Source organism: Corythoichthys intestinalis, chromosome 5 (assembly GCF_030265065.1).
Source record: "Corythoichthys intestinalis isolate RoL2023-P3 chromosome 5, ASM3026506v1, whole genome shotgun sequence".
Classification (NCBI taxonomy): domain Eukaryota; kingdom Metazoa; phylum Chordata; class Actinopteri; order Syngnathiformes; family Syngnathidae; genus Corythoichthys; species Corythoichthys intestinalis.
In genome coordinates, this window is record NC_080399.1 from 39684804 (window position 1) to 39750057 (window position 65254).

The following is a 65254-nucleotide window of genomic DNA, read 5'->3' on the forward strand; positions in this document are numbered from 1 at the left end:
TTGCAAGTTTGATATATAATATAACACCACTCACAATTTTTATTTAATTATTCTATGCATTGATTGACGCAATAAAGGCTATTGAGTGTGCAGAGAGAATGATGCAGGTTACCTGGTGTACAAGCCATTATTTATTTTTCATATAAGAAATGCTGATAAATCCCATGTTAGCTGCACATGGAGACGAGTGCAGAAGTGTCTTCAAAATGGTTAATTGTCAGACTTCATTTAGTTCTTATGCACGTTCCATTTAGGCAGCCTGGCTTCAGTTTCCACTTAGTCTGAATGTAAGTTTAATTGGTTGAATGTCTCTGTTGGCCCTGTGATTGACTGGTGACCAATCAGACTTGAGTTTACCTCTCAAAGATTAAAGAGATATTTTATATGGAATAATTTCAAAATAAATTGAAAAGAATTTACAGTGCATATTTGTATTCACATGTTGTGGTTTTGTGAGTTTATTAGTCATGGAAAATGTGGGTATTAATGGTGAATTAAACACAAAAGGCAAATGGAAAGCAAATCAACTAAATTCTTTGGACTAATTCTTTAAAATTGGACTCTACTTGATGCCTCATAAAATATGTCAAAATCTGAAAATCTATTTAAGTATTTATAGGTTTTACTTCAGTGTTGACAGTCTCAGCTCAGTGATTGAATGTCAGTGTCCATCTTATTGATCGATAGGTGTCTTCTTGTCTTGATCTTGTCTTTCATGAGGTTTTTAATTCATTTGGAATTGTGTGCACTATATCTAAGTTTGGATCGAAGATTGATGAGGAACGATCAAAGCTATCGGTGCCAAAACCACCACTATCAATTAACCTCCCTCAAGGAAACCCTCAGCATATCCCCCGAGAATTCCAACTGATTTCCCAATAGCTGATCACACTTTCTGCTCTGCGTGAAGTGACATTAAAACGGTAACATTGTGGCAGATGTGATTTATTGCTTTTGCCCAAATGCGAGCGTCTCTCTGGGATCATCGACCAGTCTGCCCTGATTAAGCAGTCACTGTAGGCGCAGTCAAACATACCTTCCAAGGTAATACGAGTACATCAGATTGTAGTGGATCCGACATAATCAGGGGTGCACATAATTTTTTTGCCCAGGTTCTCAGAGGAGGACATGGAGATGTGACTTGGTCCTCATTCAGCTTGAGAGCCGACCCGCCTGATGCGATAAATTTATGACAAGCTTTACTTAGAGCCAATTAACTTTAATTAATTATATTAACAATTAATGCTTGATTAACATCAACTGGCACAACAAAATTGCCATTACTTTGAAGTGAAATGTAAAGAAAAAAAAAGCACCATTTCAAAATAAAGGGCATTATGCGGCTCCCACATTAACTCCAAGCCTTTTTAAAAGTGGGATGTCCTCCTCATAAGACCTCATTGAACGTGCATGTTTAGCTTTGTAAAATGCGAGCAAAAACACGTTTGTCAGTGCATATCGCTGTTCATTACCTTTATTCCGCCCTATTCCGCCACTTTTCCATCGGGCGAGTGGTGTCCTGTTTGACATCGATAGTTTGCTTAATTCCCACATGCTCTCTGTTTTTTTTTCGTGCTTTTCAAAGTTTGGATGGCTGAAATTCTTTGACCCTACATAAAATGCGCTACTCTTATCGGCGACATTGGGATTCTCACGGCACATTTTGTACCGCATTTCCGTGCGAGCATCATTTGCTTCTAGTCATGGTACCTCCTGTAGCCACTTTTCAGCAAAAGCCATTTTTTTCGGTAGCTCCGGTGACGTCTCTGTCGTCTGTCTGTTTTTAGACGGGGGTGGGGGAATACGGAAGTAATTACTCAGTGTGGCCTGCCTCTTCGACATTTTGAGAAGTTATTTTCTTGTGTCCGCCGCAAATACAGTGGTCAGCCATCGGTACGCAAAAGCATATGGAAGCCGTTGAGGGCCAGCGCGTTTGTCTACGTCCAGTACGCATGCGCGCATGCGGACCACTTATGTGCACCCCTGGACATAATACAGTATGCACGTAAGGACCGCATTCTGTAGACAGAGAAAACCCATAGGCAGAGTTTGACTTTCGGGGGGGTGGGGCACAACATGTTGATGACCCCAAACGCATTGTCAGCAATAAAATTAACTTACGAGAATATTTATAATAATAAGTTGAAAATGAGCGTTTTTTTGTTTGCCATCATTCTTGACGGGAATTCTAAATCAGGGTGCTTAGGACAGCTGTACTTTTCGCCAAGATCATCATCCATTGAATATGGTACGCCCGCCGGTGTCGTGCCAATGTAGTTACCCCTGTCAAAAATTGTATTTCCTGGGCATAGCCTCTGCGCTGCACTGACATACTAACATACGTACTGAACGTAAAAAAAAAAGGCATTGTTTTACTCGTAGGATGACCTATACCTGTTATTACTGTTATTCAAGACCTGTATGTGTCATATCTGTATGCCTTCTCAGTTCTTTTTTCATTGCAGCATCTGATTCAGCTGGATGGGCGGGGCCGTTGCAACACACCTGTGGCGCATTTGGAGCGCTCATTATTTAAGGACTCCGGCCACAGTCTGCGAGTGTCGGACTATTGCTTGTTTGCTTACTACTTGCCTTGCTTACCGCCTGTGTGTTCATCGTCAGCCTTCGAGTTTCCCGACGTTCTACGGTCGTATTTTGGTTTGGTCATCTTTACACTAGTGCTCTTTTGGGCTTGGTAGTTAGATTCTTGTACTGTTATATTCATGCATTTTTCGCGTGCTCCCTTTGTTGTACTGTATTATTATACTCGCGTTTATTGGCGTGCTCTCTCAGTTTGTTATATCCGCATTTTTCGCGTGCTCCCTTTGTTGTACTTTATTATTACACTCGCGTTTATTGGCGTGCTCTCTCAGTTTGTTAAACCCGCATTTTTGGCGTGCTCCTTTTGTTGTACTTATTAAATACAAACGTTCACTATTTCTGTTTCTTGGTCTGTGATTTGGATCCGCCTCAACGGCTTGCCGTTCACAACAGAATAGTCCGACCATATGGATCCCACAGACTCAGAAAGTATTCGACATGTGCTCGCGGAACACGGGCATATGATCAGCAGGAATGATCAGTCATTGCGTGCATTAGTGAATGTGATCGGCTCGCTAACTACAAGAATTGAGAATATGACGTCACCTGTACAGCCCGTTGACGCTGCCGCGGCGCCCGATCTATCCACCCCGTCTCCAGTGGGCTCGCCGGCAGCTTTTCGGGAGCCGTTGTTGCCACACCCCCATCGTTATGAGGGAGAGGCAGGTGCTTGCCAACTATTTTTGCACCAGTGCTCCCTTGTGTTCGACCAACAACCTCAAACGTTTGCGAGTGATAGATCCCGTGTAGCGTATGCAATGAGCCTCCTTGCCGGTAAAGCTGCAACATGGGCCATGGCGGTAAGCAACTCAAGACCCGCGATCCGTCATTCATTTGAAACTTTTAAGACTGAGCTCGTGAGAGTTTTCGATCATCCGGTTAAAGGCAAAGAGGCAGCCAGCCGCCTGCTGGATTTTTCCCAAGGCGATCTGACCGTAGCGGATTACTCTATTCAGTTTCGCATTTTGGCCGCGGAGTGCGGTTTCGAGGAAGCAGCACTGTGTGGTATTTTTCGGCGCGGGCTGTCTTCGGCGGTTAAAGACGAGTTGGCGGCCCGGGATGACTCATCGAATCTGCAGGAGCTGATTGAGTTGTCCGTAAATTTGGGTCATCGTCTAAAAGAGCGTGAGAGAGAGAGAGCTGCGGAGCATCGGGAACGTCGCGGGTCAACGCCGCAGAGCAGCCCGACGGCGGCCGGTCCGGACGGCTTCATCAAACCACCGTTGGTCTCTACGTCGACACGGAGGCCGGTACCGACGGGGAAGGAGCCTATGCAACTCGGCGGCGGACATCTTTCTGCGGCGGAGCGACGAAGACGGATGATGGCAGGCTTGTGTCTGTTTTGTGGCTTGCCGGGGCACCGTGTCGCCGCTTGTGACGCCGCCCCTTCGCATCGACTGGAATCTTCGTTGCCTGGGGCTCCCCTCGCCCGAGGGGGTACTAGTACGAGGTTCGTACAAGACAGCAATCCCTCAAGTGAGTTGCCTCGGGACGAGTTGAAGGAACAAAGAGACTCCCAAGGTGTGGTGAGACTGCAATTGCCGGGAGAAGTGTCGCACGGTGGGGTTCACTTTAGTTTTACTGCTCTAATTGATTCAGGGGCAGATGACTGTTTTATAGACCAGAGTGTTGTTGACGCGCTTAAATGTCCTTTAATAAGACTCGCTAGGCCCAAAAGGGTTTTAGACCTCAATGGGCGCCCTCTGGCGGACGTGAAGTTTATTACGCCCCCGCTCAAATTAAAGTTGTCCGGGAATCATTTTGAGGCCCGTAGCTTCTGGGTTATGCCGTGCAAATCGGCTCCGGTCGTGCTGGGACTCTCCTGGTTGAAAGTGCATAATCCTAATATTGACTGGGCGAAGACTCAAATAGTTGCTTGGAGTACGTTCTGTTATGCGCACTGTTTACGTTCGGCGTGTCTACTTCCCGGTCAAGAAAGAACTGCTACCGAGCCTGCTAATTTGAAAAATGTTCCCGCCGAGTATCATGATCTCCAGCGTGTATTCAGTAAAGAGCAGGCTGGTACCCTGCCCCCGCACCGTCCTTACGACTGTGCCATTGATCTGCTGCCCAATGCACCGTTGCCCAGTTCGCGATTATACAAGGTCTCTAGACCGGAGCAGGAAGCTATGAGGGAATACATATCCTCTTCCTTGGCTTCGGGCCTTATTCGCCCTTCGTCCTCTCCTTTGGGGGCGGGGTTTTTCTTCATTGGCAAAAAAGATGGGGGACTTAGACCGTGCATCGACTACCGGGGTCTCAACGAGATTACTGTTAAAAATAAATACCCGTTACCGTTGTTGGATTCGGCTTTCGCGCCGCTAAAATCTGCCACCATTTTCACCAAATTAGACTTGCGCAGCGCTTACCACTTGGTCAGGATTCGTGAAGGAGACGAGTGGAAAACCGCATTTAAAACCCCGCTTGGGCATTTTGAATACTTGGTCATGCCTTTCGGTCTGACAAATGCGCCCGCAGTGTTTCAGAGCCTCATTAATGACGTATTGCGGGACATGCTAAATGTGTTCTGTTTTGTTTATTTGGATGACATCTTAATTTTCTCCAGAAGCTTGCAAGAACATCGCCAACATGTCCGGATAGTTCTGCGAAGACTGTTGGAAAACCGGTTGTTTGTTAAGGCCGAGAAGTGTGAGTTTCACCGTGAGTCAATGCAGTTTCTCGGTTTTGTTGTGGAAAAAGGGCAGCTAAGGCCTGATCCAGCAAAAATTCAGGCGGTGGCAGAGTGGCCCACCCCCACCTCACGTAAACAATTACAACGTTTCCTCGGGTTTGCTAACTTTTACAGGCGTTTTATCCGCAATTATAGTATGAGGGCCGAGCCCCTTACCAGGTTGACCTCTAACAAGCGACCATTTGTGTGGTCCTCTGTGGCAGAGGCCGCATTTGTAAGCCTTAAACGAGCGTTCACAAACTCACCTGTCCTTGTTCATGCTGACTCAGATCTCCCTTTTGTGGTCGAGGTTGACGCATCGAGTTCCGGAGTGGGGGCCATCCTTTCCCAGAGGTCTGCAGTCGACCAGAGGCTGCACCCCTGTGCATTCTACTCCCGCCGCCTCAGCCCGGCCGAGGCGAATTATGATGTTGGCAACAGGGAGCTGCTCGCTATAGTCCAGGCATTGCAGGAATGGAGACACTGGTTGGAGGGCACTGAGGTACCGTTCCAGATATACACAGACCATAAGAACTTGGAATACCTTCGTGCAGCCAAGCGCCTCAACTCTCGCCAGGCCCGCTGGGCATTGTTCCTGACCCGTTTCAACTTCCAGATTACCTACCGTCCAGGGTCAAGGAACGGGAAGCCCGATGCGCTGTCAAGGCTCCATGAGGCAGCGGAGGAGGGGTCTTCAGAGGAGTCTATTGTTCCCGAGAATCTGATCGTTGGCGCCCTACGTTGGGAAGTAGAGCGTCTTGTGGAAGAAGCCTTACGAGGGGTTAGGGTACCTGGGGGCTGCCCTGCCGGCAAGTTGTTCGTCCCAGTTGCTCAGCGCGCAGGAGTGCTGAAGTGGGGCCACTCCTCGAAGTTTGCCTGCCACCCGGGTGTGTCCCGCACATTCTTCCTCGTTTCCCAGCGGTTTTGGTGGCCAGGCATGCGCAAGGACGTCACTGACTATGTCTCTGCTTGTTCCGTCTGTGCTCGGGGCAAGCCAGTCCATCGTGCTCCAGCGGGCTTACTCCATCCGTTACCTGTTCCAACTCGCCCCTGGTCACATGTTGCGCTCGATTTCGTCACTGGTCTTCCACGATCCAGGGGTTGTTCGGTCATCTTGACGGTGGTGGACCGGTTTTCCAAGATGGCGCATTTCGTCGCACTTCCCAAGTTGCCTTCAGCCCTGGAGACCGCTGACCTGCTGGTGACACATGTTTTTCGGGCTCATGGGATCCCGTGCGACCTCGTCTCTGATAGAGGGCCCCAGTTTGTCTCACAGGTCTGGGGAGCGTTCTGCAAGGCTTTGGGGGCCACCTCAAGCAAATCTTCGGGTTACCACCCACAATCCAATGGGCAGACGGAACGGGTCAACCAGGAGCTAGAGGCCGCCCTCCGTTGTGTTTGTGAACTGCATCCGGCCTCCTGGTCATCGCACCTCCCATGGGTGGAGTATGCGCGCAACACCCTTGTTTCCTCTGCTACTGGGAGGTCACCTTTCATGACTGCATATGGGTACCAGCCTCCACTGTTTCCTTCCCAAGAAGCCGAAGTCATCGTGCCATCTGTCCAGGTGCACCTGCGGAGGGCCCATAGGGTCTGGAGGGACGCAAGGGCTGCACTAGTCCGCACGGCGGCCCGCAACCGGCAGATAGCTGATCGCCACCGACGGCCCGCTCCAGTCTATCGCCCAGGCCAGATGGTCTGGCTGTCAACGCGGGATTTACACCTGGCTGGGACTTCAAAGAAACTGGGCCCTCGGTTCGTGGGTCCTTTTGCTGTTGATGCTGTGGTGAACCCTGTGACTGTAAGGCTGAAGCTTCCCAGCTCGATGAAGGTTCACCCAGTTTTCCACGTCTCTCTGCTCAAGCCAGTCTCCACCTGTCCCCTGAACCCTCCGCCAGTGCCTCCTCCTGCTCCTCGCGTAATCGACGGTGGGCCGGTGTACACGGTACGTGCCATTCTCGACTCAAGGAGGAGGGGTAGGGGGGTGCAGTACCTGGTCGACTGGGAAGGTTATGGCCCTGAGGAACGCCAATGGGTCCCCCGCTCCTGGATCCTCGATCCGTCGCTGCTGCGGGATTTCCACTCTCGTCATCCCACGAAACCAGGTGGTCCGCCAGGGGGCGTCCGTTGAGGGGGGGGTTCTGTCATATCTGTATGCCTTCTCAGTTCTTTTTTCATTCCAGCATCTGATTCAGCTGGATGGGCGGGGCCGTTGCAACACACCTGTGGCGCATTTGGAGCGCTCATTATTTAAGGACTCCGGCCACAGTCTGCGAGTGTCGGACTATTGCTTGTTTGCTTACTACTTGCCTTGCTTACCGCCTGTGTGTTCATCGTCAGCCTTCGAGTTTCCCGACGTTCTACGGTCGTATTTTGGTTTGGTCATCTTTACACTAGTGCTCTTTTGGGCTTGGTAGTTAGATTCTTGTACTGTTATATTCATGCATTTTTCGCGTGCTCCCTTTGTTGTACTGTATTATTATACTCGCGTTTATTGGCGTGCTCTCTCAGTTTGTTATATCCGCATTTTTCGCGTGCTCCCTTTGTTGTACTTTATTATTACACTCGCGTTTATTGGCGTGCTCTCTCAGTTTGTTAAACCCGCATTTTTGGCGTGCTCCTTTTGTTGTACTTATTAAATACAAACGTTCACTATTTCTGTTTCTTGGTCTGTGATTTGGATCCGCCTCAACGGCTTGCCGTTCACAACAGTATGGAATTTCTCCAGTTTAATAAACGTGGATTTCCAAAATATATAACTGTGGTTCTTTTCTGGCGTCAGTTAATTAAGTCGACATAACAGTGTGTGTGTGCTCCCGCGGCCAGGGGATACAATTTTTGACGGGTATAACTACATTGGCAAGACACTGGTGGTAGCTCTGTTGTACAATGAGCGTCTTTAGTGGGGCAAATTAAAACTCTGCTCACCATTTCGGCGGTGCTCTCTGGCGCTTCATGGTCCACATTTTCAATCCTTGGTTCTTGCTCAGTAGTTGTTGTCGCTTTTGAAAGCTTAGTTATGAAAAAATTACGTATATCCATCTTCCCTCTTCGGTCCTCAGGTTGTTTTGGCTATGCAAAGCAAATGACCATCTAAGGTGCTCATCACATGAGCAGTTCGAAAAAAAATTTTGACTCATTATAAAACTTTTAAAATATTGTTTTTGTTTATTTCATTCTTTTTGTTTTTTGTTTAATTGCTTTAAAACTTTTATAGACAATATTTTACCGGAAAACTTTAAAATCATATATAGGAAAGTCAATTGCATGCAAAGACACTTTTCGGGCACCTCTGCCCCTCCTTAAACTCAGCGTATGAGGAAACCCTTTTTTGAACTTATTATTTAATTATTCCTGTTAAATAATAATGATTGCAAAATCCTTGAAAACTTTCTCAAAAACCGTTTTTAATGTCTGCTTTGATTTATGGCGAGATATGGATACGTTAGAAACAATAATGAGAACACCGAGTTGATAACTATTAGGGGCTTGATACAGGGCGAGCCATTCTGGGCGACTGCAATCACCATGTGTGCCAATAAGTTTCAGAGCAATCATACTGCCAAGAAACACATTTGGAGACTCCACTGCATCCACTCTGGGTGCGAATGACACCATTAAACCTGAATGTTCTCCTTTCCTCCTGTTCCTTAGTTTTTAAATAGCGCCTACTATGAGAACACCAACAGGATGGATGTCTTTTTTTGTTTTTTTTGCTATGGCTTGAGTCCTATACTAATCAAGCTGACAAGTTTTATTTCAATTTTTTTTTTTTTTTCAGGAAATTGGCGTAATTGGTTGATCTCACTCAATGTTTCAATGTCATTGAAAACGATAGACGTCCATTCTATTCTATTTGACCTATGACCTTCGCAGGCCAATGTAAAGTGGCCTAACTGTGACATCCCAACTTGGTACAATTCTGAACGGTTTGCTTATTTGCACTTTGTTTGTTTCATTTGGCACTTGATGGATAGACCGTCACTCCAGTTTTTCTTTTCATAATATAGCACATTTAAAAGTGGATGTGTCCCCTACTGAGTGCTATTCCATTTACTTGGTAAAATAACTCCATTTTGCATTAATGAGAATAGTTTCTGTGTTGATACCTCCACATTGTGTCTGCAAGGTGCTTGTAATTACTGTCACTAAAAGCCCTCCCTTGTTCCCTTTGCTCATTAAACACGAGAATATCATTTAGATTTTTTTTTTTTTTTTTTGCATTAAAGATTTTTGTTAAAAGGATATTTAACTATTACATAAATAGTGTATTATTTTAATTATTTTATAACTGTGAAATGTACATAATGACATTTTTTGGGGGAGGTATTGTTTTCCACTAAAATACACAAGTATTTTATCCAATGTTATTTATTGTCAATCCTGTGTGTTCTTATTGATGTTTGTTTTAGATCCCACACAATGCCCCCACAGGCCCTCGCTAATCCAGCTTCAGCCTCCGACGACCCCCAGCCCTCCCCGGACACGTCCGCATCACGTTTGGCTGTTTGACGTATTCGTCTCATTCGCCACAGTTGTCAGCCACCGATCCACGGAAAGGCACTCTTGCTTCACGTCAAGATTAGCTCTGATTTGCCGCTAGCTGCTATTAAAGCAGGCAAGTCCATTTTTTCCTCTCATAGCAACATCAAAAGTCATTCAAATGTGACAGTAGGTTGCCTGACACGCTCCCTCTTCCAATTTTAGACTTTCGCTTCATTGGTTTGGAGCCGAAGGACATCCATCGTGTCACGGTGAAAACCAGACTCGATGTTGCGGTAGGCGCGAAGGTCAAAGTGACCTTGAGGAAGCTAAAGGCGGGCGTTGGTCAACTTCTTTACCTCTGACCTGGACATGACAATGGACCGGAAAGTTGTGTCGTGTCTCCCCTGCAAATAAAAACCTGGCGGAGAAGCCCGGTCCTCTTCACTTCTCTTAAAGTGCGTACGCGCCGGATTTTGCCATGCCCATCATCAGCAACGCTAACCATGACTTCAGCAATCTGTCCGTCAGTGACGACAGCAGTCTCGACCGCATCTTCACCGAGATTCCAGAGACTGAGACTGTCAAGGTAAAATACACACACAAACAGACAAAGCGACAAAGAAAATAGTTGTTCGGTGGTGTAGGTTGTTTTTGGCGGGGTTTGGTATAGACAGACACGGCGCTCCGCATATGCATAACACGCACTGCGCGTAGGGCACCAACTCTGCCTGAAGGGGCACAAAAAAAAAAAAAAAATTTAATCCTAAAAAATAGCAATTGTAATAATAACAACAATATATAGTATTTAAAATAAAACTTTGTAAAGCCTGATAAATGCAAGTAATACAAATATAAGTAACATAGGCTCTATATTTACACAAAAAAAGAATCTCCTGTGCGGCCCTCTCGTCAGTCTACCTTTGGTGCACCGCCCCCACCCCAATTCCCTCGTGGTTTGCTCCATTATGCTTCAGTCGCAAATTTGGCAGAAGTTTATTCTTGAAAGGAAATGTCATCGAAAAGACAACAAGAGTCGGGGGCGGAAAAAAGGAAGAGGAAAAAGCAGCGAGATGATGCCCGTGCATCACTTGCAGGTAAGAATGTTTTTTTGTTGTTGTTTTTTTTTAAACAATTGTTCATTTATTATCAGCTACGTTTACATGACTACAATAATCTGATAACTGGGAATAACCAGGTAATGACAATAATGAGATGTGACGCATTTACGTACACTTCAGTGATGTGATAATCAGGAAAAACCTGGTTTACATGTTAAGTCAATAGTTCGATTTCTTTCCAAGTACATGACGTAAAACTCTTGGTCTCAGCATAGGCCTTCCTCCATGTCTACCAAAAACCCATGCTTGCTTGAAGTTGTCCCACTGAACCTCTTCAAATGCGAGTGTGGCGATTGCGTTACACAAGCTCGCTAACTGCAGAGTAGGCCCATAGGCTGAAAGCGAATCAGTTTGGTGTCCCTAAGGCCTCTCTAGCGACATTCGTTTTTCCATTTGTACACATGCTCAGAGATGTAAAATAGCGGTGTTTATCAGATAAAGGATAGCGGATCATGCTCTTTACATGATCACTTGAATAATCTGGTAACTCCAGAAATCGGGTTATGATCGGTTTATTAGTGTGCACAACAACAACAAAACCACTCCAAAACGCTGTGGTGGAAATGATGTGACTTGCAAATTCATTGCACAATGAAAATTAAATGGATACCGGTAGTGGTTTTATGCAACGACTATGTTGATACCGAAATTTTTCCATTAGTAAGAAGCCGTAGTCATTTTCGAGAGGTTCAGAGGCCAAGAGCGACATCTACTGGTGAAACTAATTAGAAAAAAACAAACAATCTTAAAGCTATGTAGATTTCCCCTTTCATATTCATTGTTTCCACATTATGTCCAGTATGTTTATATAGTGCCCTATCAGTCCATGTCTATAAAGGTATAATATTAAAGTTTTCATGTATCTGTGTTTTAAATATGGGCCTGCATAATACTATATTTAATTTAGAAAATGTTTGTACCATGGTTCAAAACAATATTTCACCGTATAATCCCTGAATGTTTTGTCTTGTATTTCTGATACAGGATCAATGCTTCAATATATCAAAGGTGGATGGGGGGCTGGGAGGGGGGGGCACAAAGCATTTATGCCTAGGGCACCAAAATAGCTAGCGCCGGCCCTGGGTATAGATAGAGGTTATAATGAGTCTGACTTTCAAAATTAGTTGAAAAAATATAAAATTTGAAGTAATCCATACTTACCTCATTTACTGCTATTGACAGACCTAGACTTCCAATCCATTTTGAACTATGAGGTCTGGCTGTAGTCATGCCAGTCCTGTGAGAGTGAATAATTTAAATTTCTTCTAGGAAAATGTCTGCAAATTACTGCTAAATAGCATAGGCTATCCACGTAAAGAATGGAGCAAACATTTCCATAACCAATTAAATTGAAGAGAAGAATGCCAAAGGGCTGCATTGAACAGGGTATGGATAAACAAAAATATTTTCTAGACAAAATAAATAAATGTAGAATACAATTACGCCTTTTTTTTAACTGTATCTAATGAGTCGCAACTGTATCTTTCGGGGAGGTGGGGCGGTTCATTTTGTTACTTCTAAACTACGTAGATACTATTGAGAATAACTTCTAACTTCTAGATGTTCTGATAACATCTAACAAGTATGATCTGGAATTCACAGCTTCTGGCCAAAAAGTAGACGAATGCAGTGTGCTGCTCATAAATATTTTCAAACGATAACTCTTCTTTTTCTACTCACCGCATTTGGTGTGTGCATGAGCCTTGTGACGGCACATCCACCATCCTTTTTAAATTCTCAGTAGAGCTAATCGATGGTGCAGCGAGTGCATGTCGATGATTGTTTGACACTGACGGGTGAAAAGCGTTGTCATCAATCAAGTGCCATGGCATATCCTCGGTGTGCTTATGGCCTGTTAGTGTATTGTATCTCCAATATGAAAGTTGTGCCCCTCGATGGGGAGGTGGGCTACCAAAATCGAAAAATCGCTTCAGTGAGTCGCAGATGAGTTTGACAGTGATGGAGTGGTATTACTAATGGTGCAGATAACGGAAAGGTGTTTGCAAAGGTGTCTTTGAATGCTCATTCAAGCCAATGGTGCATGACAGGCCAGGCTGGCGTCAGAGCCTCTGGTGTCCTTAATCATCTGATACACACAGCACACCAGTTAGGAAGGTATTTGGCGAGTAAATGGTCTGAATGCAATACAATTCAGCAGTCTTAAGAACATCTCAAAACTAGAAACTGCAATTTCTGGAGAAATTACTCTCTACACATACTCTACACATTTCGGGGACATTATCAGGTCACTTCCTGTTGATTTGGGGACATTTGGGGGGCGTGGCCAGGTCATATCAGGTCAATAGGGGATTTTTGGTGGGCATGGCCTGGTCATATCAGGTCATTTGGGGACTTTTGGGGGGCGTGGCCTGGTCATATCAGGTCATTTGGGCACATCTGGGGGCGTGGCCTGGAAATATCAGGTCATTAGGGCACATTTGGGGGCATGGCCTGGGCATATCAGGTCCTTTGGAGACATTTGGGGGGCCTGGCCTGGTCATGTTTAAGAACATCTCATTAATAGCCAACTCTGACTTAACAACCTTTTGAGCAACTGGCATATTTGTAAAGCTAGCCATAAATCATAATAATGACATCAACAAATATTTTGGACATGTCTTTTTCAATTACTGTAATTTTCGCACTATAAGGCGCACCTGACTATAAGCCATCACCCATCAAATGTGACACGAAAACGGCATAGGTTCATAGATAAGCCGCACTGTACTATAAGCCGCAGCTGTCCTCACTGTATTATGGGATATTTACACCATAAGATATTAACCGGTAACACTTCATTTGGCCATCACTGCTCCCTTGGGGGTGACAGTTAACATCTTCTGCAACCTGCTGTCAACACTGTTGTTGTCCACCATGCCTCCTAGCATGCATTGCAGGGCAACAGATGTAAATAACAATAGAAATTCATGTTCTGTGCTAATTATTTATTCAGTTATTGTTCCAGTTGTTTCATTATTACTAGTTATTTGGTAAAACTTTGACAGTGGCGCCATAAGACTGTCATTAGACACTTATAATTATGACATGACACTGTCATGAGCATTATTGAATGTTAATAACAGATGTCATTTAGTGTCATTCGGGAAATTATCTCACTTTTGAATGATTGTAAAAGATCCGAGCTGGACATTAATGGAGTAACATAATTTGCCGGATGACACTTAGCCCCTTATTGCCTGCAATATGAAGCAATTGTCAGAGAATCACAACATTTGAAAAATAGGGTCTTAATGAAACCTTTTTTTTCCAAATTTGTAAAAAAGAGAAAAAAGTGTAATAACTGCTCTAATATCTATAACCCTTGCTAAATCCTGTTTTTTTTCTCAAGGAACCTGCAGATGCATGAGTTGACTTGCATCCATGATTTTTTTTTTTTTTTTTTTAAGAAAGATATTTCAAAATTCTGAATTAGTCTCAAAATCATGAAATTCTAAGTGTATCAAATTTGATACATTTGTCAAGAAAGGGCTAATGACATCAGTCATAAGCATTCAGTAAGGACCATGATAGTGTCATGTCATAATTATGACTGTCTTATGACTGTCTTATGACGCCGCTGTCAAATGAAGTGTTACCAAATACCATAACAACCAATTAATTAAATAACTGGAACAGTAAATGAATAAATAATTCGCACAGAACATGAATTTTGATTTTTATTTATCTGTAGTGCTGCAATGCATGCTAGGACGCATGTGTTGCCCATGAACCCAAATAAATCAACAAAAAAGACACACTGGACTATAAACCGCAGGATTCAAAATGAAGGAAAAAAGTAGCGGCTTATTGTCCAAAAATTACGGTACTTACTCTCAGTTACATAATTACATTTTTGATGGGCAGCCGATCACAACTTGTGATTCAATAGGGAAAACGAAAAAAAATATTTTTGGGAAGTTTTTCCAACTGTAACTAATAGTATAAACTAGGGCTGTCAAAATTATCGCGTTAACGGGCGGTAATTAATTTTTTTAATTAATCACGTTAAAATATTTGACGCAATTAACGCACAAATGCCCCTCTCAAACAGATTAAAATGACAGGACAGTGAAATGTGTACTTGTTGTGTTTTACGGAGTTTTGTCGCCCTCTGCTGGCGCTTGGGTGCGACAGATTTTATAGGCGTCAGCACCCATGAGCATTGTGTAAGTAATTATTGACATCAACAATGGCGGGCTACTAGTTTATTTTTTGATTGAAAATTTTACAAATTTTATTAAAACGAAAACGTTAAGAGGGGTTTTAATATAAAATTTCTATAACGTGTACTAACTAGGGCTGTCAAACGATTTAAATTTTTAATTGAGTTAATTACAACTTAAAAATTAATTAATCGTAATTAATAGCAATTAATCGCAATTCAAACCATCTATAAAATATGCCATATTTTTCTGTAAATTATTGTTGGAATGGAAAGATAAGACAAGATGGATATATACATTCAACATACGGTACATAAGGACTGTATTTGTTTATTATAACAATAAATCAACAAGATGGCATTAACATTATTAACATTCTGTTAAAGTGATTCATGGATAGAAAGACTTGTAGTTCTTAAAAGATGAATATTAGTACAAGTTATAGAAATGTTATATTAAAACGCCTCTTAATGTTTTCGTTTTAATAAAATTTGTAAAATTTTCAATCAAAAAATAAACTAGTAGCCCTATTCTGTCCTCAATGTGTGTGAGTACACAAATTGACAGATAGCGAACATAAGTTCCAAAAAGAAATCAGACGGTGTGGCAAAGTTGCATGGGCTTTACTGAAGTCATCTCTTTTTGACAGGAGCACGTTTCTTGTATTTTTGTAAAACTGAAAATAACAAGGCAATGTGTCAATAACTTGCATAAATCACAAAATAACATAAAATGTACACACACGTGTCCATTTGAGCAGTAGCACTAGCCAATTAGCTCACAAGCATCTAACAATGTAACTGCATTTCACCATATATGTGAACAAATTCAAATACACATCATCAATAACTATCTAATGCTCATGAATATAAACAAAGGAGGACTATAACTCACAAGCGATGCATGTATTAGACACAAACAGTGTGATGGGGCTATGAGAACTGCCACTGAATACTGGATGCGGACGTTAGCTGGTCTGAATAGCACTGTCTATTAGTGTGAGTTCGCGTCGACATATAATCACGTCAGAAAAGCGCGCCGAAACCCAAATAATCAGCTGCACTGAATCGCCAGCAGAGGGCGACATTACGCCACATAACATATGCAAGTCACACCCAAGCGCCAGCAGAGGGCGGAAAAACTCCATAAAACACAATTAACAAGTTGGCTTTTCACTGTACTGACATTTAAATCTGTCTGAGCGGGCCTAGTGCGTTAATTGCGTCAAATATTTTAACGTGATTAATTTAAAAAATTAATTAACGCCCGTTAACGCGATAATTTTGACAGCCTTAGTACTAACATTTACCTTTTAAGAACTACAAGTCTTTCTATCCATGGATCGCTTTAACAGAATGTTAATAATGATAATGCCATCTTGTTGATTTATTGTTATGATAAACAAATACAGTACTTATGTACCGTATTTTGAATGTATATATCCATCTGGTGTCTTATCTTTCCATTCCAACATTAATTTACAGAAAAATATGGCATAATTTATAGATGGTTTGAATTGCGATTAATTACAATTAACTAATTTTTAAGCTGTAATTAACTCGATTAAAATTTTTTAATCGTTTGACACCCCTAGTATAAACATATGAATTTCCAAAAGCAAATGTTTCAGAATACAATTACATTAATCTTTAATCTTAGTTTTGTAATTGCATATCATTTGTTACTCTCCAATATTGGATAATATTGAACTTAAAAGAGTAAATTATTAATTGTATTGCAGCAATCAAGGGCGTAGGTTTGCATAGGGACGGTATCAACTATTCAGGATGCACAAATTGTCCCGACCAACTTTTAAACCTTATTTGCATTATGTAATGACTTCAGTTATATAGGTAACTTAGATTGTCTTCCAACACGTTGTAAGGATAGAATAGACCCATCCATGATCAAGTGAATTATTTTCATTATGTTCAGACTTATATTTATCCCTTTTTACTTGCTGAATGTGCCGGTCCATTTTTACCCCGCTCAAATGCAAGTTTGATTGGCTGATGACCTCCACCCACCCCCTCCAGCCACACAGACATCAACGCTCACTCACACAGCCCCGACAGATTCATGTTGACAACATGCCGCCCCGTTCGAAGAGGAGGGATATTAGATTATTTTTTAAAATTTTTTTTTTGGGGGGGGGCAACAGCAGCCATTGTAAGTAATGTAAAAAGACATTGTGTGGAGGACAATGTTGTGGAGGTGGGGGTAACACCACTAGTTTTGCTACTGAAAGTCCGACCAGCATCAGAGTTAGCATAACATTGAACTGCATGAACATGTAAGCCTGCAAAACTACTGCGGTCAGGACAGCCTCCACAACGAACAATGAAGCCAAGCTAGCCGTCCTTCATTTGTATGATTGTTTGCATTATGTGCATTATCGTAATGCAATGCAGTGGCTTCAAAATGCAAGTCCCTTTACTAAAAAAGTAAAATAAATAAATAAATAAAAAACGGGGAGCTATCTAAGAATGGGTTGTTGGCGTTGTCTCTAGACCTCGTATCCACAACACCGTACATAAGACTGACATGAACATGAACTGACATGAATGGATGCATAGATCATTTAGCTTTTCAATTAATTAGGTTCATATTTGTGAGAAATGTAGCCCTGACCCCGTTCAATAATCTGTTTGGTTTTAGTAATGTCCCGTCCTCAGCAAAAAGTGTACATGCAGGTTATGCTGTTATATCATCCCTTCCAATGTTGAGACCAAACGTACGCCCGTGGCTGAAATACCTTGCATATTGTTCATGGTGGTCCTTAGCAAACATAGCACATTCCTCTCATTTTAAATGTCAAATTAAAAAAAAAAATGTTTGCGATTGTGAACGTGAGCCGTTGTCCAGGTCCAACCATGTTTTAGGGTGTCAGTGGCTCAAGGCATTGTCTTTCCAACAGGGCGTTTATTACCAAAGGGCTCAGTTCATCCGTCAGCCAGAGGACCTGGTCTCCGTGGACCACCGCTTGCTGGCAGTGATCAACGTCGGGGGGAACCGCTATACCTTCCCTTGGACTACGCTCCAGCAGTTCCCCCTCACTCGACTGGGCCGCTTGTGTGGCTGCAGGTCACCTGAGGACATCGCCAGCGTATGCGACGACTACGATGAAGCACGCAAGGAATTCTTCTTCGATCGCTCGCCGTCCGCCTTCAGGGTCATCCTCAACTTCCTGGCTGCGGGTAAACTCCGCCTGTTGCGGGAGATGTGCATCCTCTCGCTGCACGATGAGCTCGCTTACTGGGGTGTGGAGATGGCGTACATGGAGCGCTGCTGCAAGAGGAAGATGTACACACGAATAGAGGAGGTGCACGAACAGGAGCGCCAGGAGGAAGAGCGCAGGCAGCGAAATGCCATGCAGCGCGTTCCCGCCGAAGAGACCGCCTACCGAAAAGTTATGAACTGGCTTCGGGACATGGTGGAGAATCCGCAGTCGGGCTTGCCGGGGAAGATCTTCGCCTGCCTGTCGGTCATCATGGTGGCGGTGACTGTTGTCAGCTTGTGTATCAGCACCATGCCTGACCTCAGAGAGGAAGAGGACAGGGTGAGTGTGTTACACCACATTCGCATGCTAAAAATGTCTCTCTGTAGTGTACAGACTTAACCTGAACCAAACAAAGGGTGTGCGCCCGTACACGTGCCATTGTATGTGGCGGTGTTGGCAATGAATATCCCGTGAGCTGGATGACGAGGCCTCATGCTCACTGAGGCCTGTCCAGTATCTGTCAGGAAACATTGGAGAAATAATTAAATGGCTTTACTGCATTGCTCGCAAAAGGAACCGGTATGCATGCAAATGTGCAAATGAGATAACCCACCAAGTCACACAAAGAGAAAGTAATAAACACTCATGCACACGAATAGATTAAATGTGTATACAGTGATCCCTCGTTTTTCGTGGTTAATGGCGACCAGAACCCGCCGCGATAAGGGAAAAACCGCGAAGTAGCCCCCCACCAAAAAAAATGACAAAAAAATTTAACTGTGTGTTCAATGTGTTAATTCAGATTTAGTATTGGAAAGAGATACATATAAGACATATTTTTTCCCCAAAGTATAATTAAAAAAAAAAAAAAACTTCTGTACATACACACACACACATTATATATATACACACACACATATTTATATACATATACTGTATATATTACATATACATATATATATTAGGGGTGTAACGGTACACAAAAATTGTACCTCGGTTTTGAGGTCACGGTTCGGTTAATTTTCGGTACAGTAAGAAAACAAAATGCAAAATATAAATGTGCTAGTTGTTTATTACACACCTTTGTGCTTTCAACAATGGGAACATTAGCCTATACAAAGCTAGAATTCTGCTCAAAAAGTAGCGGGTATTTAAAGATAATCCAACAACAATTTGCCTTTCAGACCTCGCTTACTGGTCAGCTTTCTTTCTGAAAGAAAGAAGAAAAAAGAAGTCCTGTGCTAAAGAGAAAAGCAATCCCAATGACAAAGATTTTAACATGTATTTTACAAATGAAATGCCTCAATGAATCTTTTTTTTTTTCTCATGAACGGTTTTCAAAAACTTTATTGGTGGATTTTCTCAAGTTAAAGCGCCACACAGAAATTAATAGATTTAATTGTGTAAGCAGGATCTGTGTATTATTTTTATTATTTAATTAAAGGTGTTTTAGCTCATTTCAATATATTTTATTTAAATGGGCTATTATTTATTTTATCATGTGTTTATATTTTACAAATGTGATGTAGTATTTGTATTGAACATAGGGCCGTGTTGGTTATTATTATAGCAGGGAAGACGGCAGTAATTCAACAAAGACAAGTCAACTGTGCCCCGATTTACCACTCAAGAGATCTGATGGACTCAAAAAGTGGGTTACGATTGCATATTAGTTTGAAAATCGACCGGATCCACCGTATTTTTACACGAGTGACTGCCGGTCTGCCCGATCCTAGCTACCGGTAGTAGTATTGACGCAGGAGGGTCGCATCTCGCGTCAAATAATAAACTCTGCCGTTTTTTCCATGTGCGTCGTGTTGAGCCGCTTCTGCAACGCATCTAACACGCGGCCGCATTGCGACTGGTATGCATTGGCTGATTGACTTTAACGCCCGCGTTTTACTGCGTTCTCGCGGCAGCCACGTTGTCGCGCCATTGACGTTTCTGGGTTATACTGTCGTACCATGTTGGTCCTCATTATAGTAGAGAAGTCGGAGTAAATATAATCTACACAAAGAAACTGTAACCCGATCGACTCACAGCCTCGAAAAGTTAGGGTTACATTATGTCAGAAACTCGTTCGGTACGCCTCCGTTCCAAACCGATCACCATGTACCGAAACGGTTCAATACAAATACATGTACCGTTAGTAAAACATGGACGGCGCCATCTTTGACAATTCCTGCTCCGAATATCCGGTTTAGACAGTACAACATAAAGTGTGGTTGAAGTAAGCAGTGTGTTGACAAAGTTAAAACTGCAAAATCAAACCAGAGGAACCCACGGAATGTCCAAAAATTGATTCAGCGTGACGTCAGTAGATGAGACTCCAAGACTTTCTGTGCTGTGCGTGAACCCCTGGAAGCGCGTATGTTTGGAAGTGGAATGTTTTGATCCGCAACCAGCTAGTAGCTACAATGCGCCAGTGTGGCTCTACCTCGCCATACGCCTTAAATCGAAACCAGCTGCAGACAATGCGTTAAGTATGTGGGACCTAGGGAGCCTCTTAAAAGATTGTATGTTTGTTCTTATCAGTTCGTTGGTGATCCGTGGACAAAATTATAACAAACTGTGCTGCCTGTGTTAACGTGAGGTGTTGATCGATACGCCAGCCACTTGAGTGACCAAAATGAGGTGAAATTACAAATAATATTACAGTTGCCGAATGCAGAATGGCTGACACAGATTTAGTCGTTGCAAGGAAATACTACATAGTATGTACATATAAACAAAAATAGTTTTTTAAAAAATTTTTATTGCAGATTTTGATGGCAATAAAACTTATGGAAAACATGATTCCATTTCTTGTTTTATTTAAAACGAGGGGTGCAAGTGCAACAGGTAAATAAATCACAATTTATAAAATATTTAGAAAAATATTAACGAAGGTGAAGCAGAAGTCGAGCCTTCCATCAACAAAATAGAACACGCTTAGTTTCGTAGTCTCTTTACATAATTGTGCCATCCTACATGTACTGCTTAGCAACAGGCTAGCAGCAGATAGCATGTGTTGCAGCCACAGCAGTACAGTAGTTGTAGTAAATAATATGAAATATCATCATAATTACAATCAGCATTGTAATAACAATATCAAAGACAACAAGTCGTTTCATGTGCAAGATTTAAGCTTTAGTATTTTTTGAGCACCGAACACATGAAAATGCACGGATAGGAACAGCATACCTTCCATAACACCAGCGGCAACGGGGATTTTGATGAGTGATGCCATGCCAGCTCCACTGTTGATTTGGATGGAGAAAGTGTAAAATTGAAGTCGCGAGCAGAAATTCGGAAGTAAAGCCGAAGTACCTCGTAAACTTGTCTATATATTAATACATGATTTTTAAGCATTTTAAATATAATAATTATGTTTTAAACATGTCACTGTCCCACCGAATTATTTTTAAACAAGAATAAAGTAGAAAAACGCTTGTCTTTATTAAATGCTTCATTGAGTGAGTCCACTCAAATCCGCTCTAGCTGCTCACTTACACATAATGAGTTGCCACAGCAACTGCATAACAAGTTAAATGATGATTGACGCATGCAGCGCTTTCAAGTTTCAACTTCCAAGCATCCCTGGCAAGATCAACCCTAACGTCTGTCAATTATCGTTAACTTTAATGACTCCAGTGCACTGCCTGACCAAGAAAAGCAGCAGAAGCAAGAGTGAGGGACTATTGGATCGGATTGGTAGAGTTTTTAAAAATACTGCATTCATTTATTATTTTTTCATTAAATTGAAATTAAATAATCTGCGATGGACTGAGTGCGCGAAGTTTGAAGCGCGAAGTAGCGAGGGATCACTGTATTTGGTTGAATTCGGTCCAATATTCCCTTCATCTGGATGTAATATCTCCACAATATAGTGTCAAACATAATCCCAATAATCTGACAAATCAAATGCATGATGGTCTGAGCAGAGGCGTAGCAAGGGGCCCCAGGCAACAGGCAACATGGGGCCCTTTGAGCATGTGCAAGTAAGGGGGACAGTTGGACTTGGAGCAATAGCATATTTAATAAAAGTCTAATAACACCTCGCTCTCATAGAGCGCTTTTTAGGACACTTAAAGTGCCCCCCCCAATTGCATTAATACATACATATTTGCGCAGTAAAATGAACACGAAGGTGGGTTTGGGGGGGGGGGGGGGGGGTTCGAGTGCTTGCTGCGTGCGGTCATCTTGGCCATAAAAGTGGCGAAAACTAAGCACTTTACACTGACTCATATGAATGTACTTACATTCGTTCATGGACGCACACATTTAACAGGTGGCCGTCCTCTGCTCGAAATGCGCACCTTACGCCTATTCTCGCTCCCAGAATACGCAGCGCTTCTGACGTAGTACAATAACAGGACTGGTTGCTATGGGAACGTACGCATACCCAAGGAACATTGCCAAAAGAAGTATTAAAATTGTTAATAAAATCGTTTAGGATTATTTGAGATGCATACTGTATATGTTATATTTTTCTTATATAGTATTCGACGAGGAATACGATAGACCCATTAATAGTCTTGTTTGGAAAAATCACCATTTCCTTAAGTAGTCACATGAATAATGAGGTGGCCTGTGAAAATCAACGTAAAGAGAGAGTACTTGTTGAGTCAGTCTTTAAACAATCATGTGGTATTCATAGCTGATTGGACTTTCTCAAACATGAATAATCTACGTGACATGGTTAGTGTTGAATGGGATCGATAACAGAATTGTTAGATAATATGCCAAATGATTCCATGGTATTGAAACACTCCCCACACTTGTCACTGCGTTAGTGCAGTAAAGCTGCGTGTGCGAAATCTGTTGGCACTCTGGGGGCCCCTGCTGGCTGGGGGCCCTAGGCAATTTCCTGGTTTCCCTAATGGGACGTGACGCCTCTGGATGTACAAAGTCATTTTAAGATGCTAAACTAACACCTTCCCTCTTAAAGCAAATGTGCAATGCGAATATAATGTAAAGAACGCTCTCCTCGACGCAGCGAGAACGAGTGGGATCAACCAGCCGACGTAACAGGAAAAATGCGAAAAGGTCGCGCTGATAACGGCTCTAACTTATCATAAGAACTTTAGGGCATGAAGAGGAAATACTTAGATTCGTTCATGGACGCACAGATTAATCCTCTAACAGGTGGGGTGGCCGTCCTCTGCTCGAAATGCGCACCTTACGCTTACGCCTATTCTCGTTCTCAGAATATGCAGCGCTTGTGACGTAGGACAATAACAGGACTGGTTGCTATGGGAACGTACGCAGCGGCATACCGCATACCCTAGGAACCTTGCTAAAAGGAGTATTAAAATTGCTAATAAAATCGTTTAGGATTATTTTAGATGCATATATGTTATATTTTTCTTATAGAGTATTCAACGAGGAATACGATAGACCCATTGATAGACTTTCTTGGAAAAATCACCATTTCTTTAAGTAGTCACATGAATAATGAGTGGGCCTGTTAAAACCAACATAAAATATTACAGCAAGGATTTTTCATAAAGTTCTTGGTGAATCACTCTTTGCACATACATGCAGTGTTAAAACTGATTGGACTTGCTTAAACATGTATGCTAATTGGGACTGATAACAGAATTGTTAGATAATCTGCCGAATGATTCCATGGTATTGAATCACTCCCAATACTTGTAGCTACGACAGTGCGGTGAACCTGAGTGTGCCAAATCTGTTGGCCCTCTGGGGGCCCCTGCTGGCTGGGGGCCCTAGGCAATTGCCTGCGTATGCCTCATGGGACGCTACGCCTCTGGGTCTGAGTAGGTCTCTGAGCAAAACAGAAGTTTTGGACTGCCTCAGGTTTGGTACACGTGTAAACATAATACCAGAGAGCCGAGATCAGCAGAGGTTATTGCATGAGAATATTTTACTGTAGGGAGGACTTAATTCTCCCAAAGGCTGAAAAACAGAATTTGGAGTACGCTACCTGGAGGAGCTCAGCGGTTAGTTGGCAGAGAGATGAAAAAAGAAAAAAAAGCTCAGACAAAGATTGGACCGTATCCATAAATCTGATTGCGGGGATGAAGAAAACCTTTGCGTGATCTTGTCAGCGTGATCTAATGAATCTGAGTGAATTTGCAAAGAGGATAACATCGCTGGGTGATGCTATGTGGTGGATTATTTTTGTGTAAAGTATATAGAGAGGTAAACGTGACAGCATCTCTGAGAAAAAAAATAGATGTTTTCACTCCCTCTATAATGATTCCATTCCATTGAGTAGAATGTGGGTTTTGCGTTTGAAATTATTCATTCAACTCTTTAACGTCTGAATTCATTATAATGACAGTAGATTCTGGATTTCCAATAGTTTGGAAATTTAGAAAGTCCCATGCATTGATTTTTCTATGACTACCCTATTTAAAATTGTACATAAACTCAACAAATGTATCCGCTTTTATCTTTTTCCCTTATTCACGCAGTCCTATATTTTTCAGCAACTGAGCTCAGTGTCCAAGTCAACGCTGGCAGTCGCAGTGAGGGTCTTGTCATCTCTAATTCAAACGGTCCATTTCGGTGCTTCTCCCTGCTGGAGAGCAGCCAAAATATTCTCATCATTCACCTGCCTGAGTCCGTTTGCCTATAGGAGTGCAAAGGAAGGGGGGAAGTAAGAAGAATTATATAGCTATGCTTGAGAGAATGAACAGAGATCTCTATGAACTTAGTAAGGTGCTTTAGTAAGACTGCATAATAGAAGTGAACTCTATGCCCCTCTTTCTGTGCCTTTAAAGCCATGTGCTTATGTTCATCACTTCATGAACTCCAGTGTTGGTTGCTTACTTAAGCCCTTTGTTACACCCCCTTGCTGGTCTTTTTTCATCAGTGTGCTTAACGTAAAATCTCTTTGTTGTATTTTTGTATTACATGGATTTTGTGTAGTTGCCAAAATTCAGGAGGAAAGCGAAACCCTTCCCTGATAACAACAGATTTCTGATAGCTCTTAAAATGTCAAAACACTTCACGAAAAGTGCTCATTAATCTATGATGGAATCAAGATGTGGAAAGAAACTGCCCTGCATAAAATTTGGAGAAGGATTCCGAGAATTTTTTTAAATCTAATTAGGGCTGTCAAAATTATCGCGTTAACGGGCGGTAAATTTTTTTTTTAAATTAATCACGTTAAAATATTTGACGCAATTAACGCACATGCCCCGCTCAAACATTAAAATGACAGCACAGTGAAATGTGTACTTGTTGTGTTGAGTTTTGTCGCCCTCTGCTGGCACTTGGGTGCGACTGATTTTATAGGCTTCAGCACCCATGAGCATTGTGTAAGTAATTATTGGCATCAACATTGGTGGGCTACTAGTTTATTTTTTGATTGGTGGTTTTAATATAAAATTTCTATAACTTGTACTAACGTTTATCTTTTAAGAATTTCAAGTCCTTCTATCCATGGATCCCTTTAACAGAATGTTAATAATGGTAATGCCATCTTGTTGATTTATTGTTATAGTAAACAAATACAGTACTTATGTACCGTATGTTGAATGTATATATCCATCTTGTGTCTCATCTTTCCATTCCAACAATAATTTATAGAAAAATATGGCATATTTTATAGATGGTTTGAATTGCGATTAATTGCGATTAATTACGATTAATCAACGTTTAAGCAGTAATTAACTCAATTAAAATTTTTTAATCGTTTGACACCCCTAAATTTAATAGAGACACACGATAGGTTGCCGAGTGAACAAGAAGAATCTTCCTCCATTGGAACACAATGGAACGTAGACGGGGTATTTTTGTGAGAGCATATATAAAAGGGTAGCTGCAGCCAAAAGCTACTTCTCTTTCTGCACCAGCAATTTTCCATTTGAAGGTTACATCAGCATCAGGATTGAACAAGTCTCACAACAGATTTACTTTCAGTCTACTTCATAATCATTCAGTCTATGGAGAAGTACAGCCCAAAAAGAAAGTTTGAAAACATCATACGCCCATTCAAACATTTTCACTTAAACTGTTCTATGAGGATGAAGGTCAGTGTACTGACAGCAAATGCTGTGTTGTGCTTCAGCCATTTTAGTATCATTTTATTTTTTCTCTTTAGCGCGATGCCTATTGGAAGACCAAGATTTGAATAGTTTCTGGCTTGTTTCTTTTTAGCTGATGAATGTGTTTGAATATGACACATCTGGATGGCCATTTATTTTATGAAGGGCAGCAGGCTATGTCTGACGCTTTCACAAATCATTTGAACAATATGATGCCAACACATTGTAAGCCTCCTCATGCCCCCCGATAAGCAGTGTTGTAACAGGTTACTTGAAAAAGTAATGTAATTACTGATTAATGATTACACCTCAAAAAGGTAATCTAGTTACTTTACTGATTTCTTTATTATCAAAGTAACTAAGTTACTTTAAAAGTAATTTATTGGTTACTTTTTACTAATTTTTCTACCTTTGCTGCCTCATCATAAGAATAACAACAGAAAAATGTCATCGCATGTAATTGACTTTCAGATAATTGAATTTAAAGGGAAAGATCAGAATTTTTCACATAAGGCTTAATCTTCGAGTTAGCGGGGGCTTAACTGTTCGATGGAGTTGATTTCAACCACCACACTAGCTTAGCCACTCAGAGCCCTGAAACTAACAAATAACTGACAAACTGCATGGAATTTGTTGAAATCAATTCCACACTCCACTAACTTGAAAATTAAGCCTAATGTAAAAAAAAAATTCTAAACATCGGGTCAGGGTTAACAGAATATCAGCGCCAATGTAAAACTATGTAAATTGACCGCACAATAATCAACAACACACAAATGAATATTGCAATAAACAGTGCATTAAACACAAGGGTGGTGGCAGGCGCGAATGCACGCACACAACCCGGAAGTGCACCGAACACACACGCGGTCAATTTGGCCACAAAACTTGGCGGCAACTAAGCAGATTACACTCAATCGGACATACAACACAAAGCACCAAAGATGCTAAACGAACACGTCACTTCATGGCATAAATGTGCAACACGAATATGATGTAAACAAGGTTCGCCAACTTGAAGCGATGACTGCCTGCGTTGCAACGGCAAATCTTCGAAACATCCGCGTATGCAGCGGCTCTGACCTATCGGTGGAACCCTCCAGATTGAAAGAAAAATACTCCCGTTCATTCATGGATGCACACAGTTCAACATTGTGGCAACATTGCCCATAAGGATGTGTTGTTTTTTTCCACAAGTAACTCAGTTCTTAAATTCACCCTCATTGATGGGGACAGCCGTCTAATCTTTTGGAACTGGGAGGGCCTGGCAGTAAATTAGTTAAGATGCAAAGTCTAAAAGAGTACATCCTTGGATGTGTGTGACTCTATTTTTAACCAATTTTACATGGATAAAGTATCCTCACAGGGTAACCAAGAGAGGGGAAAAAAACACATGGGTATCATTAATATTTGTTTTTGTATGGTATTCTATGGCAGATTTAAAACATGGGTCAAAAATGACCCGAACACAGGGGAAAGTAACAGATAGCTAACACAACACGAAGGTTAATTAGATACATTTATACTGTGACTGCCAGGCTCTAACCTAGCACTGACCCCAGTAATCTTTTGCTGTAAAACCTCATACAGAGATTGGAACGAGTGGGGAAGTTCATTTAGCTCAATTGAGCACAAGCGCTCTTTCCCAATGACGCCTTGATTACAAAACAGCATAAAAATACATGTATACAATCCAGTCATGGCCCACATTTACTGTACTACATACAGACAATGTGCACTTCTTAAAACGGAGTTCTTAAAGGGATCCACGGATAGAAATACTTGTAGTTCTTAAAAGACAAACGATATTATGAGTTAAAATAATTTGATATGGAAACCCCTCTTGATGTTTTCGTTTTTATACAATTTGTAAAATTAGTTCTACAAGTAGGTCGCCAATGTTGTTGACGTCTCAGGGCGGTGACGTCACATGGTTATGCTTCGGGGCTTCCAGAGTATGACCCTAGCAACATAAACATGTCATCTGTCCAACCGTTTCAATTTGAACCCGAGAGGAAAATTAATGAGCATGACAACATTGTCGATATTTCACAAAACGAGCAGCAAAAGCAAAATGAACAGGAAAGACGGGATGAGACGAGACGAGAGTAGGGAAAAAGACGGTGTTCTGCCAAAATGTGCTACACCGGCGAAACGTCCAACAAGGGGGCGAATTTGACACCCAGAGTACTACCATGTGCTTTAATCTAGTTTTGTTTAGATTTATACAGACAGAACATACTAAAGATGCCTTAAGAAAATACTTAAAGTGTCTATGTCATCAAAAAGCATGTTTATTTCATATTTCACGCGTTATTTTATGCTCCTGAATGAAATGGACCGCTTGGATGTGTGCGGAGGCGATCGATATATTTATTCAATTTTTTTAATTCCACGCCATGAAAATGAGTGACTTCCTGGATTGACGAAGAATGCTGCTGTGACATCAGCGGGACAATCATCTTCAGTATACAGCCAATACTAGCGCATGCAGAACGATTGCGGATTCAGCTGATTTTGCGGATTATTTCGTTTATTTTTCGCATCACGGCAGCCCAATGTGCTGCAGGCTTTTGTTGCTGCACCAGGGAGAGGCTTGTGAGCCTTTTTGGGTTTCAAAAAGTTCCTGTTACCACAGGTAATGGCCAAAACAAGTCCGACAACTGTGCGACTATTGTGAGGTGAGTAAGCTACGTGTTTTATATTATGTCAAATACTGTGATCATGGCACACGTTTTAATAAGGACATGGCTTGCATTTTGTGGGTGAAAATACTCCTTGTCCATCGAGAAGGCAACACGGCTGACGACCGGCGGCTTGTCGCACACCATGGTCGCCGGCCGATAAAGGCGTGCCCGCCGAGCATGTGCTTTCCTCGGCTTGGCCACGAGCAGACCCCCGCTCTGACGTCGGTTGGTTTGGCTGGCTGATCCAGCCCGCTAGGTCCTATGCGCGTGCCCGCCGAGAATGCAATTTTCTCAGCTTGGCCACGAGCAGCTCCCCGCTCCGACATCGGCTGATTTGTTCAGCTGCGTCCCCGGCAACGAGCACTCCCGCCAGCAGCAGGAGAACGACTAGCCAAAACTTGCTCACCGCCGGGGGGTGGCCGATCGGTGAAGACCATCAACCCCGCCGCTGTGTGTGACATGAGTCCGAAAGGCGAGAATAAGACTTGGAAAATCTGCTCAGTTCGGGTGAGCATGTCGCCTGGCTGTTACGCCTTCTGTTTTGTTCATGCTCTTTCCTCCTTCTCCGAAGCTTGGGCAGGGAAATGACAAAAGCCAGACTAACTCCAGTGGCATAAAATACCGTTCGGGAGAGGAAGTAGTTGGCAGTTTTGACCATTATGCAGTAATTTTGCCCTGTCATACTGAATAAATGTATTTTTTTTTTCATATTTCATATTCAATTTAGCACAAGACTGGTAATTTTCATGACCATACAATTTATTTAACAATTGGGGAAAAATACTTAGATAAAAAGAATATCTTATAAAAATATTGGAGTAGAGAGATTGAAACGATGACATTTTGCTGCTCTGTGTCGTATTTTCCTCATTCTGAATCTTCCCCCTCAATGGGCTGAATTCTAAATCAGATGAAATTTTGACCCTGCCGACGTCATCATCCAGCTGGGGACGCGAGAGTGCTATAGACCCTACCCACGTGACGTCACAACTCCGCCCTCCTGACTGGTGCCGCCCAATTGTCCGTCAACACATCGTGTTTACCTGTTACGGCTACGTACATTCCTCCTATTTACGGCGTGTTTTTCTGCTCGTTAACATTCATAATCAAAATGGTGAAGCCGTGTGTGGCGGTCGGTTGCAATAACAGAGAAGAAGACGGAGAGACTTGAAGTTCTACCGGATTCCGAGAGACCCGGAGAGGAGAGAGCGAGATGGGCTGCTGCAATTCGACGAGAAAACTGGGCTCCAAACGATTACCACAGATTATGTAGTAGTCATTTTATATCTGGTAAGATGCATTTAATATATATTTAAAGGGTTTTGGGCTGACAACCACAATTAAGATCATTGCTAGGCTAATCGCCGACAACATACACGTATGTATGTAGTAAGAGTGCTATCGCTAAACCATATAAACATTAAAAGCCCTAGCTCCATTGACAAATGCCATGAAATACATTAGACTTGACAGTGGATGTTAGCAAGAACAAAAGATTTTGAATTGAAAATTTCGTAACTCACCTTTCCAAGCACAAGATAGATTCCTGCCGAATTTTCGTGGACGAGGACCTGTTTCACCCAACTAGCAACGAAGTATTTATAAGCCTCCAAGCTCTTAAAGTTTTTCAAACTTTCGTGAGAATAGGCTGATTTTGTGTGGACAAGATAGTTGTAAATATCAGGGTAGCTAGCAGATGTCAGGCAAAGACGGCGCAGACAGCGGGTCGAAAAACATCGATTTAGGCATCAAATATGGATCTGGCGAATGGATAAACTGAAGCTTTTCCACATAACGCCTTTTATGCAACGCATCCAGTGAGTTTACGGCATCCGAAAGCACCGGGTCTTCCATGAAATGCATTATAAATTGCTCGATCAATTGAGACCATTGATAATACAGACACAAAATGACGGACAAGGGGGCGGAACAATACAGCGATCACGTGATTTTGTGACGTCGGTGGGTAGGGTCTAATGTCAGCCAGGTCTAAACGGCAGATTAAAAGACTAATTTCTCATCATCTGCGCTTTGCCAAATTGTTGTATATAGTCGAATTGTCTCAAAATAGGATTCAAATTCAAATAATAATGCGATTTAAGATTTTTTAATGCTTTCACAGGCTCTTTAAACATAGTAATATCAAATAAGGGTGGTTTAATTATGCTGTGTGACTAATGTGGTCAACAGATCAACAATCTGCTTTAAACCTACCACAAGAAAACACAATGCTTAAAAGCATGAGAGGGAAAACATCAAAGTATTTTAAGGCAATGAAAAGGTAATAAAAGCCTAAATAAAAACACAAATAGTAAGTACTCCCCGCTTTTAACCGATTCGCGCGTGTGTTGGACGTCTCGCTGCGTAAAAGAAATTGCAGTCACCCGGTCGTATTCGTCAAGTGACAGTGACAAGTCACCCCAAGTGTCCATTGCGCGCATAAAAAATGGCGCCCTCTGTAGATTTAACTGTTAATACGAATAAAATGCAAAGAAAAATAGCACCTAAAATGGATTTTTGAGGGCCAATTTACTTATGCCTAAAGGGTTTTACAGACAGCCTTCAACAAGTACAGCATGTTTTTTTTTTGTTTTGTTTGTCTCCTTACTCCTTACAAGATTTCTTGTCCAGGCCAATGTTTTAAAATGCTTTAAAAGCAAACGTAAAGTTAAACAGTCCTGTGGAATTCACACAACGTTACAGTAGTAACTTACAATGTCTCCCACACACATTCAGTATGATCATATGACACTGACATATGACATTAATATGACATTTTAGCTGAGATACTGCTGCACTTGTTTCATGTTTGCGTGTGTTAGACTTAAAATTCATGTCTTTAATATTCTCACCAAGTAACAGAGCCTTTTAAATAGCCCAATCAAATTCATCCTTGTTTTGTAATTCGGTCATATTCTGGCCTGGGGAGTAATTGAAGTGGCCATTTATGGCCTAAATGCTGTAAAGCGAAGTGGGATTTGCCTTTCAGTAATTATGCTCCCAGCATCAATCTCAAATATCTGGAGAGCAAAGGAAGCAGAGGATGATAAAAGCAGAAACCCAAGAAAGGAGGGCAGTTGATGGCGTAATTTGATGTATAGGACCAATGATAAGGTCAGTCTTTGGTCTGCTGGACACACTTAAAGATTTTAGAGGGACGAACTACGTAGAGCCAAAAACCATATTGATTTGTTAATTCGTTAAGACTTTTGCCCATATAGTATTAATTAGTTCTTCAAATGATGGATTAGCAGAGGAATTTAAGGAAGGCCATAGGCCACAGGAAAGAAGTGAACAGAAACGGGGAAAATTGAGGATGTTAACATTTAACCAGACGCAAAGCCTCATTCTTCTCATCCTTATTCGTCTCCTGACTCGGAGAAGCTCTTAAAATCAGGAATGCCGTTGAACTCAATCACTGCCATTGATGATGACAGACATCCAATTCATTTTACCTGGGAGGGCTGTCAGTAACAGATCGCTATTCAAATGTAATGGACATCTACTGCCGTCAACGGAAGGAAATTTGTCAACATTGATGCCACTAGTAAAAGGATAAGGAGACACACACCACAGAAAATTTGTTCTAATTATTTTCCCGCCAAGGTGAAAAGAAAATTAAGAAAGTTTAGTTTGATGATCATCGCAAATAAGAAATACCTCAGCAGTCAGTGTCCAAAATTATGAAGCAATCAGACAACTTTGTGTGTCACATGTTTATGTTCCCCTCCTCATAATTTCTGCATTAGACTCATAAGTAAGGCGTTGCACTTTGATTGTTCAGACGAGACCGACGTGAGAAAACTGTAAGTCAAGAAGAGGAGATGTGATGTTAAGCACGTTGTGGCAGCTTGAAGAAAAGAAAGACGGATGAGAAAGCGACGACGTGGTGTCGCTGAGGCATGAGCAGTCGCAATCATTTACAGTCAGAGTAACCTGACCTTCCTCTGGCTGCAGATTGGATTCTTATCAAATCAAAGTTGTGTGTTGTTTTTGTGTGTCTGTTTGTGTCACTTTTTAATGTCTTTAAAAATTGTAATAATCTATTGCATCTTCTTTTATGATCTGAATAGATGAAGCAAATATTCAGAGTGCATCAAAGATCTAACATTGCATCGGCACACAATGTGAATCCCAAAGTATTCCCTCTGTGTTTGAGGATGTATATAACTCTGTTTGACAGTATCAGTGTACGGCAGATTTCATGCCTATTATAGCCTATCTGGTTAGAAGCTGTATTCCCTCCATCCGCTGCCGCATGGCTGCCAAGTGGGATTATGGGAGAGAACAGCAAAGTATGAGGTGTTTATCTTGTCTGTGCCAGAATAAGATTGGACAGCAAACATAGTACAGGAGTAAAACAACACAGTGGAAATTCCTAGATCGTGGTGTTATATACTGTATGAGAGCAGCTAGTGTCGGTGATTAGTGTTATTGGGTACACTACGAACTTAATGGAAATGAAGTAGTAACAATCATCTTAACTAAGAGTGCACTGATCACGGTTCTCTGGCCGATCACCAATTTTTAAAAAGCCTGACTTGCCTATCTCCATTTATGCTCCATTTTTTTCATAAACAACAGCATGTGCCTCTAACAGACGTCCCAAGTTCCAAAACCTCATTTCAGGGAGATGTTTATCGATGTTTAAAGGGATCTACGGATAGAAAGACACACATTTCTTAAAAGATAAATGTTAGTGTGAGTTATACTAATTTGATATTAAACCCCTCTTAATGTTTTGGTTGTAATAAAATTTGTAACATTATTTTAACTAGTAGGTCGCCATTGTTGTTGACGTCGCAGGGCGGTGACGTCACATGGACACGATGCCAGACTTCCACAGTGTCACTCTTTAACTATATGATCATGTCGTCGGTTCTGCCCTTCCAATTTGAACCTGAGCGGAATAATAATGAGAAAGACAGCCCTGTTGATATTTCACAAAATGAATAGCAAAAGCTAAATGAACACGAAAGACGGGATGAGAGGAGTAGCTTACATGTGTCAAGTTCGCCAGTGACAGCCAGCACTCTCATGCTCTAGTGATGGAGCAGGAGAGTGTTTTCAAAAAATGTTTGCATATCTTCACGGTAAAATATTCTATGATCCAACTTATTCCAATATTATTATGGAGATAGTTAGCATCCAGAGCTGTCGTGTGCTTTACATATGATTAGGGGAAACAGTGAAACACAGCAGTTTATTTTTTGCATCACACGAAAAAACGTTGATAGTTTGCCTCTACTGAGATGTCTAATGACGGCTTACCTTATTTTTGTCACGTAAAAGCGCTCTCCACGTCGATGATCATCTGAGTTGTCTCAGCTTGCTTCCCGGTGAATAAGCAACTTTGCCTGGGTTTTTTCATATGCCTGCTGCCCTGGTTTTTGGAATCCTCTACCATGTGCAAGTATTTGGGTTCATTATTTTTTTTCGTCTTGCTTTTGCGGCTTCTCACTACGGTTTTCCCTCTGTTTTTTCCTATCGTCTCCCTTTTTGCAATCGTGTGTTTTTTGTGTGTGTTCAATAAACCCTTATAAGCAAACCACTCTGCATTTGTTGTCTGCTTTGTGGTCAAGCCTCACTTTTGAACTAAGTTTAAAACATTTATTCATTCGTTCTCCGTGTCACTTTTTTTTTTTTTTTTTTTTACATCAAACACTCTCCTGCTCTGTCACAAGAGCAGGAGAATGCTAGCTGACACTAGCGAACTTGAGACATGTATGTTACTCCTCTCATCCAGTCTTTCGTGTTCATTTAGCTTTTGCTGCTCGTTTTGTGAAATATCGACAGGGCCGTCCTTCTCATTAATATTCCGCTCAGGTTCAAATTGAAAGGGCAGAACCGATGACATATTTATGTAGTTAAAGAGTGACACTGTGGAAGTGAGGCATCATGTCCATGTGACGTCACCACCCTGCGATGTCAACAACAATGGCCACCTACTCTTTCATTTTTTGGTTTAAAACTTAAAAACAATTTTTATTAAAACAAAAACATTAAGAGGGGTTTTATTTTCAAATGTTATAACACGTACTAACATTTGTCTTTTAAGAATTACTTGTCTTTCTATCCGTGGATCCCTTTAATGTCAACAATCCGTGATCCTCGTGAGGGTAAGCGGTTCAGAAGATGAATGAATGAATGTTAATGTTAATGTCATGCAGTGTATCTCAAATTTTTGGACTTTATAATGACAAATTGACAACTTTACAGTTCTGTTAACCAAATCATTAATATGAGAACCCAGTAATAAACATTGTATTCACTAGAGGTGTGCATCAGCACTGCCCTCACGATTCGATTCGATTACGATTCGGAAGGCCACGATTCGATTCGATTTGGTTCGATCTGGCAATGCATCGCGATGCATTAAAGCTTGGGATGCATCAAAATTCTAAAGCAAAGCATATTTTTCGTGAATCATGAGGCAACACAAGCGGTCAGGCATTAAACAACTTTTTATTGGCTCTTGTGTCACTCCTGGTTGAAGTCAAATGAAAATACTTTCTCAGATATATATATTAAAAAAAAAAAAAACAGATCACAGCATGTAATTAATGCTTTGAATGAGACCAGGGCTTTCTCTGTTTTTTTACACACAGTAGCAGCCTTTCACACAGTGCAGCATCTGAACTCCTGTGCAAAATCAGTGGTAACAGTCACTGTATTTTAGTCACAACTACCCATCAATAAAAATATTCAAGTAAATATTTTAAAAAAAACGACAAAGAAAATATTGTAGTGCAGCAACATCTTTATCGCAATATCAATCCAGGGATCAGTTCAGTAGCAAACAAAACATCAACTAAATTGCAATGTAGAACAAAAGTAAAATGTAGGCCTAGCCCACTATACAGTATATGTGCAATAGAGGTTAGATCGGGCCTAAAAAAATCCAGCCCGACCCGACACGGCCCGTTGGTATCGAAGCTCGATACCGGCCCGAGCCGATCAATTGAACTAGATTTGCAGGCCCAGCCCGAAAAACACGATTTTTTTTTTTTTTTTTTGGAGTGACGCGGAAAATAAAACCCAGCAGCAGCAATTTATTTTCATTTCTTCGAGTTGGCAGAAAAAAAATGTTTTCTTCATTTTAAAATAGTCTACATACTTTTATGATCATTATAAAAGCATTTACACAACGAAATAACGCTGGGAAAGTTTAATATTAAAAAAAAAGGGTCGGGCCCAAAATGTTAATCGGGTTCGGGCACAAGATCTAACCTCCAAGAGATAGGACATAACATAACAATGGCTGAAGCGGAGAAAGAGGGAGTGAGAAAGATTATTGATGCACCTGAGACATTGAAAGCAGACATCTGGAGACATTTTGGCTTCTACGAGGTTGGTGGGAAACTTGACCAGAGTTATGCGGTGTGCAAGAAATGAAACATGAGAATAATAATACAAATGGGGAAACCAAATCCGTTGCATCACCGGAATTGCGCAGGGAAATTTTTTGAAAGTACTTATATATTTTAAAATGCGCTGAATCGATTCGGCTTGTTGCCCGCATCGAATCGAATCGTCCATGCCCCGCATCGGGATGCATCGCCGCATCGATTATTGTTGACACCACTAGTATTCACCATGGATACTTATTATTTAAAGACAAAATCAAGTTTCTTTAACTCCTTATAGTGGTTTTGGGTAGTCAGAGTGGGCTCGTTGTTAATGATGTCTAGAAGTGCAATAAAATACATATACATACAGTATATCTACAGAGATCCCTCGTTTTTCGCTGTTAATGGGGAACCAACCCGCAAAAATCGAAAATCCGTGAAGTCGAGGCAGAGCTTATTTACATTACGTGGTGTGTTCAATGTATATCACATCCTGTTAATTTTTAGGGTATTTTTTGGTCACTTCCCTGTTAACTCATTGGCTTGCCATTGGCGGTGCTAGACATCCAATCCATTTTGACTGGGAGAGGGCAAATGAACGAATGTAACTGCAGGCACAAAATGAGCTACAATGTACCTGTCAGGTTGAACAACCCTGCAGGCCGGATGGTCCAACCTGCCAAGATGTCCACCCTGACATTTGACACTCCTGCTCTAGAGGAATTTTCGTCTTCTGTTTTCTTTGTTAAACCTTTTTTTTTTTTTTTTTTTTTCCCTAAAGTTGGTGTTTGAAGATGGGCACTGACATATATGAGTGGAGTTTGAACATTGTCTCCATGCCTTATTTAGGCGTTGATGGAAGATTCTTGTAGATGGGCATGTAAGTTAAGGTTGTCTATACTTGCCTGGTACACCAGACTCACCGCTGTTCCAGCTATTGAGTCTGGCCACCATTCACTCGGATACAATTTCCAGGGCGGAGCAAGCCACAGCAAACAGACAGCGGAGTGGACCAATCAGCGACGGGCAGACGTGACGTTAGTAAAATGGCGACGGCAGGACGAGGGACCTGCGCGCGGAAGTAAACATACGAAGAGAGCGGAGTTTATTCAACATGGCTAGCGCGAGACAGACTGTTGTCAATGACTCGTGTCGATGTGTTTTTGGTCATTTAAAACTGATTTTACCGTGGACTGGAACATATTCCCGGCTCTGCCGTTCACCATCTGTGTTGTTGAAGAGACGACTTTCGACGCGCAAGAGTGACGTTGCTCGTGAAGAACACGTCACGCAAATAAACGAATCTGATTTGTCGATTGATTTTGTATCTGCCCGAAAAGGCCGTTAATGGGATGGTTCCCAGACTATTTCTCTCAGTGGAGAATAGTCTGGCAGAGTCAGGCAAGTCTATACAGCATTGTCTTTGAATGACGTATCCCGCCTCACGCCCAAAATCAGCTGGGATAGGAACCAGCTGAATTCAGACTCCATTTAGAAAGAGAAAACAGAAGGGTGAACGTCATTGATGAAGGTCCATGCGATTCCACTACATGTTCTGCCTACTTGCAGATATCAAATTCCAAGAGGACAGCCTGCAGGTGACGGATGGAGATGTCACATAATACAAGCCCTTTAATAAACCATGACACACGGGCATGTTGCTTCTTCTTCTTTCGTCATCACTTGGTTTTCTCTCCCGGTTCGTCTGACTTTGACGTAAGCCCGAGGTCTGTGTAGCGGCTTAGAGTAGCAGGTTCAGTGGGCTGTGGTCAAGGTCCGCCGCAAGGTGAAGCTGATTAATGGCCCAAATATTTTGTTCTCATTTCTGCCCCCAACCTTTGAACGCAGCGGGATTGCAGAGTCATCATTGTTTGTGGATAGATTGAATAGAGAGCGATAATAGATAAAGAACTGATGTATAGATGGTTAAGAATCAAATGTGTACATGATGCCAATGTGCTCAACACAAATTAGGGCACATGAACAATACTATGGCAGTAGATTATGTGAAGGTTGTCATAACCGACTGTTGAACTGATTTACAAGTTGGAAAACAAGTCAATAATTCAAAGCAGTAGAAGCTTCTTGTCTGGCAAAAAAAATGTCCACATCAAACTTGTATTCTATCACCGATGGGGTGGGATGGAAGGTTCGTAGTAGACTACCATGCAAAGTCACTGCTGAATAAAATAGACCGCCTGCAGTTTCATAAATAGGACTGCGTGTGTGCATGTTCAAAATCCAGCACAAATGAGATCTCTTCCAGTATCTTGACTAATTTCTATTGGACCGCAATATCACTAAAAGACAGATGTTTATGACAGAGCAATATAGTATATTTCATCACTTCTAGCTCCTGACCATCTGTACTACCATATTAAGCACCCACACCCACATCAAAGTAAAGCACTGAAAATGATCCTATTTTCCCAACTGCCAGATGTTTCATCCAATTACATTTGAAATCGGCAAACAGAGACAGCTGCCACACTACGTTGTTCCCATTGTAATCAACTTGGGCTTGTTCAACTCCAATGTCATTTTTTAGGTTTATTTATTTATATGGGAGTGTATACTATCTTAATGCGCTTTGTTCTCAATACTCAAAAATGTGTTTTTCTGCTTCAGATCACTGTGACCAAGTTGTGATGTTGAGTCGTCCCCCGCCGCAGTCCTCAGACATTAAATAGCTTTTTAAGTGTTGACGACAGCTGCTCAGATCATTGCCACTAATTAATGTTAATGATAAGATAGATTACCTGTGGCTGCTTATGTGTGACTGTTGTACAATGTGCCATTGTTTCAGTATCAAGTTTGTTCCCCTGGTTAATGGAAAAACATTCCTGTCGGAACTTTTGCAGAAATTAATTGAAAGATAATAGAGTTCGAAATACAATTTCATCTACGTTTTAAATTAGGCTCAGTGCTTCTGCTACTGTTTAGGCCAGCAGAAAATAAATGACATAGCATTAGCTTTTTCAGTGCGATTGACAGCAATAAACGTCATATCCATTGAGGGCTGTCAGTAAATGATGTTCCAGTGGCATTGATGCCAAAGGATCACTACCAGCCCTCCCAGTCAAAATGGATTGAATGTCTATTGTTGTTAATGGCAGCCAATGACTTAAGACAAAATAAACTTTTATTCCCCGTTTTAGTTTTTTTCAATTTTGAGGGATTGTTTAATTAATAATGTGTTCATTCTTTGTTGTACTTCACTTGTTTACCATTCTTTGAGTCCATTATCGATCATGTGATGCCAGCCCTCAAAGTTCAAATGGATTTGCTGTCTATCACATCAATTATAGTCAATGAGTAAATTTGACATTGACATTTTAGAAGTCTGAGTGAAAAGTGAAAACCCCGTTTCGATCATCTGTTGTGTTTGTGCTGAAACGGGCTGACATCCCGTTCCAGAGAGAATCACGCAGAGAAGATAAGGTCAGCAAGGCGTTGTGAGTGTTTGAAGAGACAGAAGTCGAAATCCGTTTGCAGTAACAAATGGCCTTCATACCAAGGGTGAGAACAGTGTCGCAAAGCTCTAATGGGACTAATGTCAGCACACAAGACGGAAAGAGCAAAGAAGGGGGAAATAAATGAGCGGCAGAAAGTGCACGTGGGAGACAAAACATGTGAGCTGAGGGCACAAAGTGTCTGAAAGATTGATGTGGGAATGGCAGGTCTGAATTCCCAACTGTGCTTTAAGGGCTGGATGTCAGTGTGAGGAATGCTGCCGTGATTAAGGAGGAGGACAGGTGAACACACTGAAATTTACTTAGCCTTACCACATGCTATTCTCAGATAGAAATGTATAATTATATTTGTTCCTTCCTTTCATAAATGTCTAGTTTAAGACTCAAAAGTGACATTAGGAAGTCAGTTTTCATTTCTGGGCCTCAGTTCTCGTATTTTGTTGAATCTAGATGAATAATATTACTTTTAATCTTTTTTTTTTGTCACTAAAATTCAGCAGGACGCCTAAACAAAAGAACCCCAACCACACACCACATCATCCCCATCCTACGTCAACCCCATTGGCTTAAAACAAAGTATCAACTGTAAGATTCTCCTTATCACATTCAAAGCTCTTCACGGTCTGGCGCCTAGCTATGTGACCTCGTTCTTATTAACACTCCTTCCCGACCACTCCACTCCTCTTCTACCCTCCACTTTTCTGTCCCACATGCCAATCTTGTCACTGATGGTTCAAGAGCATTTAACCATACTGTCCCCCAGCTCTGGAACTCTCTACCCCCCAATTTACTTAATTTTGCTCCATCTTTTCAAATCCATACTCAAAACCCACTGTCATTATGACTTTCAGGGCAAAAAGATTTATATTTCATTTGTCCGCCCCCCCCAAAATCTGCTTTGTTATAAAAGCTGCAACGTTTAAATTGAGAGAAAAAAAACAACGACTGGTAGTCTGAAAAGTATGGCACATTTTCAAAGTCATCTTCCCAACAGTGTTATTTTCGTCAAAGATGACGATAATGGAAATATTTTGTCAACGAACAATTTTTTTCAAGACAATGACGTTTCGGTGACGCGCTGAAAACATCTTGGGAGACTAAAACATAACAAGACGGATGCCAGTTGTCATCTGACGACACAAGAACGACATGAAAATTTGCCATGGTTTCCGTGTTAAATTTACAGTGTGTGATATTTTCTTATTGTATGTATAGATAGAACGCATTTAGCAGCGTTTAGCCGTGTCACTCATCTGACGTGCTCCGTCTCACTGCCCATTCCAGGCTCATTTTGTGAAACGTGTCATGTGCTGCTTGGTAAAGTCTGTGCTGAGTGATCATCATACAATAAGCTAAGCGTCAGTGTTGTTAATCTTACTTTTAAAAAGTAATTACAGTTACAAATTACTTCTCCCAAAAAGTAATTGAGTAAGTAACTCAGTTACCTGAATGTAAGACTAATTAGTTACTTGGCAAAGTAACTGGTGTCACTTTTTTTTTTTTTCATTCCAAAAAAAAAAAAAAAAAAAAAAAAAAAACATAGGTCACACTATGTGAAGTTTACAGGGTTTTTGGCACAATTGGCCCTAGCCCAATTCTTTATCCTAAACTTAACTAGACACAGGGGTATTGTGGATATTGCGATAACTAGATAGTAACCTTTGCTATGTTTAAAAGTCATTTAACGTTGTGACTCAAACGTTAAAGTTGTTAGAATTGCTCCCGTTATTTCTTGAGTTTCCTTCTGTCTACTTTCGACATGTGAAAGTTTTTAAACTATTTCATCATTTAAAGATAGATTCAAGTCAAGAGTTTGTCGATTTATGAGTATTTTAGATAAAAGGTATTTAGGTTCGCGAGGAAGGTTCTCTACAACAGAGCTTTCCTAAGAAGTCTACTGCTTTAAGATGGCGGATGTTTACAAACGCCGACAAGTCTATCATTTCACATCTAGTTCTCTATACATATGACTTTATCTTGGCATCATGTAGGCGCAGTTTGTAGGCTATCGGCTACAGTCAAGTCTTATTGGAGCCACCCAGAGTATCGCGTTTGCAACGGCGTCACCACTCCTTTTCCTCCTCCCCACTCCCACTCTGCTTTCTCTGTGAGTCGGCGTCTCTCACTTTTCTCGTGTCATTCAACCAACGTAGTAACGCATAGTAACGCACGGCTTTACATCCTCAATTACGGTAACGGCGTTGCAAAGATGAGAAAATTAATTAATTAGATTACTCACTACTGTAAAAAAATAACACTGTTAGTAACACTGTTATACTCTAATGCCGTTATTAACAACACTGTTAAGCGTTAGCATAGCGTTCGCATTAGTATTAGCATTTAGCGTGGTGACTCGGTGTCTTCTGTTGGAGGCAGTCTTTCAGGTCCTTTCGTTTTCAATTCAGGTAAGACGGCTAGACTGGATTGTTAAGTAAAGACTGGAGGCAAGAGATCATTACTGCGCAGTTTTAATTTCAGAAATTTTCTGGGTGCATTCAATGACAGAACAAAAGCTGTGTAGAGAAATGCACACCAAACAGAGAGCTCGGAGTTGCTTATATGCTGTACTTAAAAGGAGGTGTGTCTGTTTGGTGATAAACTCTTTCTGTGGATCTTGCAAAATAGGACATGAGCCTTGCTGGTTGGCAGTTAAAAGTCCATGATTATCTGAGGCAAAACTAACTATCAGCAGTTTCAGTGAAAAACAACTGTTCATGCTTGCAGGCATATCAGAAGATTGCACTAGGTGAGATGTATACTGACTTCACTTCTTAAACGCTTGTAAAACATGTTATATGCAGTTTGTGGCATCCAGGTGAGTTTAATTAATTACAAATACTGTATTGGCCTAAATATAAGAGGGTGTTTTTTGCATTGAAATAAGACTGAAAAAGAGTGGGTCATCTTATATTATACCCATTGACGACGCTAGATGGCACCAGATATCATTGAAGCGATGTTCTGCCATGACAGATCTCAGCTACTCTCCCCATTCACAACGCTATATGGCGCCAGATAACACTGAAGCGATGTTCTGTCATGACAGATCTCAGCCACTCTCAAGTTTAACCAGTTTGCATTATTTTATTGCAATGTTTTTCCTTAATCAGATTTGTTTCAAGACTACAGTTACAGTTAGACTTTACTTTGATGGTTAATGCAGTTATTGCAGTTTTGTTGTTTTATCACAATAGATTGGTTTATTTACATTTCAAAAACCAGAAGCCATTCATTCACAAATGTGATTGCCCTTTAGTTTACATTTTTTAATGTTCAGATATTAAGATTTGAATGAGGCAAAATAACATGCTTTTTCTCTCACATATATTGTTATAATCATTTGTTTCGGCTGTACTGTAATTATTTTCTGTATAAAAATTAATTTAATGTTAAAAAAAAGTCTTTTTTTCAAACTTGAGTCTTGAAAAAGAGGTTGTCTTATAATCAGGGCTGTCTTATATTCGAGCCAATACGGTAATGTGCTGTTTTCCTGCTGAGTGTGTATTATCATCATGAAACTGGTGATGTCGTTGTTTTCGATGACTAAAACTAGACGAAGACGAACACATTTTGAAATTACTAAAATATGACTAAAACTATTTTCATCCTAAAAACTAAGACGAAATTTAAAATGGCTGCCAAAAACAACACTGCTTCCCAACATAGTTTTAGTCCATAAATGAGGCAGAAGAGTGGAAGAAGGTTGGGCCAAGCAGGATGCTGATGGTGCCTATTACCAGCTGGAACAGAACATTCCCATAAAACCTTTTAATGCTACGTACCTACATGCACTAAACCAAAGGACAACAGGGCCTGAGCAGCTAATAGACATAGTTTGTTGTGCTGCCAAAATTGTCAACGCTCTTATTTGCAACAAAATGATAGCAGTGCGCACAACGACGGACCGGTGCACCTCACGAACGACTTATAGTCAAATTGAGAAGGGGGAAGGAGTGATGAGTAAGAGCAAAAGGAACGGGACTCAGCCAGTTGTCTTGCACTCAGGGGAATAAAATGAATGAAGGCTTTAAAGGAGAAAGGGTGAACCGCGCGGGGGATGTCCGGCGAATGACAAATGAGAGGGTGGGAGTCCGGAGAGGGTGATGGAGGAGGATCCGGAATGAATAACGAGGAGAAGTCGAGAAAAGGAGAGTTGCGGGGTGAGGAAACAGTAATGGACGGGAATGGAAATACACGAGTCACACTGTGAATGCGTAGCCCAAAAGGACATATGGAACAGAGACAAGATGCTTGTACAAGCTGATGAAGCCGCAATAATATCTTTCCTTTTTTAATGTCAAGCCTTTTATTCCATTCGGAATGTGAAATGTAGAAACTTTTCATCTGTTTCACACTAATCAATTGCCTCAAGATTCCGTTGATGAGTCACGTTCCTTATTTTGGTACAATTAACTCATTCATTGCACCTTCTTTGGGAATAATTTATCTACACTACTATTTACATTGAATTTGTCTTTTTCCTAGACCAACTACGAATAACTTTCCCAAAACTGATAACGTGTGAGCATGTTATTGACATTTGAACTATCTGTGTTCTGCAAATGCATAATTTCTTTGAAGCTGCTCTCATGAAAGATCTTATTTATCATTTCACATTTCTATCTATTGATTATGTTTGTTGTAGTTTATGGTTGTACCTTTTGAAAGATAACTGGAGGTGACTGTGATCTAAGCACTGATGTCATTTCATTTTTCAATTCTGTGTCCTCCTCCAGGGTGAGTGCTCTTCCAAGTGCTACAACATGTTCATCATTGAGACGGTGTGTGTGGCCTGGTTCTCGCTTGAGTTCATCCTGCGCTTCATCCAGGCTCGCAGCAAGTTGGATTTCCTTCGGGGGCCACTCAACATTATCGACGCCATGGCCATTTTGCCTTACTACGTGTCCTTGGTGGTGAAAGAGGAAGACCCCAGCCAGGACGGCGACCGACCTGGAGGAGGTAAAGGCTACTTGGACAAGCTGGGTCTGGTGCTAAGGATCCTTAGAGCGTTGAGGATTCTTTACGTGATGCGACTGGCTCGCCACTCTCTGGGCCTACAAACTTTAGGGCTGACGGTGAGGCGCAGCACTCGCGAGTTTGGCCTGCTCTTGCTCTTCCTCTGCGTAGCCGTCACCCTCTTTTCTCCGCTGGTCCATCTGGCGGAAAGCGAGCTTACGGGCCCTCACGACTTCAGCAGTATCCCAGCCTCCTACTGGTGGGCTATAATCTCCATGACCACAGTGGGCTACGGCGACATGGTGCCAAGATCGATACCTGGCCAGGTTGTGGCGCTGAGCAGCATCCTGAGCGGGATCCTCATCATGGCCTTTCCCGCCACATCCATCTTCCACATGTTCTCTCGTTCCTACCAAGAGCTCAAGATGGAGCATGACCGTCTGTTCAAAGAAGAGTGTGCCGCCGCCGCCGCAGCTGCTGCCGCCGACGTCTCTGCCGTGCAAGAGAATACTGGAGAATGCGGGGACCTGAAACGGGAAGCGTTCCATCTAGATAAGGAGAGTATGCACTCAAGAGAGTCTCTGGCTCTCTTAAGGAAAGGAGATGATGCTGCAGCAAATAATCACAGCCTCCCAGCAGCAGCTTTCTGAACCAACGTCAATCCAAACCTTCCGATCTCGATGTTACATTAAATAAATAGACTAACTTTCAGTGTATATCTTGAACGCATTAAAAAATTCGGAGATCACATCTGCTGCATCTATTTGGCTCTTCATGTTGCTGATATGGGAGCCAAGAATACATCATGAGTGACATTGAATGAAAAGCCCTTTAAAACCCTTTAAACCCTCCAGAACAGGTTGTCTTATTACAAAGCCTCTGCTGCAATATTAGTAACTTTTTGCTTACATAAACATGCAATATAAATCCAAAGTTGCTTTTGTTTCTTCCACTGTGAAAATACTTTGCAACTCTAAGTCTAATACTTACTTATTAGTCCACAGTGTCAATGTATCAAATAACTCCGACACTCACTGCACACTTCATTAGGCATACATGCCCATCTAATCATCCAACAATCAGTTGTACCGGACAAACACGTTCAACAAATACCTTTGTGATACTGTCAGTTAAAAGTATGTAAAGACACCATTTTTGCCATCCAAGGTCAAATACCCTCAAAGTTTGGAGACAAATTGAAACATCTGCTTCAACAATCAAGCAAAACTGAATTAGCCTCAAGGATCATGGTCTGTTATCTGAATACGAGAATCCTATTGGTTCAGTTCTGAAATTTGGTTACTGCATGTATGTCCATCCATGTATGTTTGACAACGAACTGCATTTTGGGGACTTGAGTGTGGGATAAAGCATATATTTAAAAAACAATAAAACAAGATCCTTTGAGAAAAAAAAAAGCGAGAAAAGAAAGAACAAATAAAGGCATGTTTTTGTTTGTGTGAGTGACTGGTAGAGAATGAGCGCTTACAACCATGAAATGTATTTTGAAACGCTCCAAATAAAAGCTCTTGCAATAATCAGAGGCAAATCCAATTTCCACATTTGTTGATGTGTCGAGTGTAAACCACTGATTTGCAGAGTTATGCTGCTGAACCATTCAAAAAGTAAGAGACAGACGCAGTTTCTCCTGCCAGCCTCACAGATAAGTATTCCGCAACCAACAATCCACATCTGTTTGGAGCCACATGTACAATTACGCCAAAGATGGATGAGTGCCATGTTTCTGCGAATCTCTTGGCTGCAGATCACAATAATATAGTGCGAGTCCTTAACATCTCCAAGTTTGGGATAAACCATCCACATAATTCTTAGAAGACAAGCAAGGCCCCCGATGGAAGCGTACAACTACATGCCAGATGTGAACATAATCTAGATTACAGTTAGGATTATGGGACCAATTGCCAAACTGCCAGAAACTGAAATACCTATATTTTTCTCTCTTACCCCATACTAGATTCCCAGTAATCGTGTTCTTTTGGCCATATGGTGCACCGATTAATTTCACTCGGATTTATAGTTGTGGGACCCACTGTCGCAACATATGGTTAGGAGTACATCTATATGCACGGGCTAATCCTGTTTTACACAAATAGGTGTGATGGATTACGCACGATATAAAATCATTGTCCATCTGGGTTGTCAAGTTCTGAAGAAGACACACAGATATCATTAACTCATTATAGGCCAAGTGACTGTTTTTGGTCATTTAAAAAAAAATGTCTCATAAAGACCTGGCGCCCACATATTTTGGAATTTCTCACATTTTGGCATAAAATCACCATCAAATGCGATCTGATCTTTGTCAAAATCACACGTATGAAAAAACAGTGTCTGCTTTAACTAAAACCACCCAAACATTTACAGGTTTTCATATATTAATGAGGATAGTATGCAAACAATAACAGAAGAGGAAGACAATAAGAGAGTGAACCATCACATTTAATATTTTGTGGCTGTCCCCTTGGCAGCAATAACCAAATAACCAAACGCTTCCTGTTGCTGCAGATCAGTCTGGCACATCGCTCAGGACAAATCTTAGCCCATTCTTCTCTACAAAACTGCTGTAGTTCAGTCAGATTCCTGGGATATCTGGTATGAATCGTTGTCTTTAGGTCATGCCACAGAGTCTCAATGGGCTTAAGCCTGGACCTTGACTCGGCCACTCCAGAACGTGTATTTTGTTCTTCTGAAACCATTCTGAAGTTTATTTACTTCTGTCTTTTGGATCATTGTCTTGTTGCAGCATCCATCCTCTTTTTAGCTTCAACTGTCTGACAGACGGCCTCAGGTTTTCCTGCAAAACATCCAGGCCCTGAGGCAGCAAAACCGCTCCAAATCATGATGCTCCCTCCACTATGCTTCACAGTGGGGATGAAGCGTTGATGTTGGTGAGCTGTTCCATTTTTCCTCCGCACATGACGTTGTGTGTTACTCCCAAACAATCCAACTTTGGTTTCATCAGTCCACAAAATATTTTTCCAAAACTTCTGTAGAGTGTCCTAGTACCTTTTTGCGAACATTAAACGAGCAATAATTTTTTTTTTTTTTTTTTTCAGACAGCAGTGACTTCCTCCATGGAGTCCTCCCGTGAGCACCACTCTTGGGTTTTACATGTAGTTGATGTGTGCACAGAGATATTGGACTGTGCCAGTGATTTCTGTAAGTCTTTAGCAGACACTCTAGGGTTCTTTTTACCTCTCTGAGTGTTCTGTGCTGAACTCTAGTCGTCATCTTTGGTGGACGGCCACTCCTTGGGAGAGAAGCAACAGTGCCAAACTCTCTTCATTTGTAGACATTTTCTCTAACTGTCGATTGATGAACATCCAGACATTTAGAGATGGTTTTGAATCCTTTCCCAGCTTTATACAAATCAACAATCCTTGATCGCAGGTCTTCAGACAGCTCTTTTGACTGAGCCATGATGCACATTAGACAATGCTTCTCATCAAGACAATTCTTACCAGGTGTGTGTTTTATAGTGGGCAGGGCAGCTTTAAACCATTCATCAGTGATTGGGAACACACCTGACTTAAATTGTTTGGTAAAAATTGGTTTCAATTGCTCCTTAAATGTCTCCTTAGGCAGAAGGTTCACTTACTTATTTTTCCCCTTTCTGTTATTGTTTGCATGCTATCCTCATTAAAATATGAAAACGTATAAATGTTTGGGTGGTTTTAGTTAAAGCAGACTCTGTTTTTGCATGTGTGTGATTTTGACAAAGATCAGATCACATTTGATGGTGATTTTATGCAAAAATGTGACAAATTCCAAAGCGTTCAGATACTTTTTCATACCACTGTACGTGGACATCACATCTTGGTTTACGTAGGAAACAATATCAATATTTGTTACAGTACAACCGTAGCTTGCATGACTCAAAATGTGTTGTCCACATATGTGGAGAACAGGTCTCAGTTACATTCATTTATTCATCTTGCGACCGTTTGACAATCTTGTGACTTGGCTTGTCTCGACTCATGACTTGTCCCGAGTTAGTGTTTGTGTATACAGTATATATATGGCAGAAAACACAGACAAGACTGAAAAAGCAGTTTCTGCTCTTGCACTCCTCTTTAATGGTAAATGGTGTTATACTTATATAGCGCTTTTCCACCTTTCAAGGCGCTCAAAGCGCTTTACACTATCTCGGCATCCAAAGAAACTGCTGTTTTTAAAGCCAAAACAACTATTGTGTTTGATAGAACAATATGTCTATATGCTGCCATAGCAGATTCATGGTGCATTAAGCCCCCGAACTATTTTTAATTTGTCCATTTTACCCTATAAACCTCCGTTTACACACGTCGCGCAACCGCTTTTGTTTCAACCCAGCCATAAAACGAAGGTAATTAATTATATTTATAATTCAAAATGTCTGTCGTTTTTAGCTTAGAGTCATTAAATGATGTCTCATATTTTGTTTTTAAAAAAAAAAACGTCTTCAAAAATTATTCACTCACATATTTTAAACATTTAAACAAATTATTTCACAATGAAAAAATGGCATCTGCAAAAAAGTCACGGATATCTACCTCATAACTATCACTTAGTTGTATTTTTGTTGTTGTTGTTGTTACTGTCGCATTTTCTCCGATATGTTAGATGTTAAATAATCGATCCAGAGAAAAATTGAGAAAAAAACATTAAAAGGGTAAATACATGAAAATTAAAATCTCGACCACTCCTTAATGTCTCCGATTTCTGCATCGCGACCCTTGTTATATTACCCATTCACCCATAAAATCCCCCATAAATGCAGCTGTGGCCATTCACAGCTGTGTCTTGACACTTGGTGATACATGCTACATGGAGTTTTTGGATCGAAACAAGGTAAGTACGCGATAATATCTCGTTAAAGTCATGGCGTCTGTAATTCTGCTCTCGCGTGCTCTCACCTCCAGATAGGGTTTTGCTGTTTAAAAAACATTTTTAAAAAAATAATAAATGCCCTACTGTTCCAAATTGTTCTTCCCCCAGAAAATCAAGATTTTAAGCTTTCCAATGATGTATCACACATGCATATCGGACAGTTTTGAAAGTTGGCCATATTGGGGGTCTTGGAGTGGAACTTCAAGTCACCTGAGCGTTTTCCGCATATACATATGGATGGATGGATGGATGGATGGATGGATGGATGGATGGATGGATGGATGGATATACGTATACAAGGGTCATTTAATAAATAAGGTAAAATTTTCTGTATTTTCTAATACAGATAGAAGAGCGTACTTTTTTAAAACTTGTTTTTCACATAGATTTAGTTTCTTTTGCAGATTAAAAAAAACAACTTTCAGAGTTTTGCCCATTAAAAAAGTTGCCGACCAAGAAGCATGCTCCAGGACTGAAGAGCGGTGAGTTATCAAGTTTTTAGTTGCCGAAGAGTGCAAACCAACTGTGTATGGTGCCACAAGTTTGAAAGTGATGATTAAGTCAAAAGTGTTGTGAGCGACTGGCTGAGACATCATTCTAAAGAGTTCTCCATTGAGGGAATATAGAAGCATTTGCACAGTTTGGGAAAGTGTGTGACGGTGATGGGAGATTATGTTAAGAAAAAGTAAGCTTCTATCTGTATTTGAAGTCCTTATACCAAAAAACAAATAGAATATTTACTGTTAACTCATGGCCTGCACTAGACAATGATAGACTTCATAGAATTCATTTACATTTTTCAGTTTTTCTGCCAGAACTCCCAGCCAAAATGTATTGGGCATCTAGCGCTGTCTGTGTCAGCCACTGAATTACATGGGTTCCATATAAAGGATTAAGAGTTAATGGAGTGTGGGAGACAACTTTAAAGGGCAACTGAAGACCTTTCCGGTTTTGGTGTAATTTTACAAATATAAACTTTGGACAAGTTCGTCAAAACACCCATGACATTATCAACACGTAATTGCAAGGATAATTTGCGGTTTTTTGCACTGTGTTTATGGTCCCTTCGCAAACCCGGAAGTGTGACGTAGATTCCCCGGCGCAACAGAGAAGACTATCCACAGCTAGCATTGCAGCAACACCGATGTCAGTGATATTTCCACCAAAGGTAACCATTCAGGATCGCTCTTTCATGACGCTACCGATGGCAAACGCTCCCAGGAAAGATGAACTACAGTTAATCCCTACATGTTTGAACCTGAGGCGTCAGATGACGGAGATTTACTTGACACAGCAGATGTCGTCATGACACCAATCGACAGCTCGACACTTCCCGAACGGGAGAGTGAGTGGTAAGCCTAAGTCCAGCATCCTGATTTTTTTATTTGAGAGAATGCGATTTCATGGTTGTATATTTTTCCATGCTCTCCACATAGCTAAAACTGGATATTAGGTAATGGGACAGCTCCTACTGATCTAAATATGGTGAAGCTAGCCCAAATGTGGCTAAATGTTATTGATTTTTCAAAATAAATGACAAAACGATTTTATTTTCCAGGTGTTGCTGTAAACTGTCAAGTAATTACCCTTCCAAGAGTATGCCTGTGCCGTCAGGAGATCCCAGACGTGAGAGCCAAACTTGAGGAGGCTGAAGCACTGACAGGGGCATGAATTACGTTAAAAAAATAAAACCAAAAATTGTAAACAACATTGACACATTTTGTTGACTGTTTAATGTATTCTATTGGTATATAATATATTGTAATTATATTACATTCTGAAAAAATATTCAATAGGCCACAATAATAAATGATACCAGATTTATTTTGAATCAGCATCAGCTTTCGCTGTCAGATTGTGACACAACATATAAGCTAAGTTATACCAAGCACACAATGGCACACATCAAAGAACATAAATTTAGTAAGCAACACAAAGTCAGGATAGCAACGGACTAGCGCAACACTGAAAAATGATAATGTCAGTGGGAAATATGTATTTACTCTTTTCTGTAGCATTAAGTGTTCTCTATACAAAGATAAAGCATTATCATTAAAATATGAACGTAACTAGATTTTTCTTTTAAAAAATGTGTGCTGTGTATATGACTAGTTTATGATTTCATGTCATCAAAATTTGCTACATTTATTTCTCCTAAGTCATCGTCATCTGATGTCGCAGACGGAAGAAATTCAGCATCTGGCAGGCCTCATAGGATCTCTTCAGTCATCGCTGGACACCGCATCACTTGGGTCATCATATGACTCGACCCACACTCTCTTGATTTTGGGAAACTGGGTGGCGACTGGGTGGCGACTGACTTGCAACGCTTTTTTCACCGTGTTGAGGGTTTCCACCGCTTAATTTTTTATGTTTGGCTTCCTGGAGGAAAAAAAAAAAATCACAGCATCATGAAAATATTGGATGAATCCTAATTTTAATTTAATAATCATTTCTTGGTGATCAAATAATAATGCCCCAGTCAAAGCAGCATCTATTTGATGCTATTGTTCCCTCTTCAAATAGGCAGACCTTGATGTTGAAGTACAATAGTTATTGTTTTATTGAGATGTATTTGATACATTAGGGCCTGGCAGGTGGATTGTTTTATACATAGGCTTTATATTTACCCTGTGACAGGCCAAAAAACAACGAGCCAAGGACCTATTTGGTGCTGGGGACATTTGAATTTACATAATACCTATTGATATAGTAATAAAATCACATGAGTAGACCTGTCAGCAAACCTATCTACTTATGACAGGGCAACAGCAACAACAACAAAAAATGTCGCGCTTCAACAAACAGGCAGTAGGAGTCCCCCTCGTTTATCAACAGACGTGCATCAAATTTTAGAATCAGAAAGGTAAGGGTCTACTTACGTCTTTGTAAAACCAAAGTTGCATTGTTGTAGGTTTTCAAAGCTGTCGTGGCTGAAATGATGAAAACAATGAGCCGATTGAGGACCTGTATGCATGCTCACAAAAACAGTCCAAACCTTTGCAGGAGAAGTTTTTTTGGACCACTCATAGAGTCTTTAGTCTTTCTGTGAGCAATTCATCGCTACACATCAAGATGGCATGACGAATCCCGCGACTAAAACCCAGAAAATGTTTGCAATATATGGCGAGGATAGCGTGGTCCTATGTTTCCGTGTTCAGAGTGGTGGCGAGGCTCCCTGGAAGTTACGTCATCAGGTAGCGGTCGGCAGGGCGGCGCGTCCCTCGTTGCTGTGGTGTTGCTATGGCCATAACTCAAAAACTACGCGGTCAATTATTTATTTATTTCATTTTATTTTATTTTTTATGTGACTTTTTGAGACAGCGGATGATGCATTTAATACAATTCAACTGAGTAAAACACTCAAGAGCGAAATCCGAAAAGCTCTTCAGTTGCCCTTTAACGCCGCTCAAGATGGGTTTGAGTGTTACCTGTTGCTTCACTAGAGACAAGGATGCGCTCTAGCAGATATACTTTTAAACCTTGGCAGCCTGTTCCTATTGGTGTCAAATGACAGTTCTCCCATTTGTCTCTTCTCCATTGGCCCTAATGGCCTGCTTGGAGAACAGATGGTAAGACCGCTGGACCATAGCTTTGATGGCTACATGGATATTGATTTCATGCAGAGAGCAAAAAGTACACCTTTCTCAATTTGGCAGATGGGCGTGCCAACAGGCAGAACAAGTTAATGAGTTGTATCCATTTCTCTAGGAAATAACCCTGCTTTTAGCTCAAACATCAAATTCACCAATAACTATTGAACACATGTTCTTCCATTGTTGTTTTGATGACCCCTAAAATCATATAGAACTGCTCCTATTGCCTCATAGCTCAAACTCACTGATCACACATTCCTTCCACTTCCAGTTTCTGAGGCAAGGAAAGAATCAAACGGCCAAGCAATTTAGAACTGTACTGCCCAGTCTGTTTTATTTACATAGTTGTTTACTGCATTTGACGTCTTACAATGGGGACAACAAGTATTTGATACACTGCCGATTTTGCTGGTTTTCCCACTTGCACAGCATGTAGAGGTCTGTAATTTGTATCATAAGTTCTTTCAACTGTGAGGGACGGAATCTAATACAAAAAAAAACAGAAAATCACGGTGTATGATTTTTAAATAATAAATTTGCATTTAATTGCATGAAATAGGTATTTGATACATCACAAAAATCGAACTTAATATTTGGTACAGAAACCTTTGTTTGCTATTACAGATACCAAATGTTTCCTGAAGTCCTTGACAAGGTTTGCACACACTGCAGCAGGGATTTTGGCCCACTCCTCCATGCAGATCTTCTCCAGAGCCTTCAGGTTTCGAGGCTGCTGTCGGGCAACACGGACTTTCAGCTCCCTCCATAGATTTTCTATCGGGTTCAGATCTGGTGACTGGCTAGGCCACTCCAGGACCTTAAGATGCTTCTTACGGAGCCACTCTTTAGTTCCCTTGGCTGCGTGCTTTGGGTCGTTGTCATGCTGGAAGACCCAGCCACGACCCATCTTCAGGGCTCTCACTGAAGGAAGGAGGTTGTCAGCCAAGATCTGGCGATACATAGCCCCATCCATCCTCCCCTCAATACAGTGCAGTCTTGTCACATTGCTCCTCTGGATCATCCAGACGGTCAGTGGCAAACTTCAGACGTGTCTGGACATGCACTGGCTTCAGCAGCGGGACCTTGCGTGTGCTGTAGGATTTTAATCCATGACGGGGTAATGTGTTTCTTGGTTTTCTTGGAGTTTTCTTCGAGACTGTGGTTCCAGCTCTCTTCAAGTCATTGACCAGGTCCTGTTGTGTAGTTCTGGGCTGATCCCTCACCTTCCTCTTGATCAGTGATGCCCCACGAGGTGAGATCTTGCATGGAGCCCCAGAACGAGGCAGATTGACCGTCAACTTGAACTTCTTCCATTTTCTAATAATCGCCCCAACAGTTGTTACCTTCTCACCAAGCTGCTTGCTTATTTTCCTGTAGCCCATCCCAGCCTTGTGCAGGTCTGTTATTTTATCCCTGATGTCCTTACACAGCTCTTTGGTCTTGGCCATTGTGGAGAGGTTGGAGTTTGTTTGTTTGAGCATGTGAACAGGTGTCTTTAATACAGGTAACAAGTTCAAACAGGTGCAGTTACTTCCGGTAATGAGTGGAGAACAGGAGGGGTCCTTAAAAAAGAACTAAGAGCCGAAATATTTACTAGTTAGTAATGTATCAAATACTTATTTCATGCAGTTAAATACAAATTTATTATTTAAAAATTATACAATTTGATTTTCTGGATTTTTGTATTAGATTCCGTCCTTCACAGTTGAAGAGAACTTATGATACAAATTACAGACCTCTGCATGGCTTGCAAGTGGGAAAACCAGCAAAATCGGCAGTGTATCAAATACTTGTTCTCCCCACTGTATATTTGTACTTATGGTAATTGTTAATTCTTTCAATCACTAGTAGTGAAAATGGTGTATACAGTAATCAGGAATTACCCTCAAATGTTATATGTGCAGTTTTATAAAAGTGTTCATACAATTGTTCTGGGAATAAATGTTTCTAGAATCCAAAAGAAAATACAATAAGCACGTTTTTAAAGTTTCTTTTATTCCTTCTGTCTGCCTCATTGATTTTTCTCTTCATTTCCACCCTTGAAGTCTGAAATTTAATCTTTTATTTAACCCAAGATTAATTTGCCAACTCAGTAACCAGAACCACATTTCACTTTTTCCCTCAAGTTCAAAAGTCCGCCTTACAACAGTCTAAATGATCGTCACTACTCAAAAACGTATGATGAAAATCTCACAAACACAATTTTTGTGAACCACTCATGAATTCATGCATAATATGGCCATCATTTATGGCAACAGTATTGTAAATTAGATTGAACTTGCAAATGTGTTGCCTCTGGTTGATTTCTGCAGAGGCACCAGATGGATTATCTGTCCTGTGTTACATTGCTCTCTTCTATCTTTTAGGTGGTTCTTTTCAGATTGCACACTTTAACCTCACAATGTATATCTATTTTCTTTCTTTCTTTCTTTTAATTATCTGTAGGCTAAAGAATTATGTTTTAGACTTCAGGATGTGACTCTGTTCAACTGCTTACACAACATTGATTGATCTGAACTAGAGATTGCACTGGACTATTGTACTATGGATCATGGATCAAACATGTTTAAATGGAGAATTGAGTCACCTTTATCTTGCTTGCCAGCTTTTCTTATAAATTGAGATGGTAACTTACTGTCAAGTAGAGCAGGGCGGTAAACCGAAAATTTACCGTCACCGAAATTCTTAACGATGACCGACGTAATTTTGACCATGTCGGTAAATTCGGTAAATTAATTAAACAAGAAAATAGTCTTTTCATCCCGCTTTGATTCTGTGTTGTTCGTCTATGTTCATTCCCCTTTAAGAAAGCAGTGAATGTGCTTACGTAGGGAGTCACGTGATCATCAGGAAGCCAATCAAACAAAAGCCCGGTAAGCTAACGCTAGCAGCTAACGCTACAAGCAAAACGTGATAGAGTGTGGCTTAAGGGAGGTTCACCAAACTTTCAACCGACATTTAGTAGACTCTTGGTGGCATCCAGACGGGCTTTCACCCACTGTACTCCTTTGTTCTCACGATTTCCGGAGATGGTGCTTTCAGTGCTTTCTACTGGTAGCCAGGCTAACGCTAGCTAGCGGCTAACGCTACAAATGAACGTTATGGAGTCTGATAGAGGCTCTAACCTTGTCGAAACGGCTGAACTTAATGAGTGGATTGGGCACGGACTGCATCTAGCAATTACTATGTGGCGTTATTTTGTATCTGTCTGTGTGTGTGATTCCTCTGATAGCTTTTGTGATGGTAAAGAATTCTGCATAAAGTACAATCCAACGGCGAAACTTATAATGACCGAGAAATGGCCCCAGCTATTTTTATTGTTCGTGCATTTATGAAAAAATGCACTGGGGGGGAAAAAACCCCTTAAACCATAAAGTAAACACTTGTATTTAATAATTATATCACAGCAGCCATTAACAATAAGTTGTCTTTTTGAAGTGTACTGTTCAAGCTGCAAGTCATTTGTGTTACAATTACATGTTTGCACAAGCATATTGATTTTGACAATGTACATTGTTCAAGTCATACACGCTGTTATAAATGTTCATACTTGAATTCTTATTGCTTACAATACATTTTTATTAGGGCTGTCAAACGATTAAAATTTTTAATCGAGTTAATTACAGCTTAAAAATTAATTAATCGTAATTAATCGCAATTCAAACCATCTATATAATATGCCATATTTTTCTCTAAATTATTGTTGGAATGGAAAGATAAGACGCAAGATGGATATCTATTTTCAACATGCAGTACATAAGGACTGTATTTGTTTATTATAACAATAAATCAGTTCTAAATCAGTTATAGAAATTTTATATTAAAACCCCTCTTAATGTTTTCGTTTTAATAAAATTTGTTAAATTTTCAATCAAAAAATAAACTAGTAGCCCGCCATTGTTGATGGCAATAATTACTTACACTATAAAATCAGTCGCACCCAAACGCCAGCAGAGGGCAGCAAAACTCCGCAAAACACAATTAACAGGTGGGCCTTTCACTCTAGTGACATTTAAATATGTCTGAGCTGGGCAAGTGCGTTAATTGCGTCAAATATTTTAACGTGATTAATTTAAAAAATTAATTAACGCCAGTTAACGCGATAATTTTGACAGCCCTAATTTTTATAAATTTAATGTTTAGACTGCATGTACAATTGTTAAATACAGTATAACAAATTGAATGCTGGTAAATAAATCAACAAGAAATAGTTAATCTGTATTTCATGCATTGATTCAGATTTTCAAATTATGTAACAGTCCGCTTGGGCGAATTTATCGTCATTTATCGTTATCGAGATAAATCTGCTCAATTTATCGTGATACATGTTTAAGGCCATATCGCCCAGCCCTACTGTCAAGGCAATGGTACTGTAAAATGGAGTTACACCTACTGTATATAAAGTAGCACCTTTCCACCTTCTAACCCTAAGAGCACTTTGACGCTATTTCCTCATTTACCTACTAATGATGATGCAGCATCTGGACCAACATGGGGTTCAGTAACTTGGAAACAACTACTCTACCGCTGAGCCACACAACTCCAACAGCAAATAGGTACTATAATGATGACATTGCATTAGTATGTAGTGCAGTATCATCGAGTGGACAAATGACCAAATAAAAGTGATGTTATCGTCATAGTGCTCCTAGTCTTTTCACGATATTGTTTGCAAAAAGTGAGACATGGATACACCTTCCGTTTCTGCGTTGAAAGTAAGTTTCATAATTTGCTCTTATGACACTGTAAACACACACTACAAGACATCTGATAAGATATAAGATCCAATTAAATCGAGCAGACTATCAGGAGGGAATCCAACTTAAGTAGATGAAAAGCACAAAGCCACAAGTCGAAACTGTTATCTGCTCAATCGGCCTAAAGTGATCCTTGGAGGAAGTTCAGCTCTTAATTGAGACAGGAGAAATGCAAATGTAATGCAAATCTTCCCCACAATCTGAAAAGCACTGGTCAGACACGGGAAGCAATTTCTTTAAATGTGCACATGTACATGTATGTTAGGGTGACCAAACATCCTCTTTTGCCCGGACATGTCCACTTTTCACGTCTGTCCGTATCGTCCGGCCCGGTTTTAGAAATTCATGAAAATGTCCGGTTTTCATGCTTCTTCATGGGACCAATTTGAAGAGAATCTTAAATATATTAAGGTGTTATCGGCACCTTTGAGTGAACTTCGAGTAAAACTCAAGTATCTCATGGCCGGGCTGAGTGTCCTGGTTTTTTTTTGGAGGGGGGGAATCAAAATATGATTAACCTAATGTACAGTGGGGCAAATAAGTATTTAGTCAACCACCAATTGTGCAAGTTCTCCTACTTGAAAAGAGAGGCCTGTAATTGTCAACATGGATAAACCTCAACCATGAGAGACAGAATGTGGAAAAAAAAAAACAGAAAATCAGATTGTTTGATTTTTAAAGAATTTATTTCCAAATTAGAGTGGAAAATAAGTATTCGGTCACCTACAAACAAGCAAGATTTCTGGCTGTCAAAGAGCATTAACTTCTTCTAACGAGGTCTAACGAGGTCTAACGAGGCTCCACTCGTTACCTGTATTAATGGCACCTGTTTTAACTCATTATCGGTATAAAAGACACCTGTCTACAAACTCAGTCAGTCACACTCCAAACTCCACTATGGCCAAGACCAAAGAGCTGTCGAAGGACACCAGAGACAAAATTGTAGACCTGGGAAGGATTCAGTCTGGGAAGAAGTCTGGGAAGACTGAATCTGCTATAGGTAAAACACTTGGTGTAAAGAAATCAACTGTGGGAGCAATTATTACAAAATGGAAGACATTCAAGACCACATTCTGTCTGTCATGGTTGAGGTTTACCCATGTTGACAATTACAGGCCTCTCTAATATTTTCAAGTGGAAGAACTTGCACAATTAGTGGTTGACTAAATACTTATTTGCCCCACTGTATGTATACATTTGTAAAATTGATGAAAATAGAAGTCCAATTCATTTCAAATGGGAGGGCTGACAGTAACTGCCAGTCCTCTCAGTTTCAATGGCTTGGATGTTAATTGCTGTCCATGACAGTCAATGAGTTAATGCTGCCATTGCATGAGAAAATGTTTTCATATTCAATCCATTGTGACACAGTTACATAAATGTGCTATTTGGACTTAATATCTTCTAGCATATCTAGTTTTCACCTACTGTACTTTACCGTGGCAGAAAGAGATTTTTTAGAGACATCAGTATGATTCACTGCAATTTGAACAATATTTAACAGTCTATAAAGACGTATTTTCTTGCTGTGATTATCCTCGGCTGAATGTCATTTTAAGAAAACTTGCAAGGAAATGTTCCCTCGCCCACACATTGGTAGAAATACAAGTGATTAAAGTTTCTGTTGTAGTTTAAGAGCAAGAAGATGGTATTTCTCACATGTCTGGTGGGTGACCTGCGTGTGCTGCGAACTTGTTGGCTGCTTCCCTTTAGCATCAGCAGTGCGGCCATCTGGGTATTCCTACACACACACCTGCGCTTTCTGGGAGGGCGCCATCAGAGGTCATCCGAAGGCTGCTTCCCTGGAGCAGAGGAAGACTGAGGGAGACGGGACGCAGCGTTGTAGCAGATTGATGTGCTCGACAACTTTCACTTGAAAATACTATTCGATCATAATTGCATGCTTATTTATATAATTGTTTATATGCTGTATATATTGAAATTGTTGACATATTTAGGATCATACTCAAAATTCTTGCAGCAATTCTTTTTAGGGGGCAAAATACAAGTCCAAATACATAATGAGGAAAGGTTGTAATACTGTCAACAGTATCCTCTCAATGATAAGCAGTTTGATCTTGGTGCCAGGTATCCCAATCCCTCTATCCATATGGTGAAAGTGAAATGAAATAAGATACTGGAAGCCGAAATGTTGGACGGATTATTTGGGGATGCTCAAGTTCCTTCATACGCAGCTGCAGAGAAGATTAACGTGGCTCTTAACATGTAAGAGAGGCTGATATGATCTGTCTTTGTGTTCATTACTAAACCACTCTTGAGGGAGGGGAGCACACTTGTTGTCATGCCCACTTGGGCACAGTCCAGGCTGATCCATGGATTATTACTTATTCACATCAAAAGGTCAGCTCTACTTGTGTCTGCAAAATTTCTGACAAGGAATGTCACACACCAACCTGAGTCTCCCCACTATACTGGGTGGTGCAGAATACATGCAGATGGATGAAAGAATGTCTACAAGCTGCACTGTTGGGGCATCCAGATTCGTTATTGACTTTATCTCACTCAAGGTAGCCTCAGGCCCAGTTCTGGCAAACACCAGCAGCTTAACAATGAGGATAAAAAGAAAGAGAAAAAGTTCAACTTTACTGAGAGGACACAACATGCACAACAATTAGAGTGCCGATTACAACACAGTGTCTATTGATAATTATACTGTAAATCAGTGGTTCGATCAAACCCAGGGGTTTGGTAAAGGTTAAGATACACACTCAATATGGGAGTGAACATTGGTGACTGGTTTGCACCTACCCACAGGGTTTATTCCATTTCCGCTGTCTGCTGATTCTCCTGGAGGATAAACTGGTTTGCCTAGTGGATGGTTGACTTGCACTTTATATGAAAGTACAGCAGACCTACCAGCCGGTCTACTAGGACACACCCTGCAATTGTACACCTGTTTTGTGCAGACTAGTCTACAAAATTCCAAAACATGCACAGCTTGGACTGCACTGGCACAAAAACATACTTATGTTGCATTTTACGGCATGAAAGTAGGGACCAGTGTGATGCAAGACTGCGACAACTGAATGAGAATGGCAGACATAAACACAAACAAAAGGAACATACTTTGGGGTGAAAAAGATTTTCCAAATTGAAAAGCAACAGCAGAATTCAAAATCATTTTGCAATAAAGTCTTGTTTTACACTGTTGCATACCTGTCAACCTGAGGCCGCTGGCAATCTTACAAATTGGTGATTGATCTTACAATGTTGCATATAGCGTGCAATATGAAACAAAAATAAAACTCAATTTTTAAAATAATATGAATTTATTGGTAATATTGTAACATATGACCTGGTACAATCAAAGAACAATCAATATCTTAAGCTACATCATGATTACTAAAATTTAACAGTGACTTTTGTTATAATTGTATGTAGTACTTTTGGCAATTTCTATCATGTCTCGATGGCTGCACTTCATGGCACTTCAGCTCGCAATTCAGTTTGATTTGAAGGTAGTTCGTTGGTGTGTCTAATTATAAATTAAAAAGCTCAATTGATAAAATTAACTTACCGCTGCAATCTTTGAGTTAGGGAACATTTCTTTTGCTAATCTTGAGAAGTGATCAGCAATAGTAGCAGGCAAATTGTGTTCGGCAAAAAATTGGCAGAATGAAATCTCCGCTTTCGTCACTTTTCATTCTCCAGACTTCATCTTTACGACCAGTGTTGTTAATCTTACTTTTAAAAAGTTATTAATAATTAATATTTAATAATTAATAAAATTAATTAGTCACAAATTACTCCTCCCAAAATGTAATTGAGTTAGTAACTCAGTTACCTGAAGATAAGAGTAATTAGTTTCTTGACAAAAGTAACTAGTGTTATCTTTAATTTTTTTTTTTTTTTAACAAAAAAAAAAAAAAAACATAGTAACCTTTGCTATGTTTGGAAATCGTTTGATGTTGTGAATCAACTGTTAAAGTTGTTAAAATTGCGACCGTTTTTGCATTAGTTCCCTTCTGTCTACTTTCGACATGTTAAAGTTTTAAAACTGTTTCATCATTTAAAGATAGATTCAAGTCAAGATTTTGCCGATTAAGGAGTATTTTAGATAAAAAGTTACTTAAGTTCGCTAGGAAGGTTCACTACAACTGAGAAGTCTACTGCTTCAAAATGGCGGTTGTTTATTAACGCCGCCGTCTGTCATTTCGCATGTAGTTCTATAAGGATTTGATATCTAGGCGTAGATTGTAGGCTGTCAGCCACAGTCAGGAAATATTGGGGCGACCTAGCCTAGCATTGCGTTTGCTACAGGGTCACAACACTCTTCTCTGTCAGTGTCTCTGACTTTTCTCGCGTCATTCAACCGTAGTAAGGCACATTGTCTCGTTGCCGAAACGGTGACAAAATACGAACGGAGAAAAAAATAATGTAATAACAGATTTTGAATGTACTGCGTACATATTTACAAATCATTGCTCACTTGTACAAATTACGCTGAAACCGTACAACTTGACAGGTATGCTGTCGTATAGTTCGGTTGTTAAATGTATGGATTGTTGTTTTTTCCCTTTGATCACATTTTCATGTATTGTTGTTTTTTCCCCTTTGATCACATTTTCCAATGGTTATTTTCTATATTTTTGGGGAGTGGTGGTTAGTTTTTGAAATTTTGTTTTGAAATTGAAAAAAACTGAAATTGTTCAGTAGAATGAGCAAGACCAGTGCCTACAGGAAGGTTATGAACCGCTGTTATAAATATGTTCGGTTGTAACCATTCTTGACTTTGACTACACTTTGCAGCTGAATAATATCTACTTCCAATTCACAAGATGTAGGCGTGTGTGTCGAGGGGATTGCTGTCCATTCACCCAGAGAACTCATGTGAGGTCATATGGAACTGAAGTTTGGTTCACACTCTGCTCTAGTTGATTCCAAAGGCATTTGATGGGGTGTGGAGGTCAGGGCTTTCAAGTGATACTGTCTGGCTACCTTATGGCTCCGTTTCAATAACAGTTTGAGTAGCCCTGGCTCACTTGCCGAGGCACTTGCTAGTTTCTGTGACGTCACACGGAGGCCACTTGGAGGGCGGAGGAAAAATGGGTGAAGAGGGAGTAAAAAAAGTCACTGGAACACACTTGCCCTCGTTCGCTCACAGGTCAGACAATCATGGACCAACCACGTGTGGTTGAGGTGGCGCTATACTGCCTGTTCCAAATTACCCAAAATATACGGAGACACATATAATTAAGACGGAGATGTATTCCGCTCTTGATGGCACTATGTGGGTAATTATCAGAATTATTAATTTCGTATCAAATTTTATTTGGACAACTCATTATTCATTTATTCATTCGTCTTTACCTTACAATTTGCAGACAGATTTGTTGTTTAAATTAGGGCTGTCAAAATTATCGTGTTAACGGGCGGTAATTAATTTTTTAAATTAATCACGTTAAAATATTTGATGCAATTAACGCACATGACCCGCTCAAACAGATTAAAATGCCAGCACAGTGCAATGTCCACTTGTTACTTGTGTTTTTTTGGCGTTTTGTCGCCCTCTGCTGACGCTTCGGTGCGACTGATTTTATGGGCTTAAGCACCCATGAGCATTGTGTAATTATTGACATCAACAATGGCTGGCTACTAGTTTATTTTTTGATTATAAATTGTACAAATTTTATTAAAACGAAAACATCAAGAGGGGTTTCAATATAAAATTTCTAAGACTTGTACTAAAATTTATCTTTTAAGAACTACAAGTCTTTCTATCCATGGATCGCTTTAACAGTATGTTAATAATGTTAATCTTTTATCTTCTTTTTGATTTATTGTTATAATAAACAAATACAGTACCAATCTACCTTATGTTGAATGTATATATCCATCTTGTGTCTTATCTTTCCATTCCAACAATAATTTACAGAAAAATATGGCATATTTTATAGATGGTCTGAATTGTGATTAATTACGATTAATTTATTTTTAAGCTTTAATTAACTTGATTAAACATTTTAATCGTTTGACAGCCCTAGTTTAAATACATTCAACCTACTTTATGTTTGATTGAAATTAGTTCATAGTTTCGGTACCTCCCAACACCATTTGATTGACAGACCATTCCTTTCGTTAAAAGCAAAAAATAGAAAAGGCAAGCGAAATAGAAAAGTAAATGACAAAAATTGTCATCATATTTTTCCTTTAGTGATTTTTAATGACAAAAGTGAAATTCAATAACAAAATATACTTTTATATTTATATTTTTGTATTTATTCATTTATTTCTCTGTATATTTATTCATTTATTTATTTATTTATTTATTTTTGGAGGGGGCACTACTGTGATGTCATACATTCTGTCATAATTTTTTTTTTTTTTTTTTTTTCAAAAATGATGAATTTTACAATTCGAAAGGCAGTTTGGTATGACATTCAAACACCGTGCTGGCTCCTTAATTCAGTTTAATCTTCTTTGGTGGCAAATAGACAGCAGCCAATGGTGTTGGAGCTTCATTATGACCACCGCATGGACATATTTTTCGTGCACCACTGCAATGCACTGTGGGATATAGGGGGCTCTGAATTGACCATCATTGTTTACTCGATCACTAAGCCACCAAAGGGTCGATCTCACTAAGTTCACTTCAGCTGTTTAAAGAAATGGAACAGCCCTTAAAATGGCGGCGGGGATTCCCCCCAAGGGCAAGTGCCTAGGGCAAGTGAGCGAGGGCGAATAAAACTGTTATTGAAAGTAACGCAGCCTATGTCATGCCTTGAGTTGATGTTTGGTTTTTTTGTTCCCAAGTGTGTCTGGTCATTGTGATTACCCACTGATTTTGTTTACCCTGCATTTAGGTCCACCTTACCCCCACGTCTTGACACACTATCACCTACCACTACTTTGAAATCACTGATCTCCTTCTGATTACACACGTCATCTACCTGTGTTCTTGTACCCCCTCTCTTGCAGGTCACCCTTTGTTCCTGCCTCTTCTTGGAAGAAAGTATTCATGACAGCCATTTTAATCCATTTTGCAAAGTCATCCACCATCAGTCTTCCTGGATACCACACTTGCCCATCACCTCTGTCCACTGAAGTCATCATCAATGATAACTCCCTCACTTCTAGGGAGGTTCTGCATCATTTCATTGAGGTCCAACCAAAAGTTCTCCTTCTCCTCCAGCTCACGTCCTACCTGTGGCGTATGCCCACTAAGAACACTGATCATCACATCTTCGATGACTAGCTTCAAGCTCATCATTTTATCTGACTCTTTTTACTTTCAGGACGTTCCTAACAAACTCCTCCTTCACGATAA

General features: G+C 40.7%; 1 protein-coding gene across 2 annotated transcripts; it reads left to right on the top strand.

Annotated features, from left to right (window-relative positions):
- Window positions 1-9983: 9983 nt before the first annotated feature.
- On the top strand, window positions 9984-46266 carry kcng4a (potassium voltage-gated channel, subfamily G, member 4a). Of its 2 annotated transcripts, XM_057836758.1 has the most exons (3): window positions 9984-10343; window positions 17956-18597; window positions 44504-46266. In XM_057836758.1, exons 1-3 carry the CDS (start codon window positions 10236-10238, stop codon window positions 45371-45373), a joined length of 1620 nt encoding a protein of 539 aa, XP_057692741.1. In that variant the 5' UTR covers window positions 9984-10235; the 3' UTR covers window positions 45374-46266. The 2 variants fall into 2 exon arrangements, with proteins under 2 accessions (XP_057692741.1, XP_057692740.1); XM_057836757.1 differs by lacking the exon at window positions 9984-10343 and having other exon boundaries at window positions 17453-18597.
- Window positions 46267-65254: the final 18988 nt, after the last annotated feature.

Coding starts and splice junctions, on each gene's coding strand:
- kcng4a (XM_057836757.1), top strand. CDS start 17,599: ATGAATGGATGCATAGATCATTTAGCTTTTCAATTAATTAGGTTCATA. Junction 18,598..44,503: donor TCAGAGAGGAAGAGGACAGG/GTGAGTGTGTTA, acceptor GTCCTCCTCCAG/GGTGAGTGCTCTTCCAAGTG.